Genomic DNA, 68,694 nt, shown 5'->3' on the forward strand with positions numbered 1-68,694 from the left:
AGAAGTTACATTACACTCAAAAAATAAATGTTGTAAGGTTTCCATATCTGAATCACAAAAAGTACAACTATTCTTGTCAATGTTAAATCTTTGTTTAAGAAACCTATTACATGCATATATATCATTCAACACTTTAAAATGGGTTTCTTTTGCTTTCTGTGAAACAGGAAGAGTGAGGTATCTGATTCTTATTCTCCTTACAATTTCTTCAGGATAGACTTGAAGTAAGTTCTTTCTTTTCAACGGTAAAGGAAATAATACAGATGTAAGGGCACCCCTTATTAATTTGTTTGTGCATTTTGCCACCTTAAAATCCTGTTCCTCTATAAACAGAGAAGGCATGCGTGGTACTACTGCATCATACTGCAACATCCCTTTAACCAAATTCACCATTGCCTGTGGAATTGCTTTAATAACTGCTGAATATTGTTTCTTGGTACACCTCACATCAAATTGACTAATTAATTCATCATACTCCAAAAAGGTCCCACTTAAATTCATCAGCTGTAGAATAGAGCAGACACCTCTCTCAACCTAATCACCATAACATAACGATTTCCCTTAAGGATGCGAGAGAATGTTGGTAACGTTAAAGAATTCAACAACAGGTGGCGCTGTGAGCTCTAATAAAGTGCGTCACTTCCGGCGCCATAATGACAGGAGGAGATTAGCTACAGCATCGGCGCTGAACAAAATACCGTCTCAGGTAGGTAGGAAAAACCTTTTGAGATATTTCAAATGGACACTGTAAATTGTTTAACAGATCGTCAACGTGTTAGTGTTCATAAACATACGTGTACATGTGTCACGGTCTGGTTTTATTGTCGTGTCAAAGCCGGAAGTACCTATAGTTTCATGCTAGCAGCACCCGGTCAACAGTTGAGATACATCCATGGTTGAGATCTGAGACCCTGTTCAAAATAGTTCCTGCAACTGACCGCAAATGCAACACTACAAGTGTATATATCTCATATATCTCATGTGACACGGTCAAAACTGATGATAAAATCATAAATGCAATAAATTCAGTACATGACAGATTAGCTTCCAAGCTAACATTTAAAAAAACACAACTAAGCACAAACCGGTCCTGACATTCTAGCATTCTCTATAAGCTAACACCTAGCTATAATTTTACAGACAATGTTGGACTGTCAAATTTACGTTTTATACAATAATATTTTTCCATAAGTGCAGTGAATATATGCGTGTGTTTAGGTCTATGTGTGTGTGTGGATGTATGTATGCGTATATATGTAGCCATGCACATACTTAGACTCGTCTTACTTTTATAGATGCTTCATTGTCCCTTTTTTATTTTATTTTAATTATTATTTTTTTGTTTTTATTTTGGTCCAATACACAAATCACAATTGCACTGAAAATTGTGGTTCTTGAAAAAAATGCTAATTAACGGAGTTTAAAAAAATTAAATAAATCCGAATTATTCCAGCAGCTACTTTGAGCAGTAGATAAGTACAATTCTTGCTCACCAATCTGACTGTTGTGTTGTGTTGTGTTGTGTTGTGTTGTGTTGTGTGTCAGGTTGATGGGGCCAGACAGTGCCCCGGGTCCAGCTGTGCCCTGGCGGAAGGTGCTGTGGGAGTGCCAGCCGTTCCCTGATAACTATGTGGACCAGCGGTTCCTGGAGGAATTGCGGAGGAATGAGGGCATCCGTCAGTACCGCTACTGGGCTGTGGTGAAAGAAGCAGGCTTTGTCGGGGAGCGGCTGTCCTGTGTGGCCATTTTTATCACCATCTGGCTTTACATTGAAGAGGTAAAGCTTTAGAACATCTATGGTCCTCGTAGAGCACATCAGGGTTGCACTATATTGCCAAAATGTGATATTGCGATATTGATTATGAATATTGCGATATCGACGTTAATTTCAATATTTTTAAACCTATGTAAAATTACAAAATGTTATGGGAAAACGCATCAAAATAGATTCACAACAATATAATGCACACTGAGACTTATGTACGGCTCCGTAGTGCGGCTGGACCACAGGTCGGTCGTGGATGAAAAATATTCAATATTTCCGACTCCAAACTCTGTCTGATAAGGTTTATAAAGTTGCGGGATAGCTACCAGTGACAAATATATGCGGGTTGGGATTACTTTTGGCCACTAAAGTTTCCTCTCAATCTCTTATTTCGTCTTCTCCCTGAGCAACACTAATTTTCTTACTTTTGTGTTCTTTCTTTGGCTCCACTCACTCCCTTTGCTCTCTTTAGGCCCTTACTTTTCTTTCCCTTCTTTGATTCGTTCCGTTTTTTTTGTCTCTATCTATTTCTTCACTTACACTGTCACTCTGTCGAAATATGCAGACACGTCACGTGGTACGCTCCATAGGGTTTGTCACGTAGTGGACCCGTGCGCTGACGTGCACTAACACAAGTGGCACAGTAACTGGTCAGTGACACGTGATGAAGCGGGCTCTAAATCAAACACAACTAAGCCACACAGCCAACTCAACAAAAGATTACATACTTATCACTTTCGATATAATATTGCGCATCGTGATATCGCAATACCGATATTGAGTCGATGTATCATGCACTCCTAGAGCACATTGTGCCTTTTTAATGTATAGAATGGTGTACATTAAATGCATAATTAATCTACTTGTTCTCTGATTTCCTCACAGGGTCTGCTGTCCCCTGAGACACTGTTGTGGACCAGCCTTGTCTGCGCCCTGCTGGGTTATGGACTGCACCAAGCCTTGACGTCTCAAGTCGAATCAGGCTGTGAGCCCCGGACCCGTCTGGCTGACTTACAGAGTGCCACTATTTTTCTTTCCTTTACCTTTGGCTTCTCGCCAGTTCTAAAGACACTTACAGAGTCTGTGAGTACCGACACAGTGTATGCCATGTCTGCTTTTATGCTGCTGGCCCACCTGGTGTCATTCCCTTACGCCCACCCCTCACCCCCTGGCAGCTTCTCCCTAAATGCAGCCCTGTTTGCCTCAGTGTGTTTAGCCTCAAGGCTACCTGGGGCTCTGCACACCTTCGCCATGCTCAGCTGTGCCCTGCTGGTGTTTGCCCTGTGGCCCTGCCTGCTGCAGAGGCTGAGGGAGAACGCCCCTAGCCAGTTTACTGGTGTGTGTGTGGGAGTGTGTATCGGAGGGGTGGGTGGTCTGGGCTCCCAGTGGCCAGGGGGAGCCGTGCTCTTAGCCCTGGCCTTATGGAGTGTTACATTACTCTGCCCCCTGCTGCTAGTCAAACTGCAGGGGCAAAAGGACAACATCCAAGGACCATGGGATGAGGCTGAGATCCATGAGGACCTGAGTCACTTCTAGACAGAGCCAAAAGGAGCACATGGTGCTAACCGGACATTTTGTGGAAGCCAATTAAGAATGTTAAATTAGTTATTTTAATGTAATTCTGCAGTATTACGATGATGGTACTCTACATCTAAACGTTAACTATTTCATCGTCAGTCCACATCTGTTTGGACACCTGTGACAACTTGTTATACTCTTACAGAGAATATGAAGATGTCTTTAATGCTATTGTCTTACAAGTGTTGACCTCCAAATTTGTATAGAAGGTATCAACTAACATGCAATGCTGACTTACATTACTGGACACATTCTGATGCTATGCACAAATTTGATATCAGTGATGTTTTTAGAATCTGTGGGAGATGTTTTTACAGTTGTGTACAGAATGTTGTTGGTGTACGACTCATTTTATTTCTATGGTATGAATGGACTGATGCATAGTGTTTAACCCAGTGGATTGTAAACTGTTATACACAGAAGTACAAATTAATATTTTAAAGGCTTTTGCAATAAAAAATAAAAGTTTTCTTAGTGTAAGTTACTTAAAAAAATACTAAGACTACCAGAAGGTCTTTTTTTTTTATACCTAGACTACAGTGGAAGCGTAATGCAACATTAATTAAATAATAGTTGCAAATGTATTGTCCGTGGTACATGATGCTCGTTTCCTCTTCATGCTAGACCAGCAAATTTGTGGTTTTTGAGTTGCGTTTTGTATGGAGGGCCAGTTTGGAACAACACTAATGAGAGATTTTGTTTGATTTTAATGAACCCAACAGCTCCTTTTTTATAATAATGTAGTATTAACACAGATAGGCCTGCAGAAGTCCAGTATTACCTGCTGCTCCTGTTGATCATCACACAGGACAGAAAACTGCTGCAGTGCTACTCTATGGATGGATTATATTCATAAATAGACCTTTTTCACAGCAGACATGTTGACATGTCATAGTAGGAAAAGCCCAGGTGTATTCAGAACCATTAATTCTGGCTGCATTCCACTTAGGAGAGGCCCTGGTATTGTGCATGCTGACTCACTGAAATAACTTCCTGGGACACTTGATGGAACTAAGCCATCGTTTCAGCTGTGCTTTTCCTACTATGACAAGTCAAAAATGTCTGCTGTGAAAAAAGGTCCATTATACTGCTGCTCCCGTAGACCGTAAAGGCTACTCCCCACGTGCTGTCAACCACGTAACATTCCTCGGACACACCCCGGTCAGTGACGTCACGTTGGCGTAGCCAGTTGATGAGAAACAAACACCTGTTGCAAAACTATTCCAAATTGAAACTGACATATACAGTACTTTGAGTCTCTTAAATTGGTAACAAATAATTAAGGTATTTTAATAACTGATATCTACTCAAAATTATTTAATTAAGAACTCCTGCTGTCAGTATCATTAATGAAGTCTGCAAGTCTGTCACTTCTTTACTTGTGTATCTTGTTTCGGTTTAAATTATTACTTTCATATTATATTATTTGCACTTATTTATGTATAGTGTTAGGTTTATGGACTGTGATGACTGCATTTTTGTAAATTGAATTTACAACTAAATTTATTTTTAAAACTGTTGTAAATGTCACGTTGCTTAAAAACTTTCAGTCCAATGAGAGCAGCACAGCAGCAGTTAAATCTCCCTCTCAGATTTACCGTTGACTTCACAACAGTATCACGTTTAAACTCAATGTCCCTAACTCCTTTAGCTAGTTATTTTTGTTCAATGTGAAGAAGACTGGAATTATTGTGGCTTTTGTTTTCTTTTGTTTTCGTTTCAAAACATTAAAGGAGCAGCTAACGTTACACAGTCGGCACATTATCTTGTCTTCATTCTGGCTTTCACTTCAACAAAATATATTTTTAAAAACCACCAGAACTACTAGGCTACTACTGTTCTCCTGAAGATACGTGAATGCAGCGCCAGCGACACATACAGTACAGAGCAGTGCGCAGTGGACGCTAGGTGTCATACCTGCTTCACCTCTCCTTTCCCCGGCTTGATCCGAAATGTGAGGGCGGGCTTTGCGGTCGGGGTTGACTGCTGTGGTGGCGCCATTTAGCAGCAGATGAAGCCCGACTTTAAGTTCAATCGAGCTGCCTGTTAACTGGGCAGCCTCCTTTCTCCTCGGAGAACCACACTTCCACAAACCAAGGAACCTTAAAAAGAAGGAAAGTACGTCGCAGTAACATCACGTCACCGACTGTACGGTTGCAAATGATATATATATATTTTTTATTCTATTTTATTTACAGTGTAAACACAACCTACCTGATAATAAGCCATACACATGGGTTTTCCCAAACATTATTTTGTTTTGTTTTTTTAATGTCAGGGAGTATAAATCAAAATACTCCAATTAAACTTTGATATCCATAGTGTGTTTTGGACACTCAACAAAAGTAACATCTTGGGCATCTACTGTGGTGCTCATAAGTTTATGAACTCATGCAAAAGTTGACTAAAAAGAGGAATAAAAAAATCTTTTTGGAAATTGATCTTAATTAGGAAAAATCCAACCTTTAAGGACACCAATTTTCTTTGTGAATGAATAATGTATCGTAAATAAATAAATGTTCTTCCTTAAAATACAGGGGGCATAAGTAAGTACAACCCTATGTTAAATTCCCATAGAGGCAGGCAGATTTAGATTTTTAAAGGCCAGTTATTTCATGGATCCTGGATACTATGCATCCTGATAAAGTTCCCTCGGCCTTTGGAATTAAAATCGCCCCACATCATCACATACCCTTCACCATACCTAGAGATTGGCATGGTTTTATTTCAGTTAGCCTAATAGCTGGTTTGATTTGCAATGAGAGATGATCTTATGGAAAGTACCCCATGCCAATCTCTAGGTATGGTGAAGGGTATGTGATGATGTGGGGCTATTTTAATTCCACAATACATTATTCATTCACAAAGAAAATTGGTGTCCTTAAAGGTTGGATTTTTCCTAATTTTTTTAATTAAGGTATTAAGATCAATTTCCAAAAGGTTATTCTTTTATTCCTCTTTTTAGTCAACTTTAGCATGGGTTCATAAACTTATGAGCACCACTGTTGGAGGAAACATAACATCTGATAGTAATCCATCTTAAACATTATTATAAGCTAAATACGAGTCAAGGTGAGTAGTATAGGGCCATAGGCTAACTAAAATTGAAATTTACCTTAAAATATAATATATTAATTAAAATTATATAAATAAGGAGAAACAAGGATACACATTTAAAAAATAAAACCTGTTTGTGTTTATTCAACAGTGAAAATAGTGCATGTGTATTCTATTTTAGTAGAATAACTCAAAAATAGTATTTCTATTTACACAAAGTTCAGACACTTGAGGAAGAGTCTGCAGACAGCGGAGTACATTCCGCAATTTATGGCCGATGATATTATGTACAAAACAGGCTCAAGATTTAGTGAATTTTGCAGACAGCAGCTCCCAGAGGAGTCAGAGAGAAGCCCAGCGTAGTGCTTCAGCTGGATTACACATCACACAGGTCATGGGTGTCTCTGGGCAGCACTGAGCAGCAGCTAGAAGGATCATGGGTAATGGAGTTCTGAGCAGAGATGTTATTTGACCTTTGGGATAGCTGGAGGATGCCTCCTGGAGAGAAGATTAAAAGATATTACTATACATGGTTGAATAATACATGGATTAACTGTAACTTTCTTAATGGCAGACCTACCAAATTGTTAATGAAGATAATGTCTGATCCCTCATCATCATAATCTATACATTTAGTTATGCAGCAGCTAGCTCTACTGTGTGTTATAACACCGGCCAGGAAATTCCAGCATTTTGTCTTAATATGCCAATTTAATTCCTAAAATAATAATAATAATAATAATAAAACAATTCAAACAAAAGCAACATTTTTAAAACACATGCTTACGCCTCCACAGCAGCTATCAACCTATGTTGGCCCTTTAGTGAAAAGTTTTGAAGGAAAACAAATGTCCATGTTGTTACCTATTTGCTGACCCCTGGATTAGAGACTTGTCATGAAAGATATGAAAACCTTTACATGGGCAATTATATGGGTTGGGCAGCATTTGAAAGAAGATGTGAATAAGGCCGAGGAAATAATGGTTATTAGAGATGACTATAATATAGGTAAGACAGCAGTTGGTTACAGAACTTGGAAGATTGGAGAGATGTGCAATTTAGCAAGGAGCTACTCCAAATGTTGGAGAACTGTGTAATTCATGATTCACAGTTCCCCGTTCACAAATTTCCACGTAGACATTTAAGTGTGTCTTTATTTAGCGAGATTCTTTTAATTTTAATTGCCATACATTGTGATTGTTACAGAAGTCGTGACCTGTAGTGTCAACTATGGGGGAGAAAATAAAATAGACTTATAGGAGTAAGCTCAGGCCCCACATACTGTGTATCTATAGGGGAGAGAGAGATTGAGTAAGGAAAAGAGGCATAAGGTTGGATGGAAAGAGCCAGAAGAGGAAAGAGAGAGACCATGCGGGAAAGAACCTAAAGAACCATTTGAGAGCACAGAGGAAATGAGGCAGAAAGAAAAAGGAGAGACAGGCCAAAAGCAGGGGAGGAACCAGTGAAAGAAAAGAAGTGAAGAAATGTACAAGAAAAAGAAGTAGGGGGGGAGAGGGAAAATAACGGTTATTGCATGAGGGAAACTGGGGAAGGCAATAAAACAAATGCATGCTAGGAGAAAGCGGGAAAAGGGGGGGATGAAGGACAGAGAGAAAGATGAAAACTTGACAGAGCGCTCAGCCTGTTGTCTCTGGCTCCAGTAGAAAGCTGCACAGAGAGAAGTCCTGTCTACTGAGGCTGATGGGAAAGAGAATATGAGAAACACATTTTCCAGCAGACCCCCACCCAGCTCAAATAACAACTCCCTCTGCCCCTGTGCCTCTGTAGCGCAAGGTTTGATTCTGTGTATGTGAGTGTGTGTGTGTGTGTGTTTGTGTGTGTGTGTGTGTGTGTGTGTGTGTGTATATGCACATATGCCAGTGCATATTTGAGCGGCAGACTGGAGGTCATCATAATGTAACGGGTCGGATTTCGGGCTGTGATTGTGTGGTTTCAGAGTCACCTTGGCACACTAGGTGGAGCACGGTTGGGCTGAAGGCCATCAGTGCTCGGGGAAGGAGTGTAAGCATGCACCCGAGGGACAGATGGGGCATGGCCTCGAACCGCTGGCTTGCCACTGGTCCCTGAGTTTCTAGGGAGTGTCGGGCTGGGCGGAGAAGAGAACCTTAAGTGACAGGCATGGGTGGCACAGTTTTGTTTACTGCATTCATCTATGCATCCCTGTACAGTTGAACTGGGTCTGTGTGTACCTGGAGGGCCGTATCCAGGAGGAGTCTACAGGTGGAGGCAGAGGGGTGGTGCAGGTGGAGGTGGAGAACTTTGCGATGACAGCGAGCGCCTCCTTCAGGGCAGCGTGCTTGCGGAGCACTTCCTCCCGGTGCTGCTGCTGCTCCGGTGACTCATCCATCAGCACTGAGCATTCTCCCAGAGCGTAGAGCTGGGCCAGGAGCTCAGAGCTAATGAACTCCTTCACCTACAGAGAGGGATCATAAACAGCTGCGACAAGTCAAAGTGTAACTTTGTAATGTGATATTTTACTCTGATTTGGGATTATGGCTCTAAATTCTTAAAGGGGTGGTGAAAATCTTATTTTACTTAGGGTCTCTCATTTAGTTTTTTTTAAAGTCATTGGAATATGCTCAAATAGTGTTTCAAATGGTACATTATTGTATGGTAGACAAAGATATACATACTCCGAAACAGATGAAATACAAAACTTAAAAAAAAGAAAGGGATTTTATTTTTATTTTTTTAAGTTAAGAGAGTCTGGCCTGGATATCTTACGCTGTTGATCATGTGGTGCATAATGGTCTTTGGCATCAAGTCCTTCATGGTCTTATAGATGATGCTCATGTAGGAGTCGACCAGGTTACGAATGGTTTCCACCTGACGCTCCAGCTGGGGGTCTGTGAAGTTTTCAGGAGCCCTATTTCCCTGCCTGTCCACCTGGGTGACAGAGAGACGAGATGGAGTTGGGAGGAAATGCAACACACGCTGTTCAGATTCGCCCTGCGGTTTTAACCAAGGATATATAATGTAGCGTAATGTGCTGCAGTGACTGCTGAGGTAACACAGCTGATCATTTCATGTTTAATACAGACGTGTGAAGCAATTAAGATCGGCCTTATGTGCATTTCCATATCTCATTGTCTCTTCTGTGCTTGCGACGAGAAGAAGCGTAGAGCCTCTGTGATAGGAACGGGGAGAGAAGAATAGAGAGAACACATGAGAGGGAGGTGAGGAGGAGTGGGCAGAAGAAATAAAAGGGGGAGTGGGTGAGGGACGAGGAACTGCTGATTAGAAACAGACTAGAACACTCACACACATGTTGTAGTGACATCATGGGCCAAGAATGCCGTGCTGAAGAGCCAACGACAGAGCGAGATGGAAGGGGTGGGGGACTTACTTTTTCGCTTTGGCAGGGGAAGAGAAGGGGGAACATGGAGAGAAGGGTAAGGGGTTATGGCTGGGTTTTTAAGGTTAGCAAAGTCTACGAGTGCGTCCAACGCAAAGTAAGGTTCAGACAGGTGCAGCTCCCCACAGCTATGGTTCGGGGGTTGGGTTTAATTAGGTTGAATTAGGGGTCAGAGTACTAACAGTGACTTTCTCAGGGTAGACTCCGGCCTGTAGCAGAGACGCCTTCCAGCTGTCCAACTCCTCCTGAGAGTAACAGGCCAACTCCAGGCATTTGTAGTCCTTATACACGTTCCTGCAATTCAGTGCAACATTGTCAGATGGCTCTAAAAGCTACGCTTCCCGGGCCACAATACAGAGTTATAAACACAGTACAGTTAGCACATACCTTCGACAAGAGAGACTGACCCATTGAGAAAATACAGCACACATCAAAGCCATCCACAGGTTGTAATGACACGTTATTACCGGTGTCTCTTATGAACTCAGTGGAGGTGAGTTTTTAGTCACAATGTGTGAACATTTTAGCTGAGCAACGTTTTCAGTCATTTCTAGCTGTCTGTCGTCTCTTCATTCTTACCATGTCCACTTCAAGTGGAAACAAAACAAGTCTTGCTCCATGTCTTGTGGGAGGAGAGGAAAGTAGTCTCTAGTAGTAGTAGTACAAAACAAAAAAAAAAGTGTCTCCTTTTAAACATTGTAGACTCATGCTGTATCACTCAGTTTAATTTGGAATTATCTTGCGAGCTGGTATTTTTTTAGATGATGCCAATCAATCACCTATTATCAGCTAGTGCGCAGTGTACTTAAAAGAGGACGTCAGGGCACAAAAATGTACCAAGATCACGGGGATGATTTGGGTGTTGGTGTTTCTTAATACCCCCTCTTCACTCAGCTCTCGACCCACTTTGTACATGAGTTAAATGTTATTGGAACAAAGTTGCCTTTGTGTGTATCATGTGAAATCATTAAAAGCATTCCTTATGAGTAAACACACAACACACAATGAGCTCTAGTCTTAGATTCAGTATTCTCCAGACAGATAAATCTAACCTGAGCTCGGGCACACAATTACCGACGATGAGGGAAATATCCTTAAAATAAATCGTATGTCATTATAAGTATAGTTTCTTGTGTTTGCATAAAAAAATAATAATTAAGTGTGGTCCTTGTTACTAGCATGCATGGTCCATTTTGTAAAAATGATCAGAAATATTGTCATAGCCTGATATAATGTACAGTATGTAGACCATTATGTATAAAAGGGTCCCACCGTGTTGAGAGCCACATATTGAACAACAGGTCCTTGATGGAAAAAAAGGGTATAACAGGTTGGGCCAGTCTTCCCTTTAAATGCAATACAGTATATGCAATCAAAAAGAATGTAAAGAGAAAATGATTCACTGAATGTAAAGGACATAGAGACACACAAGCACTTGCAACTAGGCAGATACGTATACACACATACCGACACAAATAAAACAATTTCCTCAGTTTCAACTGCTGTGCTTGGCATGCCCTCTCTAACCAAAACGTATCCTCTTATCTCCATCATCAATTTTCTCCACGGTTTTTCATTCCCCAGCTCTTTTTCCCTCTCTCAGCCTTCCCTCTTCACACCATCGTACCATCTCCGTGCTTTGGCTGTGGCAGCAGCACAGCAAAGCAAGAAACAAGCTAAAGATCTGGAGCAGGCTGCGGCCCATCTGTTAAACATTTTTCTTTAATCACTCAGTTGTTTCTTTCCTCCTTTTGTTGTTCCCTTCTCACACTCAGAAAACATAGCAATTAACCTCAAATATGCAAAACCTTTGTGTGTGTGTGTGTGTGTGAGAATGAGAGAGACCAAAAAATGGACAGGGTTATAAAACTGCAGCAGCAGAGAGTGATACAGAAAGATTAAGAAATGGGCAGTCAGTTTGTGAGCTTATGGCTGGGCTATAGGACGGGTGAGGCTAATAAGTCAGGGTGTGGTGGCTAACAGACGGGGAGCCAGGCCAACAATGACAATACTAGAGTGCTATTACACTAAGATCAGGACGCTAACATTCACACACACAATGGAGCACACATTAAAATTGCTCTTCATGCTGATTTATCACTCTCTTCAACTTTTTTTTTTTCTCTCGTCCCCTTTGCTATCCTTTCCTCAGCTCGTAGCCAGTGTGAGTTTTTTCACTCTTGAGGAATTTCTGCACAGATCCTTGACTGCTTTAGATTTGAAGAGTTTCCTGAGGTTTTTGATCATTGTCAGACAGGGACAAAACCACTGCAATGTCTGCCACACACACAAACGCAATTACAGAAAGAGAAACAGAGAGAGAAACAGAGAGAGTGCAGGAAAAGGGGGGGGGGGGCGCCATAGGACAGACTTTGACACATTCCTGGCCGATGGCTCTGATACTCTCTCACTCCCGCTTTCTTTCTCCTCTCAACCCTTCCAATTCTTCTTTCTCCCTCCCTTTTGTGGTGAGTCGAGCAATTCTTTCCAAACAAGAGCAGCCTCATCTCTGATCCAAGCTCTCTGGCTTTGATTAGCTGCTTAATGAGCCTGCCGTCGGTATGCTGTGGTCCACGCATGCATGCGCATGCACGCGCGCGCACACACACACACACACACACACGCACGCACGCACGCACGCACGCACGCACACACTCGCACACACACACACACACACACACACACACACACAAATCAGCCAGGCTTTGGGTCAGCCCCAGCTTCTAAACACTCTCTCTCTCGTTTTCTCTTTGTCTTTCTCAATCTGTTTCACAAACATAAACCCAGAAAACCGTCCCCTCGAAAGCCTGACTTATACTTATAATAAGAAAAAAAGAAAAGAAAGAAACTACACCCACTGCAGTACCCACTGGATATCCTTTCAGTTCCGGTGGCAAAGTTGAATGGAAGAAGTCAAAGGAAGGGCAAAACACGACTCTCCTCCCTTTCCTCCCCTGACATGTCCACCCTCGTAAAATATCACGAAAACGTCAGCATGCGGGCGACAAGAACAGAACTCCCTTTTCTGACTCACGCACACACACAAACACAGGCCTCCAGCCACACACAAACAAACCTTAACTCGGTGTTGAAGATAGCAAAGGAAAATTTGCTGGACATGAAGCCCTTCTCCACATCTCGGAGCTTCAGGTTGTCCAGAGGAAGCATGTACTTCTTCTCCTTCTCCTGGAAAAGACAGATACAGTTTGACAGAGGTATGCAGAGTAAAATATGACATCACAGAGATGTAACACAGGTGACAGTTCAGACAGTTCAGTTGGGGAATTAAGTTAAAATAGTTGCATGTCTGGTAGTAAATATTTTTCAGCCTGAGAGCCAGAGAGGAAAGAAAGGGGAGCCAAGAGACTTGAGCTGTAGAAGGAAAAGAGTGAACAGGAGATGTGGAACACTGTGCTAGCAGAGCACCTGAGTTCATATGAGATGATGTGTCTGTCTGTCAGACTGACTCACATTAACAGCCCACTAACTAGCAGAAGAGAGACAGTGGGAGAGAGGGAGAGAGAAGGGGATACCATAAGTCTATAGTCTGTCATCACCACGGGGACTTATGAATGACAGAGAACAGTTGGAGGAGTGGAGCGACCAGCGTGAGGAGAACCAGACAGTATGGAGGCAGGGTACAGAGAAGTGAAGCAGGGAGGGAGGGAATGAGAGAAGGCGTACGAAAAAGAAAAAAAAAGTGGGAGAGAGAGGCCGGGCCCACATGTGAAAGTCATTACTCAGACTCAAGCTCTAACACAACATTTCTCCTAAAGTGAAGCCCTTCCCCCTCATCTCTCTTCCTCGGCCTGCTCCCTCTTTCTAACCTTTGAGAAGGGGGCTTCCAGAAAGCTTGGTTAGAGGACTGGATAAGGTTAAGAGAGGGAAAAGCATGAAATAGAAAAGTGACTTCAATAGAAGAGAGAGCTAAAGCATGCATGCCAAAAAAAAGTGTCCTAAAAATCCTGGATGTTGTCTGAGCATGTGAACACTTGTGTGTGCCCTTGCACTTGAGCACGTGCACTTGAGCAAATCTGAGATGCTAGTGCGCTCGTAGTACATTTCGGTCTTCCCTCTCTCAGTGCTCCCCTGAACCCTACGACTCTCTTCCTTCGTTCCTCTTTCCTTTTTTTTTCTTCCAAAAGGGGCCCACTTCCTGTAACAGAGGCTGAAAAAAAATGACAGGACGGGATTGGCGCTCATACAGCAACATCTGGCATCGCTTTGGACAGAGGGGGAGGAGACTGGACAGAGTATAGGGTGCTCTGATGGGTTAGAAATAGAAAGTAGAGATGATGAAGAGAGGAAGAGGAGGGATAGAGGTGGACAGAGGCATAGAGGGAGGTGGATTTTGCTAGAGTAGAAGAGGAAGGGTTGAGGAACATAGGGAGCAGGAGAAAGTGTGCAGGAGAAGTGGGGAGAAACTGCAGACCAGTCCAAAGTTGATTCCCCATGGGTCCCATCAACCCATATATGGCTGCTAAGTTCCTCCCTAACTCTCTCTCTCTCATTCTCTCGCTCCCCGTATTTCCCTATGACTTCTCCGAGAGAACAGGCAGATCCCTAGCTGAATGAGTAAATGTGCCACGTCAAGACTGGATACTATGCCGGGACGCAGCCCTGCGGACGCCCGACTAAAGATACACTCACATCTCCGGAGGAGGGACACCCATATGAGTGGAAGTCTGATGTGTGCGAGACCCCTCGCCTTGCGGCCCAGCCCTGACACAGGATAAGAAAGAAGAGAATAACAGAGGAAATCTTTTTCCCCAATCCTCTCCGCCGCTGGCAGGACTGCTAGCTAACAGCCAGAGCAGGGAAATGGGAGGCCGAAGAGAAAGTTAGAAAGGGTCCTGCTCCGTCATCCCAGTGTTCAGACTACCTGTTCAGGATCTTACTGGTGTACAGTAGTCTGCACATTGGTTAGACTGTGCAAGGAAGTGCTTCAGCAGCAAGACTCGGGACAACCTGCACGTACTCTACGCTGAGCCAAATCTTGGGTCTAATATTCTCTGTTGTTTCTTGCTTAAATGGGTGCAAATGCCTTCATATGTGCATTCACTATCAGCTGCTTTCAACTCTTCAAAATGCAGTCATTAACTTTATTTTAAGTCGAGCGTAATGACATCCATTTTGTAGCATTTGTCACCCTGAATTAAGTGTCTTTGTTAATGGGGAGTGATATCTACGTACAAGGCAGAGTAGTTTACATGCATCTCATTTAAGCAAGAGAAGCTATAACTTGTGACTGACTGTTGTTTTACCAATACTTAGCTATAACCTAGCTTACTAATTGAACTTTTTTTTACACACATTCATTGCAGAGAAGCTCTAAACTAACAGATTTTTTTTTTCAGAGTGGCTCTCATTTGGTATTTTGAGTTCTTGCATGTGCATCCGTGTGGCAATATAACTCTTGTGTTCACAGACATCATGGCACTGATTTGTGTGTGAGTGTGTGTGTGTGTGTGTGTGTGTGTGTGTGTGTGTGTGTGTGTGTGTGTGTGTGTGTGTGTGTGTGTGTGTGTGTGTGTGCGTGTGCGTGTGTGTGTCATATTCCCAGTGGTGTCATGAAGTATCATACATCAGAGCTGCTGTGTCTCCTCTTCCTCGAGACTAATGGATTTGAGATATGGAACAGGCCACACACACCTACACACAGAGGCGAGCATGTAGATTAAGTGTGTATGCATGAGCCGTCTGTTTTTCTTCAGACTGCCTGGTGGAGCCCTGGCAGTTGAGGGGTGAAGGAATGTATGTCTGTTCAGTGTGCTGTGGAGATTAAACCCTAAACTATTATGCTGCAATCTCAGTTTAGGTACACAGAGAGGAGATGTACCATACGGCCTAAACAGCGTTGAAAAAATTGGAGCGTATAGACGCAATGGACAGGGATGGAGAGGGGAGGTTGAAAGGGGTGGGGGGTTGGGGGAGAGTATCTCTGAGAGAGACTGTGGAGGAGTTGAGAGGAGAGGGGGGAGTCAAAAGGGGAGGTCTGCAGTGTAGAAACAGCCATGTGGGATTTCTCTGGGCAGATCTTGGATGCTGGTGTTTGGACAAAGCTTCAGATTTTCCAGCCAGGAATGTGCACAGTCCCAGGGAGACTGCCAACCACAGAGAGGGGGGGGAGAGAAAGAGGGAGAGACAGAGAGAGGGAGAGAAAGGAGGAAGAAAAAGCGACAGAGGTAAAGAAAGAGAAAATAAAAAAAGACGCACGCACGAACGCATGTGGAAAGATAGATCTGATCTTCTGTGATAATATGGGTGACTGATTTTGCACTCAGGCCTTCCAAACACAGCTGATAAGACATCCAACGTAGTGAGGAGGTACAAGGATTAAACACTGACTAGTCCAACTGAATCAAAATGAGTTAAAGGTTTAGACTTTTATATTAGCGTCAAACGTTATAGTGAGTCATGCATGTCTTATCGTGTGATCAGACAGCCAAAGTTTGTTGCGCTGATGTGGTCAACAGATATTTGCTCTCCTCTCTTTGTATTATTTTTCGCAGATGTGCTAAGTCTTCTTTGTAGATGACAGCGAAAGGAAAACCTATAATGCTGTGTGTGTACAATATGCATGCCTGGGGCTGTGTCTGGGAACACTGTGTTCAAGAGATCTAGTGTTTATCTGAAAAGTGACTGTGTGTCTGTCTGAGAGAGTGTATATTTTTCTCCACTATTTGCATGCCAGTTTGTTTACATCAGACTCTGCATGTGTACTGTATACTGTATATACAAGTCTGTCCACTGTGTGTGTGTGTGTGTTTGTGCGTGCATGCATGTGTGTGTATGTGTGTGTCTTAGTTTGGCTTGGGGCAGCTCCAGCTGTGTCAGAGTGAGCCGCTCCAAATGCCTGAACTCCCAGAAGAGGAAAGAAAAGGGGGAGTAAGGGGAAGAGTGAGCGGGACGAATGGGGAGGAGGGGTGGGGGTGGGGGGCGTCAGAGGAATGAATGGGGGAAATGGAAGGGGCTCACTAGCAGGTCCAGGTGGCAGGAGAGAAAAGCAAGTTAGCTGGACAGAGAAACAGTGTTAAAGATGCTCTTTTAGTTATGCTTTTATTGGTGTCATATGTCACAAAGCTTCCATAAAGACAGGGCCCGTCTGTTTAGTTTGATCCTTAACACGGCCTTGGAGCCGCTTTAGTACGGTTACCAAGAACAATAACTTTTTTGTAAAAACGTTCTACCAAACCACTAAATGATGTCTGTCAAACAATACACAACTTAATTCCATCCACAACAACACTGTTGTTATCCAGATGGGAGTGTTTACAGGTACTAGTTTATGTCCATATGCAAATGTTGTGATGTGTTCCCCTCTTCTGATCTCACTTCCTGCACTCTGCCCTTCCTTCCTACCATGACACTGACTGTGACAGGACAAGACTGTTGTGGTGTGTCTGCCTGTCTACACTTGCTGTGCAGACCTTCTGCTCCTGTACAGCAGGCACAGACAGGCAGACAGATGGCAGCCCCACTGACATCAGAACAGAGCGCCACAAGCTCTTCCGATTTACGAAACTGTGACAACAATATCAACAGATGAGGGATTTCCCCTTCTACTTAATTATCTCTCAACCTCCCAATGAACATGCTGTTTCAAGCTGAGATATGTGTTAATAAACTTGTGTTAATAAACAGTGTGCTGCTGCGTTTTGACTTAAGTATTTTCTTATTCATTGAGTTTGCGCTCAAAAATGTCTCGGTGTGATCTATTTGTTTCAAGTGTGAGTGTGAATGCCTCACCTCATCATCCTTGAACCAGGACAGGCTCTCTGCACTGAGGATAAACCAGTACTCCTTGGCTCCACCTTTCATGATGCCGATGTTGCTGATGGTCAGCCAGCCCTTGCGTATGACCTGCACAACAGCCAAGGGTAAGAAAGGAGCTCAGATGGCAGGACAGACAGGACCATCACAATGGCATTCAGAGAACAGATTGATTGAAAATGAGATAGCAAGGTATAACTCATACAGCATAGAGATGTGCAAAGCAGGTCACACAATGAGAGTGGACTCCTGCCGATGAAAATAAGAGTAAACAATTGACACGGTAGGAAAAACTGGATTTTTTTGCAGGTTAGACAGTTGTGAGATATATGACATAGATTATGTAGCCATGGCCAAATCACCAAACATTTTCACTAACATGGACGCAATTGGTCAAAAAGAAGACTAGATGCACAGGTACACATTCAAGGTAAGCATAGAAACAAAAGTAACAAGCCATATGTGGAAATAGAAACAGGATGCGAAAGACTGGAAGAAAGATGTGCGATGAATAAGGGAACAGGAAGTTTGACATGACATAAAGATACCAAAAACTGACATAGACGTCCTGCTGACTAGGAAAACATTAACATCTGCACATATTCATGAAGCAGCGGGACTGCAGAGGGAGTAAAGATTATTAGTTTGAGACAGAGAGAGAATACTGCTAACTGTAACTGTAAGAGGAACAGAGTTAGCAGCGTATCAGTTGCAGATGGTGAAGTACATGATTAACAAAGCTACAACAAGCCATTTGCCAGTGTGCATGTTTGCTGACATCGGTCGCATGCCAACCCACAACCCTTAAACTTGAATCCTGCAAACAAATATTTCCAGTAGAGGCAGCAGTGAGTGAATAGGCTTAAAGAGATTGGTCTCCTACTACGAGTCTGGAAGGAGGGGCCGCACCCTGGAGAAAAACAGGAGATGAGGTAGCAGAGTTAATGTTTAATATTTATTATGTTTAATGTTCTTTTTTTTGGGGGGTGACACTGATATTGATCATTTAATAGATAACTACTATCAAAGCAACATGAGGGATAGTGTAAATAACTTACAACATTTTTTAACTTCTTAAGCTGTGGTTAAAATGTACCACTGTTCTCGTCATCACACATCAAGGCTTGTGACTAAGCAATCATACTGGGATCGTGTTTTTAATTATGCCTGCTTTCAAATGTGTCACATAAATATTATGTTACATACATATTAATCATAACAGGTTGAGAAAAAACACACACACAACTGCCTCATTTTTGCTTGCCTGCATTCCTATGAGAAGCCAAGATCAACTCTGGTTGCATGATTGGACCCTAAATCCCCTCCAGTAAAATCATAAAAGATCTAATTTGTCTGCAGCTGTGAAGTCTGATTAATGTTGATTAATGTGTAACACATGGGATGGTGACATTACTGGGGGGGAAAAAAGTAAGATAGATGGAAAACATTTACTTTAATTTAGTGCACACTCAAATGTTGCGCTGTAGAGAACCAATGGCAGTAAAGTAACATTTTTGAGAGTTTACACCTGCAAATATAAGTTCAGAAGAGCACACTGTCATGCACATACTCATGTTGGTTTTGCTTAAAACTGACAAAGATGATTCTGAATAGGAAGGAGGGTAAACAAGACAAAACGTGTATGTCCATGGCGTAAGGGTGATGGTGCTAAAGCAAAAATCTTTATGGTATGAGATGTTGGGATATCTTGTGGTATTTAGTTGGAAGTTAAACCTTCCGGTGAGACTACTGTAAATAGTAATTTTGATGCATCCTCTGGGAATCATGAGTGTTTTTTTTTAATCACAAGTAATGGCAATTTATTAAATAGTTGTTGAGATATTCACTTTGACCAAAGTGAAGGGCCAATGAGCTGGCCCACTGAGTCTGTATGTTGCCATTGCCGTCTCAAACGCCCCTTGGTTAGCATGGATATATACAGTATATAAATGCAGTGCTATTAAAAGTCTTACATGGTTTCCTGCCATCCCTGCAGCAGTCTTCTTGTTGCTTTGGTTGTACATCTGCTGGGCACTGACAGAGAAGAAGAGCTAATGTTATTTACTCTGTTAGAATTTATAGTTAACGTTATAGTTTAAAACTGATGAGGTTACTCACTTAGTGAAGCCAATGAAATCTTCATGTTTGGTATTTATGTAGGCAAGCTGTATGTCAATGAGCAACACGATCTGAATAGAGCAGACATTCATTAACTAGAGAAACACACAACACTTAATAATCCAGTAGCGTTATCTAAAACTAAATGCAATGTCCAGCTGTTTATGAATGACCTGATCTTTGCATTTGCTCTCTTGCTCTCGTATTTCAGTGGTTACAATTCTCTCGGTCTCATGTTGCAGTTTGGGAAAGGAACTGAGCTATAGAGGGGAAAACAGACCAGAAGTAAGACATGAGACAGTTTTGACACCCCAAAATGTAGAGTTCATCGCACATGCCACACACACACATTTATACCTTGTTGATACACTGGTACACAGTGGAGATTAGTTCTTGACTGACCGTGTCTACAAATTGAATACACGGCCCTTTTAGCCTTGATATCTGTTTTTTGACTATGGCTTCAAAGGCCATATCAGGAGTGAACAGACCCGTCCTATAGGGAAAGAGAGGCAGATGGGGGAAAAATAAATAAAAAGGTAGATTGGCTGCAGCAATCAAAACATGTCGGTAACAGTAAAACTGTAAATGATTACATTACGTGACAACATTTGACACTTTGCATTTGCTCAGAACACTCTACTACAGTGTTTCTCAAATGGGGGTACGTGTACCCCTAGGGGTACTTTGGAGGACTGCAGGGGGTACGTGAGATATTTAACAAAATGTTTAATAGTTACAAGGCTGTTGTCCAGAACATTGTTCCCCTTTATGTAGACTTTATTTTTTTCCTACCAAAAATATGATATTTGTGTCTCCTTCTTTGGACCTATTCTTGCCTTCCTTCCTTCTACTGTCTTTCTATTTATAAGTTTCTCGCTTTTTTCGAAGTTATGTCACTGTTTTTGTCTCCTTTTCTCATAGCATTTAAATGTTGTTGTTTTTTCAGTTACAAGGCTGTTTTTTAGTAAATCTATCGCTGACAGCGCTGTACTGTTCCTTTTTATAGAGACTTTTTTTTCTACCAAAAATGATTAGCGCTGGTCAGGGTGTACTTGGCTTAAAGAAACAATTTCAAAAGCGGTACATTATTGAAAAAAAGTTTGAGAACCACTGCTCTACTACACCTAACACCATGGATGTTCCTGATGGCATAGTTGATCTCCCGCCGCAGCTTTCTCTCATCCAACTCAATCTGAAGACAAACATGGTACACAGTCAGTCAGCGTTGAGCACACTACCTATGCACAAAAACAAACAAAATTCATATTAAGAATCACACACACACACACACACACACACCTTGACCAGTTCATTGGGGAAACGCTCATGGAAGATTCGGTTGATCCTGGCACCTCCTGACAGATTAACGGTGTCTACTCTGTCGCCCGAGCCCTCGATTAGCTTCTCAAAGTCCACAGCCAAGTGCTGAACTGACCTGGGAGACAGAAACACAGACCAGGAGAAACCCTGACATACCAACAATTTAAAAGACAACAAATGAGTACAAACAGACACTTCCAGAATGACTGACTGTAACAGTGTCTTGGTTCTCTGTCCAGGGTCATCAGGACTGAACTGTTTGCATTTTTCAGCCTCTTTATTCAAGTCCTGAAGCTGGCCCTGCAGATGAGTACGGAAGGCTGGCAGAGTGTCCCGGATGTGGTTTGTCAGTTGCTGCAAACAAACATAATGAGAAACAATACAATGTATTTACTTATCTAGGTGTGTGTGTGTGTGTGTGTGTGAATTTTTAACCTGGTTAAGTATTCTTTGTAAATATGGGGTGCCCATGCTTTCAGCCATGTGTTTGTAGGCCGGGTGGGAGAGAAAGAACTTCTTCTCTGCAAGAAGGGCTGCCTTAATATCCTTTTTCCCATCAATGTCCTTCTGACTGCGGTTCACCACCCCTATGTAACCTGGGGGAGTGATGAGAAGGGAAACGAACAGCATGTGACCATTGTAAGGACGACAATGTGCAACAAGAGGAAGGAAGAATCAAGGACTCTGATGTTAGACAGATTTGCCTTGCATTTTCTGATGTGTCCTTGGAAACTCTTCCCAGACCGCCATTTGTTCCATTAAGACTGTAGCATACAAGCAGGAAATAAATATGTTTGTTCAACAGCAAAGCATGTGATATAAAGCGGGCCGAATCCACTATTTAGCACAGTAATAGATGTAATAGTGCGAGGCTCCTTATCTAATGCTTCAGCTCTAGGCTGCTACTAGGGCTTCCATGGTTAATGCATTAGCACTGTAGGAGAAGCATGAAGGGGCCAGCACCTGGTGGTGCTTTACTCAGGCTCTTACTTACTTACACACACACACACACACACACACACACACACACACACACACACACACACACACACACACACACACACACACACACACACACACACACACACACACACACACACACACACACACACACACACACACACACACAGATTTACTAGCTATGCATACACACAAGAATAATTGTCCAGACATACACACAATAGCATAGACTCAATAGTACTGCTGTAATGTTATTCAAAGTGCATAACCATCTTTCAACACATGGCACAAGTTAAAGAGATACTGCATACTGCACATGGATAAACAGAAAGATGGTGAACAAGGGACACAGTCAGACAGAGAGGAAGAGGAAAAAGAATAGAGGGAATGAGAGCTTGACCGAGACGGAGCCTCTGGCTGCTGATTACAGACACAATCCTAATGTCAGTCCTTTACAAAGAGCCTCCACTGGGTGCAGCGTGACTGTATTACAGCTAGGTGGCTCAACACACAAAAGCACGTGCACGCACACACACACATACTGTATGCCCACAAACACAAGCAGCACACCTCTGCGCAGGGGAAGCAACCTGTTCTCTAGAATGTTCCGGGCGTCTGTTCCTTCATCCATCAGGTCCAGCTTAGTGATTACACCAATTGTGCGCTGGCCTGAAAAGAAGATGAAGAAAAGAGGACATTTTTATAGCCTCCAAATGGGATTTCATAACCTGTGGAAGTATGAATAATATATGGAAACCCCTTTCAACCTTTTAGACATTAATATTTTGTATGTAATAATGTGATCATTTAATCCCTATGAAGACATTAGTGTGTAGAGCATAATTCCACAGAAAGCCCACAGACTTTAAATGCCCACCCAGGGCTTACCCTGTGGGTCAACATCTTTGGCCAGTTTGAGTGCATCAGAGTTGGCCAAGTCAGTGTTAGCTGGCGTGACAGCCAGGATGAGACAGTTTTCCTTACAGATGAACTGCATGATCATGTCTCGTATCTGGTACTCTATGTCTGCCGGCTGGTCGCCTACAGGCACCTTGGTGATGCCAGGCAGGTCCACAAGAGTCAGGTTCAGCACTGCAAACAGAAGAGTAGAAATAAACATACAGGTCATACATATGCCCGAGAAATTGACCTTGAACGGATATGTCACACAGAACACACACGAGTACACAGTGTGTTACCGTGTGGTGAATAAATCCGTAGGTTGATGGGGACAGGGGAGATGCCTTTATTGGATCCTGTGAGTCTGCGTGTCTCTGCCTCGATCTCTTTGCGGATCTCCTCAAAGTCTGTGAACTTCTTTCCCTTGCAATGGAAAAATTCACCGTACTCTGAAAAAAACACACAATGAGCAGGGGGGGAATCATCAGTTAAACAATGATCGATTCATCATAATTTTAGAGGATCTTGGAATACCACGTTCTGTTTTTAAAGATATTTTTTTTGGCCTTTAATAGATAGGATATCTGAAGACAGAAAGGGGGGAGAGAGAGGGGTGGGGGATGACATGCAGCAAAGAGCCGCGGGTCGGACTCAATGACAATTCCAGCACTGTCCCACCAGTCGGGCTCAGCCATTGTAAAATATCATACTGCCATCTGGTGGCAGCTTAAGAATGACACTTTCCAGCCTGCATGAGTGACTATGATGTGTGTCTTACCTACCAGTGTTAGCACTAAGCAGCTGGAGGATTAAAGGTCTGCGAGTGACAATTCCCGAACCCCGTGGAAGGAAGTCTCTGTTTGGGAAGAAAGACTAAATTGGAGAAGGATACATAAACACACACAGACACACACACGCACGCATCTTAATCTGAAACATTAGCTTGACACGCACCAGTTAAATGACTTTACATATTGTAAATGCACAGATAAGACCATTAGGGACCATTCGGTATTTATGGAATGGACCACCGGAGGAAAATAGGGGAGGGTCATGTCTTTTTATTCTTTGTTGATTGAATTTTTTTTAGTCTAGAGGGGAGGGTCACCCAACTTTTGTATTCACGAGAACAGCAACATTTCAAAGTGGCTTGTTTGGTGCATATTTATCCATGTAGCTCACTTAGTCTTGGCCCCTGTCGCTAGCAGATGGGTCCCTCCTTGTTTACTCAGCCAGACAATTTAGAGACCGTGGGATTTCCCAAACTGAATAAATCCTGCCCGCCCATATAAACACAAAACTGCTTTGCTAGTTCCATCCAAGACATCTGCTGAAAAAAATATTTTATTCTTTAGCATGATTGCCGTACTGTTTAATTCAAAAACATTCAAAACACCGTACGAAAACATAGCGGACAAGGAGCAAGCTTTTGAAAAATGTTGAAAAGTCGCAGCTCGCACCGCAAAAAGCACCAAGCTGGGAGGGCATGAGACGGGAGGTCTGCAGGCTGCAGCCATACCCAACTCAAATATTCATTCGCTCGATTCAAGTATGTAAATGTAGTTACTTTTCCCATGTGATTGCAGTAGACATAGAATTTCATATATATATATATATACTTTTTTTTTTTTATTAAAAATATGAATCGATTTTTGGAATTCTATGAATCGATTTTGAATCGGTAGAGCTTGAATTGCGATTTGAATGTGAATCAATTTTTTTGCAAACCCCTAATTGTGAGCACTAACAGTCAGCTGTATATCGGTTGTATTTCAGTTGCCATATCCAAAACATCAGCAACTCGGTCAGGAAGGCTAAGAAAAGCTCTGCCATATGACCAGCCCTAACGGATATATAAAGACTAAAAGCTAAACATAGTGTTGACTATAAGGAAACCGAATGCACAGGAAAATATCCTCCTCCTTCCTATTAAAATCAAATTCAGGAAGTTTGTTTTACTGCATCCTGTCCCAGATGAAATAGCTGGCACAGTCCCCCACAAAAGGGGTGTAATAACATAATCATAGCAGAGACAAAGAACTGAGGCGTGTGTGAAAATATAATTTCACACAATCAGGAAAGCAAGCATTAATAGTGTCCTATAGTTTCTGGCAATGCCACACCTTCTACTGCTGTGGACAATACACACACCCCTGTGGACAATACATACACTCATGTGGACAATACATACGCCTCCTTTACTTAACAGAGCTCCACTGTCTTGAAACTTGGAAATGACTCACTTACTCACCAGCATTCTTTTCTGACAGGATGGAAGCACTTATTCTCCTCCTCACAAACTGAATCGTCTTACTTGCATTTCATCTTTACCCTGTATGGGTAAAGATGAAATGCAAGTAAGACGACACTGGTAATCATGATTAGTCTGCATTATTTTAAGGCCCTTGAAGTCTGTTAAAGGTCAGAATAAGATGTAAATTCAACAAAGCTCTGTTAAGCTCAGTTTTGGTTAGGAACGCATCGTGTATTGTACATTAATTAAAAAGAATGCTGATTCCATTACGTTTTCAGGAGCCATGTAAACCTCCTCCCCTTCCTCGACACCTACACAGCCTGCAGTGAGATAAGGTGCTACACTGGCTACTGTCATACCAACACCACCTCCGGCATCCACCACTTCAGACCTACACGCTAGTGCTGGGTGGAGACAGTCCTATATGAAAACAGTGATTTCAGCTGTGCATTAATTGACTAATTGCCTGAAGTCCTGGTATCAATACAGTGGAACACAGATCTTTGTCAAGTCCATTTTATTATAGCCCAATATCACAAATTAAAATTAGCCTCAGAGGGTTTTACAATCTGTACAGCACATAACACCCTCTTACCTTTGACTCTCGCATCAGATAAGGAAAAACTATCCCAAAAAAAGCATTAAGCATCTCCCATGACTGGACTTTTAGCATTACAAATTCATATTTTATTACAATTAGCCAGGACTAGTCAAATTGCACAATGAATTTCTAATAGCATTGTCTTTCAAAGCATTCAGTCATTTAGGGTGATTTAAGAGACGTTTATACATATCTTGGTTACAGACTTGTACATTTACAGGTGCTGTTCGAAAGAAGTGGGTTTATAAGTGGAAACTAAGGACTTTATTAATGTTTAGTAATCACTTACTGGATTGCCAGGTTGTGAAAAATACTGTTGGCAGATGTTTATTATTTGTATTTGGTAGAAATGCATTTATAAATGTGAACTGATAGGTTTCTTGCTTTCTAAAAGCCATCAGATCTAAAGATATATATACGCTGCTTCTTGTTATGGATTTTGGTCCAGGAGAGGTACCAAACGGATAATTCACAACCTGGAAAACCAAATTATTAATTCATTAATTAAATCATTAATATCAACAAAGCCACTAACAATTCATAACTTATAACTTATTCCCTGTTACATATTGTTCTTAAAGTACACTACTGGTCAAAAGTTTTAGAACACCCCAATTTTTCCAGGTTTTTATTGAAATTCATGCAGTTCAATGTCTTATTGTACTCTGAAATGAAAGAATAGAACAAATGAACAATTTAAGTTAAAAAAAGAAATCATGGAATCAATTTATGAACCAAAATGTATTCCACATTTTTGACCCATCAAAGTAACCCCCTTTGGCAGATATAACAGCTGAACTAACTCATGGCATTCTTTCTACAATGGAAATCAAATATCCTTCAGAAAGTTCTTCCCAACTCTGTTGCAGAAGTTCCCATACATGTGTGGCACTTGTAGGTTGCTTTGCTTTCACTTTTCTGTCCAGTTCATCCCAAACCAGCTCAATTGGGTTTAAGTCTGGTGACTGTGCTGGCCACTCCATGTTTTTAAGCTTACCATCTTGTTCTTTTTTTGCAGTTCTGGCATGGCTGGACTTATGTTTTGGGTCATTATCTTGCTATAGGATGAATAACCAACCCGACCAACTAGGCGCATACCAGAGGGTACTGCATGGCGCTGCAAAATCCTGTGGTAGCCGTTTTGGTTCAGGGTGCCTTTCACTCTGTACAAATCACCGACCCTGGATCCATCAAAACAGCCCCACTGAGGAACCATCCTTTCGCCTACTCGATGGCGTACAAAATTCCTGCGTGATGAACCGAAGATTTCAAATTTTGATTCATCAGTCCATAGCACCTTCTTCCAGTCTTCAGTAGTCCATTGACAATGTTTCTTGTCCCAGGCAAGCCTCTGTTTCTTATTCTGATGTCTTAGCAATGGCTTTCTTACTGCAACTCAACCTATCAAACCTGCATCTCCAAGTCTTCTCTTTACAGTTGAGAGAAACTAAGACTGAGAAACTGAGACTGGCTTATTACGACCACTATTAAGCTGTGCTTGAAGCTGTTGTTCTGTGAGCCGCCTACCACGCAAGCTGTTGACTCTCAGAAACGTGTCTTCTGATGCTGTTGTGGCTTTGGGTCTGCCGGGGCTCTTCCTGTCAGAGTTTACCCCAGTTTCTAAGTGCATTTTGATGGTGAAGAATACTGTACTCACTGACACCTTGACTTTCTTCGCAGTTTCTCTGTAGGAAAGACCAACATTCTTAAGTGTTGATGGTCTGTCTCTCTTCCATTGTTAATTGCCTTTTTCCCGCCATTTTTATAGCAACACACTACTTTCTGTAGTACAATACTGTTCATATAATGCTCACGAGGGTATGGTATCACAGTGTGTTCCAACAATACTTTTATACAAACAGAGGGGGTTGTAAGTAATCCAGACAAGTTGGAACACCTGTGTTAATTGGTAGCACCAACTTTCAAAGCTTAATCAACCTCCATTGCTGCAGAACAGCTATACGTTGTTAACCCATTTCTTGTTCCCTGAAAAAAGCCTTTTTGTAAAATACTGAAATGTACATTATTTTTCAGTTTTGGGTAACCTTACTTTTTTTTTAACCTCAGGCAGTTCACCACTTACCTTTGTACCATTTCAAGCTATTCATTGAACTTGAACTGCTAACATTTCAATAAAAAACTAGAAAAATTGGGGTGTTCTAAAACTTTTGACCGGTAGTGTATATTATTTATTTTCTTGTTTGTCAAGCAATTTATATTATGTTTACATTCTCGTCTTTTCATAGTCATAGTTAATATTTAATAATAACCTATTGCACTGTTCTCTTTTGAACTACCACCATTGCACGTCACAAATTGTTAACTCATTAAATTTCTGAGTGATTTTTATATATGTGAGATATATGTGTTATGGTTGTCTAAGCTACTGGATGCCTAAAATTTCTCTCGGGATGAATAAAGTATCTATCTATCTATCTATAACAAAACGACAAAGGGTGCTTTATTAGAAAATGGCACCGTTTGCCATGTAAATCTCATCGACCTAGAGTAAGTACAGCTAAAAAGGATTGTGTAAGTTGATCATGTTGCTTGCTGTACAGTTCATTTAGAGTTCATTGTGTCTTACCTGCCCACAAAGTTTTCCAGCACGGAGCTCTTGCCTGCGCTCTGGCCGCCCACCACAGCGATCTGCGGCAGGTAGAGGCTGCAGCTCTGGCCCACGCTGTTCAGGGCATCTTGAAGCCGGTTGACCAGCGGGATCAGATCCTCCATCCCGCGGTTGCCCATCGCAACGGAGCAGCTGGGCTACCCGCCCAGCTCCTTTAAATCCTGTTTTACTCCGGTTCTACACTACACCCGTCGTTAGAGTAGCTACCATAGTTAATGCTTACTTACGAGTATGCCATTTTCATGACTGATATGTACAAATCCTAAAAATAATAATCTTCTTGAAGGACGGTGCCAACTTTACAAAGCTCCGTAGTTAACTTTAGCAGCTGATACGTTACCCTAAGTGTGGTTTCGACAGTAGTGTCCAAGTTCGTACTCACAGACCTCAAGTTTCCGAAAACAGTTCGCTATAGACATTTTTGTTGCTTTAAAACTCCGAATGTTCGCAGTATGCCGTTCTCCTCTGGATACATTTTCGAAGCTAGCCGCTTGTCGCTGCGCTAAGTTTGGTCCATGGACTGGGAGGAAAACATTCTACTCTGACAGCTAGCGGAATCAAGTTTTGCGCATGCGCGGCAATCACTCGGCAATCCCCTTATGGAGAAGACAGATAAACTTCATAGCCAATAATGAAAGAACTCTGATTTATCAGGGCACCAAGCCAACATTCACTCCTCTAGGCGACAGCTATTTAAAGTCCTACGCATCTAGTGTGGGTAGGGCTCCGCTGCAGCCCTATAAACACTGCAACTAGAACCAGAGAGTAAGATTCATCTACTGTAAATAACACTGCTGCATTCTTTGGCACTGAGGGAGTGAGCACCGTGTAGTACACTGGAAAACCGAAGCAAGTGAAAGAGAACGCTACATTTAATTGTGAAATAATGCAACAATAATAATGCAAGTTCAAATATCTAACAGCACTGGGAATTCTTTTTTTTTTGTCAAAGCACCCTATTAAGATAAAATATTCTTTACTTGTGATTGTAGATGTTGTACATCAATACTTTTAATTACATCACACTGAATGGCAAAGTCAAAGCAATTACTCTCATATTCCAGTATGACTCATGATTACTGTAAACCCCATCCCCCTCTGGTCCCACATACATTTACTCTACTTTCAGTTCTTTTAACAACTCTGCAATGTCTATATGTGGGCTGCTCTTGGTTCCAGTCCTGTTAGAGCACAGTGCGCTCTGCAGGCTTTTGGCTGCTTGGTTCAGGGACGGAAGGATGCGAACAGCGTCCGAGGTCTCATTTTCTCCACGAGAGCAAAGAAGGACCTCGTTGACCTCCCCTTCAATCTTTCTAGAGAGGATGGTGGGAAACACGGCGCTCAGACGCTCCAACACGCTGTTCCTCAAGGCTGAGTCACGACACACAAGGTTCAGTATGAATACACCTGGTCCAATGGCAGGGAGATACAGACAGACAGACAGATGAAAGAAGAGAACAGGAAATATTCCATACAAAAATGAAGACGTTTTACATGTGTACTTAAGTAAGCCAATGCATGTGTCATTATTTAATAGAAAACATTAGATACCACCAGATGGAGAGATGTCTTGTTAAAAATACTGTACCTCTGGGGGTTAGCAGGCTGTAGACTTTCTGCAGGATCAAGGTTTCTACAAAGGCAGCAGGAGGACAGCTCATACCCATAGTGCTATCTTTATTGTCTACATCGAACATGATGGCATCAAACAAACGACCACCTACAGAGGGGAAGAAAAAAAAAAGCCAGTCACTTCTTAGGTAATATACAGTATTCACTGGTGTAGGCTTAAGTTTGTTTTATGGTTCTGCGGAGGCTCCACGCAGAGCTTTCGCCATAGCCTACGTAAGGGATAAAACTGATGTTTATACTTGTGCGGTGGTGTGTGCATCGAGCCAGCGTGTGTGTGTGTGTGTGGGGGGGGGGTGGGTGGTAGAGTGAGGGAGAAGTGAGAGAGTGACGGCGATTAGCTTCGGAGCGAGTACCGACAGTGTCTCCCCCGTTCTTTTGGACCACTGTGGGAAATCTGGAGCAGGGGAAGTTAACCCTCTCCTTGATTTCACGTTGTTTATGGAGAAGGAGAACCAGGAAATGAGTCGAGGGGGGGGGAAATGCAACGCTACCAAGCCACGGCCGAGCGACGCGTAGTGACATTTTTCGAGAGGTGCACGTCAGGCCACGGCGTAGACGCAGAGGGGTCTGCGGGGGGTACGCCGTCGATTCGACGCAGAAGCATAAAACGGCCTTTACTTTTACTTTACTGCTCTCCTCGACTCCTCCTCCTTCACTAACCTTCTTTCTCCAGGACACAGATGCGTTCGAGGCCGTCCCCAAGAGTGACAGTCAAGCGATCATCTGGTCGAAACCCGAAGCATTCCTTTGCCACTTGCATCACGACAGGATCCAGTTCCACAACCTCGACAGTAACACCGGGCACAAAGTCCCGTAGAAACTGAGGCAGGCCTCCCCCACCAAGCCCCACCAGGAGCACTGACACCGGGACATCTAAGAAGGGAGACAGAGGGGATGAAAACATCACAGGTAAAGCTCAATGAAGTGGGAACACGCTGCAACGCTGTGGCTGTTATGTCTAGATTTCCTCCCGCCATCCACCTCTACAACCTCAACAAGACTGTTGTTAAAACAGGTGGGAAGTAACCTGTTTTTTTTGTGATTAACAATTTTTTTATTTTATTTTTTATACAAAACATACAACACGCAACCTGAACACCCCCCTTAATCATCACCACCCACCCAGACAAAAATCAAGAAAAGATATTCACTAATTTTGAATTTGATGCCTGCAACACTTTCCAAAAAAAGCTGGGACATGGGCAACAACAGACTGGGAAAGCTGAGGAATGCTCAAAGAACGCCTGTTTGGAACATTCCACAGAGGAAAAGGTTAATTGGTCATGACATGGGTATAAAAGGAGCATCCCCAAAAGGCTCAATAGTTCACAGGCAAGGATGGGGCGAGATTCACCACCTTGTGAACAACTGCGTGAGCAAATAGTCCAACAGTTTAAGAACAACGTTTTTCAACGTACCAATGCCAGGAATTTAGGGATTTCATCATCTACAGACCATAATATCATCAAAAGATCCAGAGAATCTGGAGAAATCTCTGCACGTAAGCGGCAATGCCGAAAACCAACATTGGATGTCCGTGACCTTTGATCAGTCAGGCGGCACTGCATTAAAATCACACCATTATGTAAAAGATATTACCACGTGGGCTCAGGAACACTTCAGGCAAACCATTGTCAGTTTACACAGTTCGTCGCTACATCTACACGTCCAAGTTAAAACTCTACCGTGCAAAGCCAAAGCCATATATCAACACCACCCAGAAACGCTGCCGGCTTCTCTGGGCCCGAGCTCATAGGAGATAGACTGACGCAAAGTGGAAAAGTGTGCTGTGGTCTGACGAGTCCACATTTCAAATTGTTTTCGGGCTCGGCTTGCGCTCCGGGGTAAATGAGCGGTCAGGTGATGCGTTTCGATTAGCGTGAATATGGATGCTGAGGAGGTGAAACGGAGGCTGGCCTCTGGCGATTACGTTTTTTTTGCACCGGCAAAGAAAGCAAAGTCTGAGGTGTGGAAGACTTTTGACCAGTGGCATTGTGTGTGCGCACATTTGAATAATGTCGGGCTGTAAACGGGTTCGGGCTTTTAAAAGGCTGTCAAATCAAAATGTACTTGTCGGGCTTGGGCCGAATTCTGTCTGGCTTTTTTTTATTAATTTATTTATAGATTTTTTGACAGAAAAAAAAGCACAAAAAAACAAATAAACATCAGCGCTACAAGACCGGTTTGTGTAGTAAAGAGAAATGTGTCAACTGTCCATTATATTGTCTATCCCTTCAAATCCAGATTATAGTCCATTCCCAGAAGTGCCAGTGGTCTCTTTCATTTATGCAAAAAGATAGGAGGTCTTTTCTTGATGTAGTGTCCACGTTTTTCCAAAGTCACAGCCTCTGAAATAAGAGATTTCCACATGGAAACAGTAGGAGGGTCATCATGGTTCTACTGATACCTGCTGACCTATTGCTGTACTGACATCTGTGCATACCGCCTTCCAAAATATTAGTATTTTGTTGCATCCCCACAAACAATGCAGCCTGGTACCTACGTGAGATTTACATTTGGGACAATTTGGTGAGGCTCCAGTTGTATACTTACTCTAGATATATGGTGATATGTAGACCTGATGCAAAATATATTACAGCTCTTTAGATTTGTTACAAATCGAAATTTTGGAGGGCAATCGCACGATCTCATTACCTATCGCACAATTCAGCAAAGTACACCATAATGTTCTTAAACCTGTAAGTTTACTTAGGTTAAAACTTAACATATCATATTAGAACTGAGATAGAAAAATGCTTGTGATGCTTATAATTAAGGAGAAATCGGTCTACTGGATGCAAATCATGTGGGGTTTCCAGTAGGGCTGTGCTCGATTTAAGAAATTCTTAGTCGACTAACACTCATTCAATTGTATCGACTAATCGATTAGTTGATTTAATCGACAGAGCTGTAAATCTGAGTTTCTCCGCAAAGAGTCATGCAAAAGCACCACTTTAATTCTTGTGTTTACTAGAGATGTGCTCGTACGTTTCTTGAAAATAAGTCATTCAGCATGAAAAAAGCATCAAACATGACTAATTGACTAAAGAAATCTAAGTTGACTAAGACCAAAACGACCGACTAGTCGACTAATCGACTAAGAGGGAGCAGCCCTAGTTTCCAGTGAGTTGTTCTTCTTATACACAAAGTGTCTGACCTGTAAATATTTGTAGAAATCTTTGTTTGAAATATGGTACTGAGCTTTCAGTGATTCAAACGCTTTGAATCTTCCATTCTCGAAGAGGTCAAAGATTCTAACAACACCTGCTTTTTGCCAAGGTGTAAAATCTGGGCCCATTCCATGTGGCGAAAGCTCAGGATTATCAGTCAGTGTTATGATAAGATTGAAAGGCTGGAAAGTATTATGAAATATTTTAGCAAGTTTTTCCAAGCCCACAATACATTTGTTATCAGAAAGTTGTTTTTAGTGCTGTGTGGCAGTTCTTTCTGGCTTTTACCCAGCAAGTTCACAGGAGAGAAGGGTTTCATTCACCCACGAAGAGATAATCCTGGCTTGTATGGATAGTATATAGTATTCTATATTTGGTAAGCCCCATCCACCTTGCTCTTTAGGAAGCTGTAATACCACTAATTTAATTGTATGCTTCCTGCCATTCCAAATAAAGTCTAACATTGCTTTGTTTATAGTTTTAATGTCACTTGTAGTTAGATTCATAAACAGCATTGGTGTGGGATATAGTATTTTTGGGAGGACTGTCATCTTAACAAGGTTGATTCTGCCAAGAAATGATACCGGGAGACTCTTCCATCTTATCAGCATTTGTTTGAGACTTTTAATCAAGGGATTCATATTTTCTGGATATAGCTGGTTAATTTGGGGTGGTGACCTTAATTCCTAAATACTTAAACCCTGACGGAGCCCAACGGAAGGGCTGAATGTAGGTTCAGTATTTATGTCATTGTCCAAAGTCAATATTTCTGACTTATCAAAATTTACTTTATATCCAAATATTGGGCCAAATTCTTTAATACCTTTAGTCAAGGCTGCTAGTGATTCAGAAGGGTTTGTTAGTGTCATAAGGATATTATCAATACAAAAAGAATTTTTTGTTGTTTAAAGCCAAACGTTACACCCTGAATATCTGGGTTTTGCCTGATAGCCAACGCCAGTGGCTCGATCGCCAGAGCAAACAGAACAGGAGTCAGCGGGCTTCCTTGAGCCGTGCCCCTCGTCACTTTAAATGGAGTGGACAGCAGACCATTAGTCAGAACTGAAGCTTTAGGTTCCTTATATAGCAGTCTGATCCAGCCCATAAAACCTGAGCCAAAACCAAATCTCTTCATAAACATCAAACATATATTCCCACTCAATTCTATCAAACGCCCTTTCAGCATCCATAGAAACAATAACACCCGGCGTCTTCGCAATTGAGGTTACAACCTTCTCTAACCTGAAAGCCAGTATCTTAGAGAGTATTTTGATGTCCACATTGAGGAGGCTAATGGGTCTATATGAGGAGCATAACTCTTCTATTTTTCTTTGCTATTAATGTTATAATGACTCTATATATAGATTATACATAGATTCAGGAAGTTTGGAGTCCTCAAATGATTTATTAAAAACTCTTAGGAGCAGGTCATCAATTTTACCTTTCATCATTTTATAGAACTCAACTGGAAAACCATCCTCTCCGGGACATTTTCCGGATTGAAGTGAGGCGATAGCTTCATCTATTTCCAAAATGGAAATAGGAGATTCCAAAAAGTTTGACTGTTCCACTGTTAAATGTGGAATACATAAATGATCTAAACAGTCCCCTGCCTTGAGCCTCTTCATATCAATCTCTGAACTATATACACACATGTGCATAAAATCTTTTAAAGCTTTCATTAATTTGACGGTTATTAATTTGTCTTTGATTATTTTCATCAACAATGGCTGATATGTATGACTTTGCAGGAGCATTCTTTGCTAGCCGTGCTAAAAGGCGATTTTGGTTTGTTTGCAGATTCAAAAAAGAATTGTTTAGCAAATAGGATGTCCATTTCTGCCTTCCTTGTTACCAGATTATGTAAGGCTGATCTAGCCATTTTAGTTCAATAAGGGTCGCATCTGACTTTGTTATATAGTAGGCTTCCTCTAGCTGTTTTATTTTATTTTCTATCTCAAGCTCGCTCTTTTTTTTCTGGCTTGTATATAATCATACCCCTCATATAAGCCTTGTAAGTATCCCACACAGTTCTTGGATCAGTTCCACTACTATCATTTATTTCTAAGAACAAATCAGTTTGGTCCGTTAGACATTTAGTGAATTTGTCGTCGGGCCTAACTTTTAAGGCCCGATTACAGCTCTAACTTGCACATCTGTGAAGGCACCATTAATGCTGAAAGGTACATACAGGTTTTGGAGCAACATATGCTGCCATCCAAGGAAAGTCTTTTTCAGGGACGTACCTGCTTATTTCAGCAAGACAATGCTAAGCCACATTCTGCATGTGTTACAACAGTGTGGCCTCGTAGTAAAAGAGTGCAGGTACTAGACTGGCCTGCCTGCAGTCCAGACCTGTCTCCCATTGAAAATGTGTGGCGCATTATGAAGCGCAAACAACGGAGACCCCGGACTGTTGAGGAACTGAAGTCGTACATCAAGCCAGAATGGGAAAGAATTCCACCGACAAAGCTTCAACAATCAGTGTCCTCAGTTCCCAAATGCTTACGGAGTGTTGTTAAAAGGAAAGGTGATTTAACACAGCGGTAAACATGCCCCTGTCCTAGCTTTTTTTGGAACATGTTGCAGGCATCAAATTCAAAATTAGTGAATATTTGCAAAAAAAAAAAAAACAACAACAATAAAGTTTATAAGTTTGAACATTAAATAGCGTGTCTTTGTAGTGCATTCAATTGGATATAGCAAATCATTGTATTTTGATTTTATTTACATTTTGCACGAAGTCCCAACTTCATTTGAATTGGGGTTTGCAATAACAAAATAGGCAATAAACCACAACCCAAATAAACATATGTATAAATGACAACACCATAAGCCCAACTGACCTTTGTTCTGTGGCGTGCCCACCCCTAGCATAGCAAGGCCCGCCACCATAACCTCATGGTGAGCGCAGCAGAGGAAGCCGCTGTCCACTGACAGAGAGGTGGAAGATGTTGCTGCAGCATCTGTTGGCTTGAGCTTCTTTTTGTTTTTCTTCTTCTGACTTGATGCTGCAGGGACATAAATATTCATTAATTTATAATAATCCAATAACAGATTATATACTATAACTAAACAAACTATTGTAATATTTTTTGTTTCATTGTTTCCCCTTTTATTGTTCAATTTTATTTTTTGTTTATATTTCTTATTTAGCTTCTTAGTTTGATGGGTGTCTGTTCATTTAATTGGACATGTACAGTATACATTGTTGGTTTTGCTTAATTTGTTATTTATTATAAGGAAAATGTGAGCCTAACTAATTACAGTGAAGAAGGGAAAACAACTGACCAGTATTTGAAGGGACAAGACGGCTCTCTGATTGGACGAGGGCAACATTAGACAGGAAAACGAGTCTCCGATACAGCTCTCCGTCTTCTCCTTTGACATTCTCCACACAGTACTCCCCGCTCAGCTCACTCACACCCCTGCTGACCTCCTCTCGCCAACCCAGGTCCCCTCCAACGGACAGAAACGGCACCTGAATAGGGACAGAGAACAGAAAATGTTTTATTGCACAAAAGAAAATCTCTAAAAAGGATTTAGTGTGTGTGTGTGTGTGTGTGTGTGTGTGTGTGTGTGTGTGTGTGTGTGTGTGTGTGTGTGTGTGTGTGTGTGTGTGTGTGTGTGTGTGTGTGTGTGTGTGTGTGTGTGTGTGTGTACCTGCTGGTTTGTTGGCATACCCGGGGGAGCCAGGTCCATCACCATTGGTGAGAGTTCTGACTGGACAGCCTGCATGTCTGTGTACTCCTGATTCCTGTGCATTGCCGCAATAACCAGGCGCCGAAAGTTAGCACTGGCTGCCAGCTGCCTTCGCCCCTCACTGGAGCTGTAGAGCCAAGCTGTCTCACTGCCTTGAGGCACTGACAAAATAAGCAGAGCGTGGGGGAGTAATCATTAAAGAAGGGCAAAACCCAACCACTGTGACTTACATGAGAAGGCAAACACATGATGAGATAACAGGAGAGCTCACCAATAAAAATAGCAAACGGGTTTGATCTTGGCACCTTGGCACCTGGGGGACAATCTTGTACTGTGAGAGAGTATCTGGGGAGGCCAGTCTTGGCGTGGCAGAGAGTGAGTGAGGGGTTCGAGCTGGCGTCTGTGCTTGTACGGAGTCTCTTTTTCAAGACAGAGTAAGCCTGATGATCCCTTACAGCAGACAACAAGTCAGCTACCTGTGGGAGACGAGTAGGGGCTCCCTCTTCCCCAAGGCACATCTCCAGAATAGGCATGGGCATAGGCTGACGAAACTTGGTGCAGACCAGAACAAAGACCGGCAGAGCAAAGGAGTCCTCTTCTTTTCCCAGTTCCTCCTGCAGGCAGTGGAGCCTCACAGCCCAGCCCAGCTGAACAAAGTGCTCCACGGCCAACTTGATCACGCTCTCCTGAGCCAACGTCACACAGACGTACCGCCCGCCGACACTTAGCACACGGCCCACCTGCAGACACAAGAACACTGCTGTGACGAGAATGCACAGACGTGTGTTGAGAAGTCCACCGAGTGAGGAAAAAGAAACATATGGTCTGCGCGCACACCCTGACCCTTTGGTTTTCTTACCTCAGTGAGCATGTTCCTGGCCAGTGCTCCTTCTTCTTCTGACGCCATGGCATCCAGTGTGCCCTTGTCCAGAGCAGCCTGGTAGCTAGCCTCCTCATACGGAGTTTGTGTAGCATCCACCTGCTGGAAGGTCAGGCCTGGCCGGCGCTCAGCGTTTCTCTGGTTCATGTGGGTCACCACTGTCTCACTGATGTCAATATTAGTAAGATGTTTGTAGCCGACATCAAACATCTGTTCACTCAGCTCAGAGTTACCACAACCGACCACCAACACCTGCGAGACAGAAACACAACAATACACCGTTAATTAATCGGTTATTGATTTTTGCTGGTGGAAAGTAAGTAAGCACATTTACGAAAGTACTGTAAATACAATTTCGAGGCACTTGTGCTTTATTTAATATTTCCATTTCATGCTATATTATACTTAGAGTCCACTACATTTAATTGGAAAATATTGGACTTTTTACACCTCTATTTGACAGCTATAGTTGCTGGTTAAATTGCAGATTCAAATTGAATATGCAAAACACATGATGCACTTCGTAAATATGATGCTTCTTTGTAAATTTAAAAACCAATAGGTTCTTGAGGTATATAAAATTGGCTTCACCTTTAACATCTTAGCAGTAAAATGCACATTCATGAAATATTAGCTATCCAATGAAATACTAACAGGGGCTGTTTTTTTTTTGTATAATGAGTGCTTTAGCTTTTGATATTTAATGTACTATCATGCTGATTCACAGTACTTTTAATTCAGTAAAATCTTGAATGCAGGATATTTTCTTGTAATGGGAGTATTTGGCATCTGAATACTTCTTCCACCACTGAGACGGGAAATACTGTGTGTATTATTATGGAAATAACCCTAAATGGATAAGGAAAGAAATGTACTTTATATAAACACTGGTATACATATTAGCAGAAAGTGAATGAATAGTAAGATTATGCAAATAACAACATTTGTTTATGTTGTTTTGACGGCGATTCCATATACGTTGTGTATCGCCATACCTGTACGTATTTTGCTAAACAAGTTATTTTTACCTTATCTTTGACTTTGATGTATTTATGCAGCACGCCGCAGAGTTTGTTGTAGTCTCCATACCATTCAAAAGCCTTCTCTCCGCGCTTCTTAAAAAATCTCTCCCAGTACTCGGCGGAGCTGAACTCCTCGGCAGTGCGAGGTAAAAGACTCATTTTTCTGCTGCAGCGCTTACGATAGTCTAAAAACGTTTGCCGTGAGAGAGTCTGCTGCTGTCAGCCACTTGCACATGGCACGCAACTCTCAAAGCCGGACAACATTGCTGGCAGTACAGCTCGCTGATTGGAGGCTTTGTGTGAAGCGGGGGGTTACGCAGTACGCTGTGATTCGCTGTGGCCCTTAGAGCTGCTTTCATTGGCAGTTGCTCAGCCGGAAGTGTTCGGTCCGATATTGTTAGTGCTCCGGGGTGTCATTCAACATGGCTGTGCCTGCTGGAAAGTCTGTGGTCTTCGTGACTGGAAACGCGAAAAAACTCGAAGAGGTAAGAGTAAAAAAAATGTACATTTCATTTACATTCTATGTTCACGTTCGTGCTTGTCTCGTCTTAGCTAGCTAGTCGTTTCGGGCAGCATAAGTCTACACGTATTGCCTTTATGCTGTTCCAGACAGTGCTATAGCTAAACATAGAAATTGAGCATGAGCTGTAATTTAATACAGAAATCTCGTGTTTCATTTGACAAAAATCAGTCCTGCTAGATTCTGTGGTTGACTCTCACTTTGGTCACGTCCATCAGGTCATTCAGATCCTGGGAGATAGGTTTCCCTACAAACTAGTGTCAAAAAAGATTGACTGTAAGTATCAGAACAGAGACCACCAGTAGAATAAATAGTTCCTGTAAATCACTGCACACGTGACACTAACAATAACACACTAACTATTCTTGTCTCTAGTGCCTGAATACCAAGGGGAGCCAGATGAGATTTCCATACAGAAGTGTAAGGAGGCTGCACGGCAGGTAACTGTACTGTCGTGCAAGTAAATATTCTGTATGTACATGATGGATGGATGAATGAAACTGATGCATTGCTTGTTTTACACCCTCAGATTGATGGGCCAGTAATAGTGGAGGACACCTGTCTGTGTTTCAAGGCTTTGGGTGGCCTGCCTGGACCGTACATGTTAGTAACAACTTCCACGTCTGTTGAGACATTTTATCTTTGATAGTAGTAATGAACAGTAATAATTACAACTAAACTCTTGTTTTTGTAGAAAATGGTTCCTGGATAAACTCAAGCCAGAAGGCAAGTACTACTGAGATATTTTAACAGAGATATTTAGAGTTGGGTAGAAAAAGCGAATATGGCATTTCTAATCTTGTTTTTACATTTTTGTTGTAGGCTTGTACAAACTCCTAGCTGGGTTTGAAAATAAATCGGCATGGGCTCTCTGCACCTTTGCTTTCTCTGCTGGGAAAGATGAGCCAGTACAGCTCTTTAGAGGGAAAACAGAGGTAAGAGTTTCTCTCAAACTGCCTCAGTGTTTTGCATGTTTGTGTTTTATTTTCCATTCACTCTTTTTCTCTTGGTATTTCAAGGGACACATCGTGGAACCCAGGGGGCCTCGAGACTTTGGATGGGATCCCTGTTTCCAGCCAGAGGGATATGACAAAACGTAAGAAAAGCAGCAGCGGTGGCAGCAAAAACTGTTAGCAGTTCCCTGAGGAGTGTCCCGGGACAGTCAGACACTGTCCCGACTGTCCTGTCAGTAGTGTCCTGAGGAGTGTCCCGTGACTCACAGGACAGTGTCTGACTGTCCCGGGACAGTCAGACACAGTCCCGGGACAGTCATGGAGTCACAGGACAGTGTCTGGGTGTCACAGGTCAGTGTCTGACTGTCCCGGGACACTCCAGAGGACACTGCTAACAAGACAGGACAGTTTTTGCTGCCACTGCTTCTCAGGCCAAGACTGTTTCAAATGTCTTGTTCCTACCACAAGGGGGAGCCAGCGGTCAACATACGTAACTACCCATTTAAAAATAAGTTGAACATTGCAGATTAGTTTTTAAATAAAAAGAAAAAAAAGAAATCATGGTTTTCACTTTATGCTGTGCACTAGAGATTATTTATCACTATTGTGCCAAACATGAACACGTATCCATTCTGACTTTAACTACTTCCCTTTCATCTGCAGCTATGCTGAACTGCCCAAAGAGGTGAAGAACACTATCTCGCACCGCTACCGGGCGCTGGCTGCCATGTCTGAGCACTTCTCTCAAACCAACGATACCTCACCACAGGGCAAGAAGAAGAAGAAGCAGGAGGATTAAAGAATCATATTAGGCTCACTTCAGGTTCTGAATCTGCACAATGTATCAAACCTCAAACCTCAAGTCATTAGATTTGACCAGCAGAGGATACTCCTCCATTACTAAGACGTGTTTTAGTGTTGGATCAGAAACGTATGGCAAGATAACAAATTTGTGATCACAATGTCTACATGTAGAATCTGCAGTGGAAATTGTTCATTTTTTAATAAACTTATTTTTCAACAAATTCTCATTTTGTTATTCTTGGTGAAGATTTCCTTGTGTCAGTGGTAGGAAATGAGCATGTCAAATTATGTCTTCCAGATAATATGGGAAGCTAGCAGAAATTGTTGCAAGAATTGTCTCTTTGTTTCACAGTGGATACTCAAAGACGACCTGTAGAGTTTTTGCCTGCCAAGACAAAAGTAGACGTGGAGATGAGCATGAATTATTAAAAAAAAAATGGGGAGCTTCGGAATCCTGATGAGAGCAGCAGACCGCTCTGAGACTGGGTGATAAAACTGAGGGGGAGGGGTGGGGTTTAGTACAAACAACAGTGATAACAGGGGGTGTTTAGGTAATAAATGACCTGGAGGTCTCTGAGCAGAAACGTACACACTGGTGACTGATGCCTCCCAGATGTACTGAAAATGTCACACATGCACAAATACACACATCCTGCATGAGACCACCAGAAGACAGAAACAACCAATAGGGCTGTGTTTTATCAAATATACTTTCTTTAACACAGAGTGAATGGCTTTTTTTGCATACTTTCCTCATTTATTTATATTCTATGAAGCTGTGTACAAGAAAATGTTTTCGCCTGGTTATCGATAGTGATACTAAGCGAGTAAAAGTGACACTTCTTGAGAAAAAAAGGTGCTGTAGGTCGTGAAATGACTGGACCACTCTGTTTGCTTAGACCTCCAGGTTTGTTTGGGGACCTGCCAGGAAGTAGCAAGTTGTCGGGAGAAGGAGCAAGAAAGCTGTATGCTTCTTCATCGGGGACACTTCAGTTCACCTGTCAGCCAAGTTTTTTTAACAGGACATGCAAGATGTGAGCCAGACTTCAGGTCACTAGAGGTTAAAGACATGGCTGTGAAGGCATCCCTCCTTTTCCCTCTTTTCCTCTGCGACTCAAAGTCAACACAGTTACTGTCAGTGCTGCAGCATTCAGTGGGGCCTCCCTAGCTACTGCCCATACAGTATGCATTTTGAAGAATAAAGAGTCAGCTAAGAAGGAGGTGGAATTGTTGCAAAAAAAACATGGTGTTGTTTCATTAAACTCCATTCTTGCAGTAGCTTATCCTGTAGTCATTCTTCTAAAGGCATTCCCTCCTTTGTACAACGTTGGGGTAAACAGCAGACATCCTCATGTGATGTCTGGAACAGTACCACATGTCCCAGTTTAAACTAACTACCAAAACTGGAACAACATAAAGTTTTTTTTTTAATATGATACATATAGTCACAGTTTAGATAAGACACTATATGACATGATATTACATCACATCACATCACATCAATTTGACCTAAATTTGTCTCATGAATTAAACAGGATTATTTGGGCATTTGTTTCTCTTAAATTGAATCTTTTGCAGCCAGATTATTGTGATGAAATTGGTTTTAATGAAACTAGGGACATCTTTACATGTGTGATGCCATTTTTTATTCATCAAACTTTACTCAATTTACTTGCCCTTTTTGTACTTGTTTTTGTGTGTGGCTTTTTTTTTTATTGTATCTCTTGGTATTGTGTACACTGCAGCACTTAAGGAACACACTTTTGTCCCCCTGTATACTGAGTATTGTAATGGAGGGAATGACAATAAATTCTACCTTGGCCACTTTATTCAGGATTTTTTTCCAAGCTTACAAAACCAAGAGGTCTGACACTGGTAGCCTACCATGCAATTACATATTTAATGTATCCAACTATTACGGAGTAACCACAAATGTTTGAGACTACTGCACTATAGCAACCCAGTACCCACTCTGTAGTAATGGAAAAAGTTCCAAGTCTTCTCATGTCTCGGAAATTGTCTCCTGGCATGACCTTTAAGTCAGGTGCTGTGTTCCAAAACCCTCAACAGCCCTGAAAGACAGGATTTTTTCCGAAAACAAAAGAGAACCAAGCATGTTTATCCAAGGTAGTCAGGAGGAGGCTTAGCTTTTGTGTTAGTTTAGATGTTATGGTTAATGAAGGAATGTGCTACTGGGATCACTGAGAGGAAAAGATGCCTGACTTTATGAGATCTTAATCCGTCGTGAATGCACCAGAGGATAAGAAGGGCTTGATGTGGCTTTGGGGAGACAGACTGTACTTCCTCTTATTTGTTGTGTTAAAAAACTACCTGAATTCCCTCTCTGTGACTTTTATTTAACAGCTGACTCAAGTCAAAAAAAATGTTCCTCAAATAACAGCACACGTAACTGAGTAAAAGTCTTAACTCGGGTTTGGCCTCATAGCAACAAATAATGAGGATCAATTTCCATGCTATAAATATTGTGCTTCACCAAAGTCATCCCTGAATGAAAATGTTCCGATGTTTTTCAAGGTTCAGGCTAATTAATTATTCCACCATGAGGCCACTGCAGAGAATGATGAAAACCGTTGACCTAATGCATATTCCTGCTGGGATTCTTTCTCTCAATTTTTTTTCTGTTTATGACCAAACTCAGGTCCCACTGAAGACTCTATGGACATTAACTGCCTTTTAACTGCTCCAGAGGGAGTTTACATGTGGAACCTCAATTCTAACCTGGTCCTACCAGACTCTCGTACACTTCATTAGTACTGAAGGTAAATGAAAGTTGAGCGGAAGTACATAGGAGGGTAGAGCCAGGCTACCTCAATGCACCTTTAACCTTCTGACCTCCACTTTGACATTTGCCATTGCACAAATGGAGGTTAGAGCATTAGAGTAGCACAAGTTCAGTGTTATAAGTAAATATATAATGGTCTGTAAGGGGTGGTTTCTGCATTACAGATACTGGCAAGGCTCTACTCTGTTAGATGTTTCTATCTAAGCATAAAAACACACACAAGGATGGTGGCCGCGTAAAATAAAAGAGAGGCTTGAGTGAGTAGTAGAAGGGGAATGTGGCGGGAAACTGAGAAGCGGTAAATATGCATGTCTGTGACGTTATGTCTCAAATCTCACATTTCTCTCAGGTCAGACGTGCCTTAAAAATAACATTAATGTGATCATGTTAATCCGATCTAAAAAGGTGGACTCCACACAACACAGGCTACTTTTAGAGCATATTTAACCTACAAATAAATGTTAATCAGGTGATCAAAAAATAATGAAATGGTCCAAGATGTTCCATCCACACACATTTATTACGACACAACTATCATCATATCATGAAATGTTTGGTTTTTATTTTAAAAGTCAGAGACAACAAGGTTGAACAAAGTCAACATTAAAAGGCAGAACAGATTATGTGTGTCATGGCATGCGACAGGGCCCCCGCTCGAAGGAACTGCTTCCAAAACGTTTAAGTTGGGACGCATGCTGCTGATTCTTGTGGGGGCCCCAGCAAAACACAGTCGCAGTTGTTCTACCCAAACAGGCCTGGGTCGTGCAGGGTCAGAGTCTGCAACACGCGCTGGAAGTCCTGCACCGTCCATGGCTCTCTGTGTGTCTCCGCTGAGGCAGCACTGCTGCTCTCGGGGCTGATCCTCTGCGGGTCGTTGAAGGATATCAGGACATCTGTGGAGAACTGTGGCAGACGGAACAGACCCAGGTGAAGGGTCACTGTATTCCTCGCTTCCTCGTTGAATTTGGATACACGCTGTGTTCCAGTCAGCATCCAGGCAGAGCTGCAGTCCGACAGGGAAAGCTCGGATTTGGACAGAGGGGCGACACCGGTCACTTCGAAAGCACCTGGCTCCAAAGCTTTGTTGCTGCCTGCGATGTCTTCAAAGTGATACCTGGCAGCGTCTCGGTCCGCCACCTGATCCTGGTACTCCACCAGCTCCACGATCAGGCTCTGGTCGGTGTGTTCGTGGGCAAACACCTCCTGGTTGTCCGGGATCTCCCTCAGCTCGCTGGTGTCTTTGGCGCTGTGAGGGAGGACGGCCGACAGAGCTCCTCCGAACAGAGGATGAGACTGACCGGCGCCGCCTCCGGCACCCTGCATCTCTCTGGGAAGACCGTGAGCCGCTTTGGAGAGAAACACAAACGAATACAGAGACACTTTTTTAACCACGTGAAGTTACAAAAACGCCGTCTGCTTAAAAACATAACATTAAAACGTCAACATATATCTGTAAATGAAGCGTGGTAAACTGGTAAACAGATTGCTTACCAGCTAGCCAGAACTATCTTCCGGTAAAAAGTTTCTCTTCTTCTTCTCGTTACATTTTAGGCCCGCTTGACGCATGTCATGCGCACTGCTGCCATCTACAGGTGAGACATGACATGCACCCAGTGGTGTAGTCTAATATACTGTACCACTTTCCCACCCCCCCGGCTCAGAATGGGGCTTTGTTTTGGGTGGGGGCGCATATCAAAGTGTGGTGTCTGGGTGTCCTACCCCTCCCCTGGGTTATTTTGAGCGTCAAAGACTAATATCCTCCATTGTGATACACTTTTATGCACCAATTTATGGTGGGAATACCTTTATTTATCCTATAAAAAGGAAAAACGCGGTTGACATACAAAATATATCAACAATATAATGGAATATAAAGCAGTACGGGGCCTTTCACATCAGGGACCTACAGTGCTGCTCATGGGAGGTGTGTGGGGGGGGGGCTATTTTAATTCCAAAGGCCAAGGGAACTTTATCAGGATGCATAGTATCCTGGATCCATGAAATAGCTGGCATTTAAAAATAAAACTCTGCCTGCCTCTATGGGAATTTAACATAGCGGTGTACTTACTTATGCCCCCTGTATTTTAAGGAAGAACATTTATCTATTTACGATACATTATTCATTCACAAAGAAAATTGGTGTCCTTAAAGATTGGATTTTTCCTAAATTTTTTAATTAAGGCATTAAGATCATTTTCCAAAAGATTATTCTTTTATTCCTCTTTTTAGTCAACTTTAGCATACAGCATTCCAAGTAAAAGTCCGTTTACATTTTACTTCAGTAAAATGACAAAAGACTACCAGAAACATGTCTAAAATAAATGTAGCCTACTTATATAGAACAATGGCTCCTGTGACTGGTATATTATATATCTTAAATACTCTTGTAATTGGCTGAGTTGAAGCACATTTTATTTACTTAATATACTGTTTACAATTTACTTTACAAAAATATGAATTTTATTTCATACACTTATATTTTGTAAAAATCTTAATTAGCAGTATAGCTGCCAAATACATTTGTTGGTGTAAAAAGTACAATATTTCCTTCTGACGTGTCATTTATAAGATTAAAAGTAAAAAGGAGCATAAAATCTCAATCTAAACTCAGATAAAGTAAAAAGAAGAGGGACGTGTATGCATTTATTTAGAAAAGTGCCAAAGAGCTGTATATTACTATGAGGGATTGTTAAAAAAAAAAAAAGACGAGTACCAAACATCTGCAGCGGTCCCTCTCCTCCTCCAGATGTTTGTGTTCATTTCCTGGTCAGCTGATTCAGACGGAGGAAAAGACAAGCGGAGCGCTAGCATCCATAATGATGATCCTGTCTCGTCGCCTGGACAGCATTTGAAATGAAAGTGACAAAACTATAAAGCCACCTCGAACCCTGAAAGCCCTGGATTCGTACCTGAGTGTCTGTGTGCTTGTGTTCGCCAGCATCGAGCATCGGATCTTGTGGGGAAACAGCAGGTAGCTAGCCACGTTAGCATCCGTATCTTAGCTTAGCTTAGCTGGGTAGATACATTTTGTCAATGAACCAAGCGGCCTGTCTGAACTAGCTAAATTAGCTAGCTAGTAGCTAGTGGTGTTGGCGTCTATATTAGTCCCGGTTGACTTTAACTATTGTAATGTAGTAATACAATGGTCAAAGTTTAGTAGACAACGATATTCTGACGTACTTCCATTCTGACGTACTACTGCTAACAAACAGCTCAACCAGCTAAGTTGTCACCGCCTGTGATTAGCTAGCTAGCTAATACCAGCTGTGCACCTGCGATGTCAGTGTAATTTCAGCACTGGCTCCTTTATAAAGCCCTTGTTTGAACCTCTAAGACATTACATTAGTAGTAAAAATATCAAAAAACTGTAACGTTACTTGACAATTTGTTTTCCTCTAAGAGGATATCTAAGAGGAATCCATATATTTGTTAAGATAATTAACAATCAACAGTCCTCTCTTGTGGTTAATATGATGCCATTTCCCCAGTTCTGTTGTCCAAACTTGACATCACACTGTCTATAATATTTATTTTATGTTATAAATCACAACTTTGATATTAAGCCAATACTGCTTTCTAGGCCTGCATGATTCTGGGAAAAATATGAATCACGATTTCTTTTTAGCTTAAAATTGATTCTCTGCCACAATTCTTTTTCTTACAAAGTGTAATGTTTATTGCACACACAAAACCATGACAAAACCAAATAAATTGGCAGTACTAAACATAGATTTTCTTTGGCACCTATGGCACAGTGCGTATCACCATAAGCCTGTAAACATAGAGGCTTCAATGCATAAAGAAAATACTGGCCATACTGGTACAGTAGGCTACCAAAAATAGTGACATACTGTATAACACATTTAACTAAATATGGCCCTGATACAGGCTCTATCTGAACTCCTTGAACATGTCTTTACATAATTAAAACATGTCAATATTATTATATATATATATATATATATATATATATATATATATATATTTTTTTTTTTTTTTTTTTTTTTTTTTTCTTTTCACACAGTTACACATTTCTACCTGCTTCATAGCCCAGTACAACCACAGTCTGATCTGCTGGCCACTGAGCAGCTCCACTGGAGCGGTTGGAGTTAAGGGCTTTGCTCAAGGGCACCTCAGTTGGTGGTAATGAGGGAGGGACTGCTCTTTCTCTTTCACTTTCCCCACCCAGATTTTATCCTCTTGGTCTGGGGATTGAACAGACGACCTCCCGGTCACAAGCTCGAAGTCATTTAAAAATTCAATCGCGAACGGGGGTGAATCGAGATCGCGATTTTTTTTTTTAACGTTTTATCGTGCAGGCCTAGATTGCACCTTTAAAATGAATCTCTAGAAATAGATTAGATCTCTTCCTTCTGAAACCCTAACATGTTAGAGTTGGCTTCTCCTCTTTCTCTTTCTGTGTCTCTTCACGCTATCGCTGCTTCAGAGCGAGCCCTGTCCCCTGCTTCTCTTCACCTCTGTTTATTGGATCTCCTCTCCTGGCTACTGAAAGGCCTTTTTCCAATCGCAGTGCCAGAAAAGGACGCTGCTGAGAAAGCCACAGTGTCAGACTGAACTGGATTCAATGGTATAAGTTGTATTGTTGTATTGACAGAGGTGGTGTGTGTGTGTATGTGTGAGACTGCTGTGTTTTTCCCCTCGATAGTTTCAGAAGGACTTTAGGATCACATGTTGTTTAGTTCAGTCTCACAGAGGCACTATTGAGGCACCGTTGTGTTTTGTTGCACTGTTACAGTGTTTGGAACAAGTAACACCTAAACATGGACTTGCGGGGGTATGATTGGAAAAACAGCATGTTTTCCACATCTGAGATGGTTGTGTTTTTCACCCAAGGGCACACAGAGCACTGATGACATTTCCTTTCATAGCTAGTGAGGCATTGCATACGCACACCAGAAATATTAAGAATTAAGACATCTAGTTAGGATATCTTAATATTTCTTATTTCTTTGTTTACTGGCAAGGCATAGGAGAGGAACAGTATTTCACAGACAGTTGGCATAATGGAAGAACCACTTTCTTAACATGTTCCAGAGACGAATGAAATCAGCTCTGCGACTAAAAATATCAGGCTGTTTGCCAGAAGGTGTTGGGACTAGAGGCCTCCTCAGATTGATCACCATGACCAATCTTATTAATGCAATCATTAATGAGAGAGTTAGTTTAAAGTGCTCATATTATGCTCATTTTCAGGTTCATAATTGTATTTATAGGTTATATCAGAATAGGTTTACATGGTTTAATTTTAAAAAAACACCAATTTTTGTTGTACTGCACATTGCTGCAGCTCCTCTTTTCACCCTGTGTGTTGAGCTCTCTGTTTTAGCTACAGAGTGAGGCATCACACTTCTGTCCCGTCTTTGTTGGGACTCGCACATGCGCAGTAGCTATGTAAGGACTACTAGCCATGCTAGCAGCTAGGTGAGCATTATAACGTGTGTTACAAAGTGACGCACGTTTGTCTCTGAAGTAAAGGCTGGACTACAATAGAGCTGTTTGGAGCAGTTGGTGAACAGTGGTTTCTGTTGGAGATGGGAAGTCCCTTTGGGGTGGACTTTGGGCTTTTTCACTTTGTAAACCTATAGCACAAAAAAGATAGATAACGCAATAAAGGAAAGGGAAAAAGCCAAAAAGCACAATATGAGCACTTTAAGGGTCTCACTCTGTTCATGCAACATTTCATGCTTTGTTCTCCATGTTCTGCTCCCTGTCAGAACCTGTCTGTGGTTATGCCTGCACGTCAAATCACTCACTTCTGCCCACCAATATTTTAGTACTCTGATTTAGCAGCCAGCCATGTGTAACACTCATGAGCAGCAGGACCATTGTGGCTTGGTGCAGGGGTTGCGAACACTGTCCATCCTGTCATGATCTTCCTTCTCATCCTGTCCTACAGAGGGAGCCAGATCGGGAGGAGCAACCTGAAGACAACATGCCCCCCAAGTTTAAACGACACCTCAATGATGACGAGGTCACGGGATCCATTCGCAGCGAGAGGGTGAGACACAGATGGAAGGAGTGGCGGTGTTTGGGTTATAAAGATGTTTATGTTATTTAGAAATTGACAGTCAGCGTGTTGCAATCAGGATAAGGTTTCATTTGAAATGTCCATCATAGCCAAAAGAAGATGTTGATAGATGATGCAGAATTTGCTGTAATGTGTCCATTCAATTAGTTTTAGTGGAAAAAAACTGAAGGAAAAGTGAGAGAATGCACAAAAGAGAGTGGCCCTTTTGAAGGAGGTAATAAAATGAAGAAACTCCTGTAGCCAAATGTCTGGTTCTCATCAAAGTGATCATCCCCCCTCCCACTCACCTCCACCTTCCCTGTCCTCCCCCTGATTCTTTACTTTTTTTTACTCTGCTTCTCTGTCTAATTCTGTTCGCTATTGTGTTGTTGACCTGGGATCAAAGCAAAAGCTTAAGGGGATACTTGCATACAAAATCGCTCCCTTCCACCTTCCATGCTTTCCCTTTAGTGCTCTACTGTATCTCCTGCCCTCTGATTATAACTACCAGTTCTCCTGTATGTCTCCTATTCTAGTTAGGGGAAAGAAAGAACGGAAAAAAAGACAGAAAGAAAGAAAGACTTTGTACAGAAGGGGAGTGTTAGTGCAACTTATAAAGTTCTTTATCATCAAATGGCCTCCATTCCCTCAGCGTTTTTGCAGATGACAGTGTATTTACATAGAAAAGAAAATGTCTATATTGGCGCAGCATTGGCTTGCAGCTGTCGACATTACAGGACGTCCATGGATATTCCTTCTCTTAGCTCTTTGTAGTGGCATGGTGTCATGATTGTTAGGCGATGACCATGACTGAATTTCTTTTTACATTTAACCTAAACTACTTCTGTATACTGTAATTCAAATGTAATGAATGCTGCTCCTAAACTCATGGAACAACATGCTGTACGGATGCAACGTCTCCCGCTTTCCTTAAAACATTCTTCTTTCCCATTAGCAAGTAATATAGTCCCTCCTGTCTGCAATCCAATAAGAAACAGACTTTTGCTGTCTGCCTGGTGCAGTTCTCCTCCTGTTAATGCAGCTGTCCTCACCAATTCTCCATGAATAGCATTTTACACAGGGCGCTTTAAAGCCATCAGTGGTTCAGACATGGTTGTGATAGCACAGACACATCAGTCGTTTCTTTTTTAGTAAGTCATCATAATGTAAGTGCCCTATAATAGCAGTATATTTTTGGTTTATCTGCCCTCAGAGTACAGACAGGAAAAAAAAACATCTATTGATACAGCAGCTATCTGGCCCCCCTCAGTTTCATATCTCTGTATCAGTAACACCAGTTTGGGTGTGCCTTTTTGACTGACACTTGTTTTTTTAACCAGATCTGAAATCATTTAAACATAGGCATTCAATATCTGACCTCTGACCTTTTCCTCTTTTACAGAGGAACTTACTGGAGGATGACTCTGATGAGGAGGAAGATTTCTTTCTGTGAGTTTGTCTATATTCTATTCAGGCACTGAGCATATTATAAACAAATAAAATCTGTTTAAAGTGGTATTTACCCAATCATATGGATTGCTATAGCAGAGTCTATGAAATCAACAGCAAAATAAGTTGTTCCAGCTGAAAATTCATTAAACACACATTAAATTGGCAACTTTTTTGTTTTCCAGGAGAGGACCCACGGGACCCAGATTTGGACCTCAGAATGACAAATTTAAGCAGTAAGTAAGAACACATCCCTCATAACAACTAAATGCCAGAGGTCAGAGTGTTGCCATTATCATATAAAGTTTTGGTGTTGGTGTTATGCAACTGTGGCTCGTCATGTTTACCAGAAGCTGCCGGTTTATAGTGGATTGTGTAAGAGAGGCTGCCATGTGCAGGTTATTATGTAACATTCCCAAGACGCCCCCCCCAGTCCCACTGCAGTCTGTTTCCACATTAACCTCCAGTCAGAGACGGCAAGGGGACAGACAGGGCCATTGTGGAGGCAGTCTGGCACCCAGAGTTGTTTCTCCACGCTCTGTTCACACATGACGTGTTTGTCATTGTTGAAACTAGAGGCCATCATTACACATTCCAGGAATGTTGTGTGCACATTGCCCAGGCTCTTCACCTCTGTGTCTGTCGGACCCCAAACCCCTAAGGTCAGGTCCTCACCGTGGATTTATGTGTGTTTGTAGCAGCCCATGCATCTTTTTGTCCCTCAGTTCCTGATGGTGTGTGTTGTTTTGGCTGTGGTTTGGCATGTTTAGTATTACCGTCTTCAATGTGCAATCAAGCTGAAGTCCAAGGCTGATAATTCACTGCAGTTCCTTGTCTGAGACAATCAGTGTAATGATGCTGGAAAATGTGACCAGTTGTTAGAGAAAACAAATTTCCTTTCCTTTGTTTTGTATCTCCCTTATGGGCCTCTTGGCCTTTTCATTTCTTTGCCAATGTCCTCCCTCCCACTGCATCGCTCCAGGAGGTATTGCCAAGAAGGACTTTGAAATAAGAGGGGCTGAAGGGTAATCTGGACTAGTCATGCCATGCTCAGGTATGAGTACCGTGAATAAAGCGAGGATTTGAGCAGACACTAAACAGGTGGTGGCAGGTCACCGTGAGGCTGAAAACCATCTGACAGGCTTTTTACTGCCTGCCAACTGGACTGGAAGTCTAGATATAGAGAAGAGGATATTGTCGGGAACACAGGTGCTCTATGCTGTGGTGGGTTACCACAAAAACAAGAAAAGACCAATCCTTGATAAATCCTCCCTTTTTATCATTTCTGATTCATGTCTGTGATTTCTGATGCTGTGTCTCACACCATCGGTGACCTCAGGGTGCAGTCGCAGGTTGATGAGGTGATCGATGTGATGCAGGAGAACATCTCCAAGGTGATAGAGAGAGGCGAGCGGCTCGACGACCTGCAGGACAAGTCGGGTGAGTCGCACTGGGACAGCGCGGGTTTTCATGTCCACAAAATATGATATATTATTTGCGAAGTAAAATGAAGTTAACACACACTCTAGGGGGAATGTTTTATCAGTCTTGTTTGTTTTAATGGTTAGTTTCCGCAGGTAGCTCACTGATGGTTTGCACATGGCTCTGAGGATTGTTGTCCTCACTGTATGTAGGCTTATTTGGGCATTTGCAAATAAGAAATCCCCAATTCAAGTAAGATCAGACAAATTATCAGCCACATTAATATTTGGAGGCTTTGCACAAAGAGGCGGTGCTGTGTACTGACTGATTGGATGTGCTACATTTACAGTTTCTTTGTCAATCTGTTAAATTAAAACAGTTGCATTAAACTAGGGCTACAAGTAAGTCTTGCCAAATTGTAAGAAAAAAGTGAAAAATGCTGTTAGAATTTTTCCAGACTGATGTCTTCAGATGTCTTGTTTTGTCTGACCAACAGTCCAAAACTCAAAGATATTCAATTTACTAGAATGTATGACCAAGAAATTCATCAAATCCTGACATTTGAAAAGCTGGAGGCACCATTGTTTGCATAAAAAAATGACTGAAATGATTATTTGATTGTTAATAGGCAGATGATAGCCAATCAACTAATCAATTGATTGACTAACTGTTGCAGTTCTACATTAAACCTTGCAGAAATATGTAATAAAAGTCACATACGTTAGTTAGAAGAATCAACAAAACATTAACTTTGTAGTAGTCCATGCTCATATGTACAAACATTTTTTTTATTTACCTTTATTTATCCAAAAACACAGATCAGTGTCACTTCTGCAATCATCTTACATTAATATCACCCAAATTATGTGTGCAATGTGCATCATGTGGATGGGTGCCCTGCATATGGTTAACTGTGCAAGGGTACAAGGCTTTCATCAACATCTACAACACAGCCTTGATGATGCATTGCTATAAGACGATATAATCAGGTCATCACAAAATGTCCTTTGTCAACACATTTAAATAATTTAAGAAAACAATAAACCTGAAAAGTAGCCATTGAAATAAAGTGCTTGATTTGTAATTTAAGACTGCCATGGTGCTGGAAGCCTGCCAGACGCCTGTCTGTAAATAATGCCAGGAAAAAACTATCGGCGAACGCAGCAGCCGCGTATCGGCCGATACACGTAAAAACGCTAATATCGGCCCGATATATGGGACGACCGATAAAATCGGTCTACCACTAGGTGTAGGTCTAGACCCCACTATAATTTACAAAGACCCAACACCTCCCGGTAGCAAGCTCGCTTCCTTAACCCCTAGGCCACCACTGCACACCAAATGCTCTCAGTACACTTTTAAAAGTGTTAATATGTCCAGGTTGGCCGGTTTCACGCTCTCATTCACACAGTCCCACTCTTTTTTTTTTTCCCACTCTGGGTTTATCAAGCAGGTGTGTGGAATGTGTTTAACTCGCTCCGTTACTCAACTTCACACACATGTAAAGCTTTCAACAAGACACGCTCTGGTCCTCTTCTTCTGCTCTACAGCTGAAAAGAAGAGGCTGAAGTGGGTCTCTTGTCTCGTCTACTGTGTAAGCCTCATCATGACATCCACACAGATGTTATATAACTGCTTCTCTCTGTCACGCCGACCAGCCAACCAAGACAGTGACGCACATCTGGAACACATTTGTGCATGTTTGCACGAGTCTTTGCGCACATGGGGGTCTGTGTGTGTGGCTGGTTGGCGTGTCTCTGCAGCGTGTGTTGTCTTTATGAGAGCAATATAATATCCTGTGATTGACACGTGCACAGTTTACTCTCTGATCCATGTTCAGGTAACCTGTTGTATAACTCTTTAAAGTTAACGAGCACCTTCTCGGCAGCCTCGTCTGAGCGCTTGTCTTTGTAGTAGCGACGTTAACAGGCACACGTGGAAACGGCAGACGCATGACAGACGCAAAGAGGGACAGGCAAGCACAGCGCTGCACGCTAGGGAGCTGTAACTTTCCTGTTGACACGCATAAACATCAAGTTCACAGCAGAGAGAAGGAGACAGAGAGCGGCATGGGCGTGCATTCGGGACTGGAATATCACGACAAGGACAGAAGGGAGGAAGTTTGAGGATGTGTGAAATGCATTTTAGCTCCGTCGTGTACACGTTCGGCAAGTCGTTCGCCATTTAATGCCAATTCTAAAAACTGTCAGTAGACGATCTCACCAGCAGCTCTACGGCTTACATAACTCTTGACACGCTGCAACTGCACACGCACGACACAGAGCCAAGGCCGTTTTGAGTCACCCAATCCAACATCAAAGTCAAAACAATAGCCGGGTTATTGTTTACGTGGTGATTAACAGATGTTTTTGTTTTTTTCTCTCTCTCTTCTCCATTTCGTTTTCCTCCTCACGTGTCCTCGTCTGTGCTGCGGTCACGTCATGTCCCAGAGAGCCTATCGGACAACGCGTCTGCCTTCAGTAGCCGAGCCAAACAGCTGCACAGGAGGATGTGGTGGAGAGACATGAAGGTGGGCCGTCATCTGTTTTATGTGTCGAAGCGTGTGACACCTTCACCGCGTCTCGCCATTCGCTCGTGGTTTTACGTCGTGGTCAGAGGTATCCAGTGTAATGAGGAATGTGTTTACTGTGTGTTGTTTCTCCCACAGATGAAGATGATTATTGCCTTGGTAGTCGTTGCTCTCCTGCTCATTATCATCAGTGAGTATTAGACCAAACACACAAGCGCAGATCAAATATGTACGCGATGTGCGGAACTTGTCATTGAATATTCTTTCTCTTCTTTCAGTTCCAGTGATCCTGCGATATCGCTAGTGTCTGGCGAGAGGGATGGGGGAGAACCCTCCGCTTCCTCTTCCTCTCTTCTCTTTTTTCTCTCTCTCTTTCTCTCCTTTGCACACAGTCCTCCACTTCAGCCAGGGGGCGCCAGCCAGCCTCCCACACCCTCCTCAGTGTCAGCCCGTGCACCCTCAAAGATCTGGCCTCAACTTGCCCTTAGTACAGATCTTCTCATTGCTGCCCATCTGCTGCGGGATCGGTACTAAGGCTCGGGTTTGATCCCTGCTTTGAATCTGAGCTACAGAAAGGGGATACGGGAAACGTGGGGATATTTTTAATGCCGTTTGGGAGAAGACGCTGACTCCCAGCCCTCTAGTCAATGTGAAGGAGTGCTCCATGCCATGATAACATATCACATGTAGGGCCCCGTCTTTGCCTTGACAGCAAGGACACTCCGGGTCCTGCACATTACATCATATAGATATAGATACTGTAAAGGCAGGGAATCCACTCCAACTGTCTCTCTTAGTCTAGCTGGTCTGAATCTGCTGCAGCAGCCTCATATAAAGGGGGGGCTTCAACATTTAGCCAGTGAACCTCAGATGACCACCCACGATTCCCCCACCCCCCACCCCCGTGTGCCGTCTTCTCACCGCCTTTATAGGGAACGTTTTGTGAACACAAGCACATTTCATTGTTCAACACAATGCGGGAGGGTGGGAGGGGGCAGGAGGGACATCTGAGGTTCATCTGCGTGGTCAAAGGTGGCTTTTTTTTTAATCATCAAAAAGGATTCACTGATCAGGTATGTTTCCTCATCAGTACAGATGACTGGAAAAGGGCCGATAAAAGGAAGGTCATCTTTTTAGACAACATGCTACTTTCTAACTTTATTCGGCTCCATAAATCCTCGCTTTCTGTTTGCCTCTTGATAGCTTGTTGTACCGTACAGCAGGACCACGCCAAACGGAAACGTCCAGGTTATGAACGTTTCCTCGGCACCCTCCGCCCTCAAACCCCTCTCACCTTCCTCCCAGGTTGCGCCGAGCTCTTAGTCAGCGTGGTTACGGCTGTTCCTACGTTTTCCCGCGAGTGACATTAAACTCTCTCTCACTCTGCTGATGGTTCTGTTTGGTTTTAATGCCGTTTCTGTCTTTTCTTTCTTCTATTAAGTTCCTATTTCTGCTGATCGCTCAGTGTGATGCTTGTTTGAATGCTGGTACTCCCGTCGCCACAGAAGGGGCCGTTTGTCTCTCCGTACTGTTACATTACTTTTAAGCAGGGGTCATTTAAGCGATGCAAGTAAAAAAAAAAAGTTTAGCTGTATAACGAACGTAGGTGTCATTTGTCTGGATTAATTAACTGTATAATACATTGGAACTTTACATTGTCATTTTATGATTTGTAATGTAATTTATTTTAGCTGTAAATATTGATTCTGTAATGATGTACAATACTCTGATGTTGCATTGGAAGACTGTGATATACTGATCCTTTTTGCTCTGAAATAAAGTGATTTTAAAGGGCACCGGCCTGGTTTCATCTGGTTTAAACTGGCTTGCTGTCTTCCTGGGAGTAGTAAATCAGAAGAGCGAGGATGAAGAGAGCAATCAGAGGGGTAGGGACAGAAAAGTTTGAATCGGTCAATGGAAAGAAAGATGATAACGAGGTGAAGAGGGAAAAACTAATCGCCATGCCATTCCTTCTCTCTTAACCTCTTTGGAAATCCTTGTCCTGAGCTTTCTTTTATCTCCTCTCATTACCCAGCTTCTTATTTTTGATTTTTTTTATTGCTCTGTGACTTTACTGGCAGCGTGGAGTCCCAAGATGGCACTAAAGTTGAAACGTACTGGTTATTGTTCTGACAGACCCGCTGCTCTCGTCCTGTCTGGGCAGCAGACACAAACACACACTGACAGCTCTGCCCCTTCGCTCAGCCAGCACTGGCCAACCCTTCTAAGGGGGTGGAATTACATTTATGCCCCCCCCTCCACGGGGGGTCTTTTACTTCATGAGATCTATGGCAGATGGTCTTCCAGCTCACAGTAGTTAATGGCGCACACAGCAGGGGGGTGATGGCCTTTATTTCAGCTTTGAGGATGAAGAGAGCGAGAGAGGCCATTTCATCTCATGCACTTGTTTTAATGTTGATGTGGCTGCGCCGAGAAGCCGGCATGCGATCGCCCCTCAACCACAAGATTGGCGGTTCGATCCCAGGCTCCTCCGGCCGCATGTCAAAGTCACCCTGAGCAGGACACTGACCCCCCAAGTTACTCCCCAGATTCTCTACGTATAAGCTGTACACTGCTCTTAATACTTAGGAAGAGTTTAAATGCAGCAATTTCACTACAATGTACCGTCAATTGACTGTGACGAGTAAGAATAAAGTTTCTTTTCTTTCTTTCAGTTGTCCCCGAGTCTTGCTCAATTGCATTTAAATCAAAGGTAGTAAAGTCCTGATTGGACAAGTAGCTGTAAAATGTTACAGCTCTTTTCCGGTCACACTGACAAAGCGGGTTTGCAGTGTTGAGGTTTGATTTAGCCTTTGGCCAGGACTTTGTCCAGCTGTATGGGAAAAAAAAGAAATGAAATGTTACACAATACTATACACACACCCACACTGGCAGCAGAGGATGTTTTGGTCCTCCGTTATGGGCTCACACTGGATGACTTCAGATTCCGGGCATAGCAGCGGTTATTTGAGTCATATATAACAGCAATTTGACTCAGAGAGAGAGAAGAGCGGACAATGTGCCAACCAGCATTAGTCAGTCACACACACGCACCCTGTCCAGTGGAGAGATCAGAGAGAGGTGGATGTGTCAGTAGCCAGACAGAGTAGATAATACATTTTCCAGTTGATCCACTCACTTTAGTGAATAAAACATTGTTCATGTGTTTAAACACTCCTCGTCTTTACTCCTACTTTCCCAGGAGTTTCTTTCTTCACTCCTCTGTTGTCCTCCTTTGATGATGTATTCGCTCCTTTGTTTCATGTGTTTCACTTTCCAGTTTCTCACTGCTAAGATATTTCCTGTTAAACACATGCCGTACACTATTCACCCATTGGTCCATCTGTCCAACCAATCATAGGCTTGCCTCGTCAATCCAGACAACTGTCTCAGGTACCACCTGCTGCCTGTAAACAAGCGCCGACAGAAGCAGACGAGGCTGGCATCAACCTGCAAGAGGAAGCGTGTGTTTCAAAGTGTATGCTATGCGTCCTTCCCCTCTGCGCCCTTTGCCCTCGAGTCTCCCTGGGGTGAAGCTTCTGGGGGTCAGGTTGGCCTGAGAGGTCAGCAGAGATGGATGAAGAAGTCTGAACATACACAAAAGTAAGCAGACATGAGAAGAAGAAGTGCAGGATAGGAGCCAGGAAAGATTTTAGGAACCCAAACAAAGAGGCAGGATATGAGGGTAAGCTGAGACCTGTAAAGCCATGATTGCAGAGATTGGAAGGTGTGTTTGTGTGTGTGCACACCTGCCTCCTTGCGTGCATCTCTGTGCAAATGTCTCACTTCCAAATCTTTTGCACCCTACCTCTCTGAAAATAAACAAGATCATCTTCTGTATCACATGACTGTAGAAGTGAGCCTCGCAGGCAGCAGTTGAACGTGTCTGTGATCGTGTGTTAAAGCAAAAAAGACGAGAGAGGCAGACTGCGTCAGATCCACCCCGGCCAGTGACAGGAAGTGAGCTCGGGGAGGAATGGTCCTTGGCAGCTCACTCATGTTGTAATAAATAGAAATTTCAACAACTGAAGTGAGCAGAGTCTGCAGCATGAACACACCACATGCTGTCCACAACAGACCCAAGCTCAGCTGAAGGGACCCAGCGTAGGCCTATGTCAGGTATCTGGTCAACTATCAACTTGTAACCTCGGCCCTTCATAATGACAAACCTTTATCGGATGCTTGCGTCACGGCCTTCCCCCCACCCACCAACCAATATGAAAGGGGACACCGGCACCTCAGGAGGTAATTGTATCCAATGAGGCCCAGCTCTCTCTCGCCACGCTGGGGCCAAACCTCAGCCAAATCCCCTTTGACTCATGGGACTGCATCACACATGTCACACGATGTTTCTACAGAATGAATACATAATAAATGACATTACTGAAATCACGTGAATATGAATACATTTCATCGGAGTGGTTGAATAAAACAAATGTAAAAGACAGAGCTGTCATGTTGGACCCTTAAATACATAAAAACAGCATTTGCAGAAGACAGATTTGTGTAAAAATCTGATGTTTTTGTCCTTAAAACAACCAGCATCCTATTTCTTTCTCTTTTCTTCTTCCCTCCCTCCTCCTTAGCCCCCCCCTCCCTCCCTTTCACCTCTCCTGTCTTGCCCTCTTTCCCTCCTTCCTTCCCCTCCAGATTGTATAAATATCTGTGAGCTGTTGGGGAGAGCTCAGTGTTACCGACCTGTCCACTGAGGAGAGACAGAGAACAAGAAGAGGGGCGGACAGAAGCAAAAGAAGAAGAGCTACCTGAGAAAAGAGCGAGACAAAATAAGAAAGAAAAGGCACCACCAGCAATTTTGGGAATGAGTAAATGATTAAAGGAGAATTCCAGTTGAGAGCTGGCAAATAAAAGAAGACGAAGAAAGTGATTCGTCAGAGAGAGAATTTAAAGTAACCTTCTGATCTGTGTGTGTGGAAGGACCCTCCGCAGCATGTTCCTCCTTCTCTCCTTGTGTATGTGTGGTCTCCTGCTGCGAGGTGACGCACAGGACCGAGCTGCTCTGTGGAGGGGGAACGACCGGAGCGGACGATGCCAGTACACCTTCAGCGTACCCAGCCCTGTCGAGGCCAGCTGCCCGCAGATGGGAGGCCCCGAGGTGGAGAACCTAAAGGCTAGACTCAGCCTCCTGGAGGTGCTGGTGGCCCAGCTCACTGGAGGGGACACTGGGGGTCCCCAAGGGGTCGGGGTCGGGTCCGGGGCCGCAGCCAGAGCTCAGTCTGGGCTTCAAGAGGCGCTGAACCGGGCCACGGGGGAGAGGAGCCTGCTGCAGGGGGAGAAAGAGCGTCTGGAGCAAGAGTTGGAGGGGCTTCAGCGCAGGATGGAGGAGATGAGGAGGGAGACGGAGAGGCTGAGGAACAGACCCTGTCCTCCACAGACCCCCATCGTGCCACCAAGCCCCCCTCTGCGGGACAGTGGCCTGACGGGACCTGCTGGGGGTAAGAAATACACTCTAAACCACCACACGCACACAAAATGTGCAAAGCTGAATGACATTATAGAACATTTGTTTATAAAAAATACAATTTTAATCAAGCAAATATGTTTCATTATATTTAAATCCTATTTTAAATCCTCCCTATCCTTATTGCGATCAAGATGCACAACTAGATTACCTCCTTTTCTGCAGACAGGCTGTCTTTCTGTTAAAATATGTATTTTGTGACTCTGACTGAAGGATGATGGGTTAATTAGAGCAGAGAAGTGATGACGCATAAATGTCATCTATGTATGGAATACCATGCACATACAGAGCCCCACAAAATTCTAGTGCACAGGGGTCCCGTGTGTGTGTGTGTGTGTGTGAGTGTGTGTGTATGTGTGCGTGCACTGCTTGCCGCAACAGCTGTCAAAAGCTGACAAAGAATTAGCTTTATTGGCCAAGCATGTGTACACATACATGGAATTTGACTCTGGTTACCATACAAACTTACAAAGGTAAACCATAAACTTGTAACTACTATGTACAGATATATATATATATATATATATATATATATATATATATATATATATATATATATATATATATAAAAGTATATATAAAGATCAGGTTCCTCCTGACACCATTTCTTCCTGCACAAATCCTCTTAAAGACAACCTAATGTTGCATGTACCTTTTGTGTGTGTGTATGTGTGTGGTTAATGTTTTGGTTGCCCACCAGACTAATATTAGTCTGCAGAGAGACACTCGGCTTCTGCTCCCTGACTGCATTTAGTGGGGATGGTGGCAGGCCAAAGAGGGTCAGCTCAGTATTTATGAGCACATCCTGCTGTCTTTATTACTGGTGTTTCCCTCTGCACGATGAGCAGGGCGAGAATAGCCAAGTTGGGTGGGTTGGGGGGGCGGCTGAAATGTGATGCACGCTCTGGAAGTGGTGGTTCCGTGCCAGGGGTCTCATCTCAGGGCTTTTGATGACACCTGGTGGGTCAGGGGCTGGTGGGGATGGAGGCGACGTGGCGGGCTTGGGGGCCGAGAACACTATACTTCCGAGGCTGAGAGGGCTGCACAAAGCTAGGGAGTTATCTTGGAGCCAGTAAGGCCAAGCTCTCTAGTATTCTGTTTGTTTACAGTGGCCAAACTGTCTAATTAGCCTCTGTTCTCTTCCTTTCGCCCACCATCTCCTGTTGGTTACCCCCCCACACCCTTCTTTTCTTAGTAAAGCCATCACTCTGTTTTCCCTCTTGGCTCTGTGTGTAGCCTATTAATCGTAACGCTGAGGTTACCAGCAGCAGTAAATCCTTCCCTGCCATCTCCCCCGTCCAGGACACATCTCTACTCCCTCTGCATCAGGAGAGATCTTCTGCATACTTCAGGTTATCTGTTGAGCTCCTCATGTTTGCACCTGCAGACTGAAATACACAGAGAGGGCCCCTCGGGTCCAGAGGCAGATGTAGAATAGATCATAGCGAGAGGACAGCGTGCAGAACCACAGGGAGAGGAATAAAGCCAAGAGTTTGTAACTTTCACAGAATCTTTCTTTTTACAAGTTTATAACTCACGCTGTGGTTATGACTTTCAGTAACAACCGCCTCTCAAACTATATGAGCTGATATATGGTTATGGTATTTGCCCAGCAGGAAATGCAGTCGTAAATAATGTCCAATGAACGCCTAAGATGTTTGAATCAATGTGCTTATCAGGGCAGTAGGTAGAGAGACTACATGGCCAGTATTGTGGCTAATTCCGAGTCAAATGTAAATTTCTGTTGATTGTACACTGTGCCCTGAATTAGGAATATGAATGAAATATAAATGCCCGGACGCAAAATGCTGCATGACAGCAATATTATGGGAGTTGAATTGTGTGGAGGACTGGACACAAATAAGATCCAACAGCTCTGCTGAACTCTGTAAGCAGGGGGTTGATTAGGCCCACTGGCTCCTCTGGCTGAGCCTCCTCTGGGAAATTAAGACCCGTCCGGTCTGAGAGGTTTATGGTATTCTGCATCAGTGATCTCGCAAACAAATAGGCAGGATATGAGGGCACATATGGCACGCACACACACACACACACACACACACACACACACACACACACACACACACACACACACACACACACACACACACACACACACACACTGGGGAATAGCCTAGACAGTAAGAGAATGTGGCTGTTTACCTGTGATGATGATGAATGGCTGTGTCCTGTGGGAACACCCTCAAAACTCCTCGGACCTTTTTCTTTACAAACCGTTAAATGGGCTCAACCCTCACCTTTACCATAGCAACCTTTCCATGTCGCCGGTGTTCGTCATTTGCCCCGTTAACCAACCTCCCGCTCCTCTTCGTCAATGCCGAGAATCAACATCAGCTTCCAGATGCTAGCGCTTAATGTTAATGTTCTTGGCATCATTAGGGCTCACTTATGCGCGTCAAATCGCCGGACGCTGCACGTGCAACGGCAAAGCAGGCACGTGCTCACACACACACACACACACACACATACACACATACAAACAGCCACCCATGGACACAGGGACACACACGTTACATATACAGTATATATTTTCATTAGTTTGTGTCTCCATGCCTATGAGGAGTATACAGTTTACAGACACTGTTTGACATTGTTTACTTTCCACAGTAATGGTTTCAGGAAGGAACCAAATGGGGAAATAAGTACAGGGTTGGGGGGGAGAGGGGGAGGGGGTAAATGGGGAGAAATAAGAGGAGGAATGAATAAAGGGGAAGAAGGCTGATACCTGACAGTGATACAGGGGAAGAAGGGCCAAGCGACTGGTTTGAAGTTTTTTGAGGACATGAAGTTGACAGTGCTGGGGGTGGGATGGGTGTCGTTGTGTGTGTGTGTGTGTGTGTGTGTGTGTGTGTGTGTGTGTGTGTGTGTGTGTGTGTGTGTGTGTGTGTGTGTGTGTGTGTGTGTGTGTGTGTGTGTGTGTGTGTGTGTGTGTGTGTGTGTGTGTGTGTGTGTGTGTGTGTTATGCTTGGCCAATCTACCGACTGCCTGTCTCCGGAGCAGCTGGGAATCCGTTCAGGGGGGTGTTTGTCTCCTGCTGTCACATTCCCTGCTGTCAGTAGTACCATAGCCACGTTTGGGTACACAAACACTCTCATAACTATTGTAAGCTGCGATGTGAAATGTGCGACAGAAATCACTGAACTCTGCGTGTGTGTGTGTGTGTGTGTGTGTGTGTGTGTGTGTTTTAGGTTCTATACCGATGTCTCACCTGATGACCAGGCCCAACAGGCAGGGAGACAGCAGCAGTCTGAGAGGTGGAACACCTTTTCTGCAGAATCACCTCCACTAAGATGTTTGTCATTCAACTAAATCCATCTTTCCATCCCTCCCTGTCAGACTCAGAGTGGCAGCTCGGACCCGCAGGCTTCCAGGAGCTGAAGGCCGAGGTGACAGAGGTACCCGCTCCAGATGGATCTGAGGACAACACAGGTCTCTGTCTGAATTATTCCTGTTCATTTCTCCCTTACAGGACCATACGAGTGGCTTAGTATGATCTTTCAGCCCACTGGATTTTGCAAAACTGCTATGTTTTAGCATTGACATCATTTGTAAATGTTATTCTTACCTAGGAACATTTTGAAAATAAGAAAACATGGCAACAATGGCTCTCCATTTTTTTTTATATTGTATCATAAAAAACTCACAGCAACGTGCATGCATGTGCACGTGCACGCCATTAAATGTGATAAGCATTCCAGCGGCCAGTTTCGTGGTATTCCTCTGATAGTTGGTAAATATAACACGCAAAGCAAACGGCAGAGAAGAGGAGGAAGACTAAGTAAGGAAATACATTCAACACGTTTGTCAGGCACTTAAAAACTTCATCCTGGCAGCTTACACTCACCCCTTCTCCTTCTCCATCCTCCCCCTCTGTCCATCTGACCTGGCAAACATGACACTCCCCCTACCCCCCCCTCCCCACTGACAGCCTCAAAGCAAATACTGCTATTAATACTGCAGCATTTGGGGCGAGAATACCAGAGTCATGCCAATCCGTAGGTATGAAGGCCTGCCCGAGTTTCACTTTTGTCTCGTAAATGTAAAGGGTAAGCACCCCCTAACAAGGGTGTCACACATGCTGCTTACCCTCCCTCCCCCCCCCCTCCCAACACCACACCATAGCTTGTGCTTCTGAAAGGCTCTCAGCAGGTTTGATTGTTTTGGGACATCCTGAAAATCCACGTGCGGTCACCACGTGAAGTCATATTATCTCTGGCAAGACTGCGCCACAGGGAAGCTGCATGGTAATCAGTGTATTTATAAGACTTATTCCTATCTAACCATTAATCCAGTGCTACGTCCTGGACCTGAGAGCAAGGGTGTATTTTAGGAAGTGGTAAATATACAGCCGGCCTTATCATTTTCCCAGTAAGACATACAGCGGAGAGTCCCTGCCCAGGATGAGTCGTAGCCCAGTTGCTGCTCTGATGGTGATGTTGAGGCCAACAGAGTCTCTAGACCTGCTGTCTGCCTCCATGATGACAAATGATGACCTCCATCGTCCCTCAGCCAAGTCTATGTAGATCCCCTTTTAACGTGTGCTACTGAACGTGTGACTTGTGTCCTGACGTCACCTTAAGTTGGAAAAAAACGATTTTGATTTGAATTGAGGACGATTGTTTTTTAAAGGTCCCATGGCATGGTGCACTTTGGATGCTTTTATATAGACCTTAGTGGTCCCCTAATACTGTATCTGAAGTCTCTTTTATATAGACCTTAGTGGTCCCCTAATACTGTATCTGAAGTCTCTTTTATATAGACCTTAGTGGTCCCCTAATACTGTATCTGAAGTCTCTTTTATAGACCTTGGTGGTCCCCTAATACTGTATCTGAAGTCTCTTTTATATAGACCTTAGTGGTCCCCTAATACTGTATCTGAAGTCTCTTTTATATAGACCTTAGTGGTCCCCTAATACTGTATCTGAAGTCTCTTTTATATAGACCTTGGTGGTCCCCTAATACTGTATCTGAAGTCTCTTTTATATAGACCCACTGGGGGACCATCGGCAGGCTGGGGGAACTCATATTAATGTTAAAAAAACCTCATAAAGTGAAATGTTCATGCCATGGGACCTTTAAGATCGTGGAACCCCCTTGTTGTGTTCCCCACCTTAGACCTGATCCCAACCAGTCATATCTGTGGCGCCTAAATATAACCTAAGTCCTCAACCGCAGAGGGCAGGGCCAGAGGAAACCTCATTTGAAGGGGAAACAGACACAAGACCAGTTAGTGGAGATAGGGAAACCCACCTGCAACCGTCAGCATATGGCATCTTGTAGGGATTCTAAGCTCTCGCCTAGGTTTTAGACGAATTTGATCGGTTTTTTTTTTATGTGTCTCACAAATCTTTGTCTCCCTCCCTCTCTCATGTTTCATCCTTTCCCTCTGCAGGTTGTGGGGAGTTGGTTTCAGTCGGTGAGCCGGTCACTCACAGGAAGGCTGAGAGCATAGCGGGTAAATATGGGGTTTGGATGCAGGACCCTGAGGCCGTCTCCCCTTATGGGCCCAGCATGGTCTGGCGCATCGACACCATAGGCTCTGACGTCAGGCAGCTGTTTGGGTACGATGACATGGAACAACTCTCTAAAGGTTTTCCATCCAAGGTCGGTGTCACATGGGTGATATCAGTTCATGTAAATGAGCCCAAAAAAAGGTCATTCCTAGTTATTTTCTTATGTTTTCCCATGGCAGGTCCTGCTGTTGCCAGAGCTGGTGGAGAGCACTGGAGCCACTCTGTACCGAGGCTCTCTGTATTACCAGAGACGTCGGAGCCGCTCCCTCATCCGCTTCGACCTGGCCTCTGAGAGCATCGCAGCCCGTCGAGACCTCCCCCACGCCGGCTTCCACGGCCAGTTCCCTTACTCCTGGGGCGGCTACACGGACATCGACGTGTCTGTGGACGAGCAGGGGCTGTGGGCCGTCTACTCCACCAGCAAGGCCAAAGGAGCCATTGTGATCTCGCAGCTGGACCCAAACAGTCTGGAGGTGAAGAGGAGCTGGGAGACCAACATCAGGAAGAACTCCGTGGCCAACTCCTTCATCATCTGCGGCAAGCTGTACACCGTGGCCAGCTACACGGCACCCGACACCATCATCAACTACATGTATGACACCAAAACCAGCCAGGGGAAGTCCGTGGCCATCCCCTTTAGGAACAAGTACCGCTACAACAGCATGATCGACTATAACGTGGCTCAGAGGAAGCTGTTTGCCTGGGACAACTACCACATGGTGTCCTATGACCTAAGACTGGCTCGCCAGCCGGCCATCTAAAGCCGCCAATGAGTGACTGGTGAAAAGTGACATTTGCTCACCTGTTCCTGCTTCACAGACTCAGAGCTTTAGAGCAGGGATCTTCAATGTTTTTTTTCCCCGGCCAAGGACCCCTTAACTGAAAGAGAGACGGAGCAGGGACCCCCCTCTACATATAGGCCTATTGTAGGCTATCAAATTAAGCAGGGCCTAACGTGTGCGCGGCCTAAAGCCTTACACATACCTTTTTAGAGCATAGAATACTACGCTTTTAAAATAACCGTTGGCATCATTTAAAAAAAGAATCCTTAATCCTTATCCTGAATCATTAGGATTAACTATCTGTGGAAGGCTACCTTGGTGACTACCTTACCTATAGCCTAGTGAGCCTATCTTCAATGTGTTTTTTCACAAATAGGCTGATTTATATTTGCTAATATGTTGACATTTTAGATTATTTTTTTTTTAAACTTTCAAAAAATGAATAATTTGGCAGCCCCCCTGCAGTAAATCTGAGGACCCCCTAAGGCAGGGGTGTCAAACTCAAGTTCCCTAAGGGCCACACTAGAAAATGAGAATCACATCAAGGGCCAGACAGAGGGTATTGCTTTTACGTCATGGGAAAAGTCAAATATCTTTGACTGAAATTATTGCAGGTCTCACATAGTCTTCTCACTTTCAGTTTGGTCGACAAAATTCTCAACGAAAACGCCAAAAACGGTTGGAAAAAGTGTAAAAAAAAAAAAACGTTGAAAAGTGACAAAAAGTAGGTGGGCCAAAATGTATTGCGAACCTAAATGTAGATAGGGGCCGGATCAAAATTAGCAAGGGGCCGGATTTTGGCCGGCAGGCCTAGAGTTTGACACGTGTGCCCTAAGGGTTCCAGACCCCCTGTTGAAGATCCCTGCTTTAGAGCATAATGTGTGCTAGTAGTTATAAAGCCAACACCTTCAGTAGCAACGTGCTAAAGAGTCTAACTGCCAAAGTGACATGAAGACAGTGTCCCCCGCAGGTGTGCGTTTTTTTTCTTCCTTCAGTGGGTGGGCTTCTGCTGTGGCAGGGCCCACATTTTTTTTAGAGGAATTATTTTTGTACCGCCTTTAATTCAGATGTATAATTTTGTTGTTTCCTTGATAAGCTATACAGTACATATTTGAGGACTGAAAGATGAAGCATAGTTGTATTTTACAAGCTAAGTGGGATAATTAACGCATACAATTTACAACACAAACCCCACCCCCATAGTAGGCCTACTACACGCCCTACAGGGTTTCACCAGTCAACATCTTTTATTGAATAAACTGCTCTCTCACTCATGTATGGATTATTGCATGTACTTCTACACTGTAGTCAACATGATGACCTACTGTTCTAAATCGTGAAATAAACTTCTTCCTAAATTACAACCTCAGAGACGTGTTTGTACAACTTTTAAAAAGGGTTTGTAAGCTGTAAATAATTAACGGTTAAGAAATCTTATAAATCACTGGTTAATGACAAATGAAAAACACACATCTCCAGATTTGGTGATTAAAAATGTTAATGAAAACAATGAATTCACTGGATTTTCGTAAAAAAAAAAAAAAAAATCAAAAATGCGTCGTCCCAAAGCTGGAAGTGGGGCTGTTTTTCTTGGCTTGTGAAAGCGGACTTTTTTGGTTCTCACAGGACAGCAAAGTAATATTTCATAAATAA

At 43.0% G+C, this 68,694-nt stretch overlaps 7 protein-coding genes across 13 annotated transcripts; 4 read left to right on the forward strand and 3 right to left on the reverse strand.

The window, feature by feature from the left end:
* The first annotated feature begins 609 nt into the window (after positions 1–609).
* pigc (phosphatidylinositol glycan anchor biosynthesis, class C) lies at positions 610–3,839 on the forward strand. Of its 2 annotated transcripts, none has more exons than XM_028588229.1 (3): positions 610–706; positions 1,546–1,777; positions 2,651–3,839. In XM_028588229.1, exons 2-3 carry the CDS (start codon positions 1,550–1,552, stop codon positions 3,299–3,301), a joined length of 879 nt encoding a protein of 292 aa, XP_028444030.1. In that variant the 5' UTR covers positions 610–706; positions 1,546–1,549; the 3' UTR covers positions 3,302–3,839. The 2 variants fall into 2 exon arrangements, with proteins under 2 accessions (XP_028444030.1, XP_028444031.1); XM_028588230.1 differs by having other exon boundaries at positions 616–710.
* Positions 3,840–6,515: 2,676 nt separating this feature from the next.
* Positions 6,516–28,890, reverse strand: dnm3a (dynamin 3a). Of its 4 annotated transcripts, XM_028586575.1 has the most exons (21): positions 28,293–28,890; positions 23,633–23,706; positions 23,150–23,299; positions 22,839–23,042; positions 22,521–22,619; positions 21,426–21,586; positions 21,202–21,344; positions 20,970–21,105; positions 20,795–20,862; positions 20,025–20,163; positions 19,841–19,927; positions 19,668–19,738; positions 19,523–19,583; positions 18,433–18,459; positions 17,526–17,639; positions 12,853–12,962; positions 9,959–10,070; positions 9,146–9,307; positions 8,611–8,834; positions 8,364–8,507; positions 6,516–6,898 (listed from the first exon to the last, which is right to left on the reverse strand). In XM_028586575.1, exons 1-21 carry the CDS (start codon positions 28,451–28,453, stop codon positions 6,865–6,867), a joined length of 2,481 nt encoding a protein of 826 aa, XP_028442376.1. In that variant the 5' UTR covers positions 28,454–28,890; the 3' UTR covers positions 6,516–6,864. The 4 variants fall into 4 exon arrangements, with proteins under 4 accessions (XP_028442376.1, XP_028442377.1, XP_028442374.1 ...); XM_028586576.1 differs by lacking the exon at positions 18,433–18,459; XM_028586573.1 differs by having other exon boundaries at positions 20,970–21,344.
* A 435-nt stretch (positions 28,891–29,325) lies between these two features.
* Positions 29,326–39,022, reverse strand: mettl13 (methyltransferase 13, eEF1A lysine and N-terminal methyltransferase). The gene is made up of 9 exons (XM_028587043.1): positions 38,747–39,022; positions 37,698–37,970; positions 37,110–37,578; positions 36,800–36,999; positions 36,428–36,617; positions 35,983–36,147; positions 30,627–30,839; positions 29,923–30,054; positions 29,326–29,741 (listed from the first exon to the last, which is right to left on the reverse strand). Exons 1-9 carry the CDS (start codon positions 38,897–38,899, stop codon positions 29,449–29,451), a joined length of 2,088 nt encoding a protein of 695 aa, XP_028442844.1. The 5' UTR covers positions 38,900–39,022; the 3' UTR covers positions 29,326–29,448.
* A 92-nt stretch (positions 39,023–39,114) lies between these two features.
* Positions 39,115–41,241, forward strand: itpa (inosine triphosphatase (nucleoside triphosphate pyrophosphatase)). The gene is made up of 8 exons (XM_028588301.1): positions 39,115–39,225; positions 39,479–39,536; positions 39,636–39,700; positions 39,790–39,863; positions 39,955–39,986; positions 40,083–40,195; positions 40,280–40,356; positions 40,877–41,241. Exons 1-8 carry the CDS (start codon positions 39,163–39,165, stop codon positions 41,010–41,012), a joined length of 618 nt encoding a protein of 205 aa, XP_028444102.1. The 5' UTR covers positions 39,115–39,162; the 3' UTR covers positions 41,013–41,241.
* Positions 41,242–44,321: 3,080 nt separating this feature from the next.
* On the reverse strand, positions 44,322–45,405 carry rangrf (RAN guanine nucleotide release factor). The gene is made up of 2 exons (XM_028587121.1): positions 45,312–45,405; positions 44,322–45,166 (listed from the first exon to the last, which is right to left on the reverse strand). The coding sequence occupies exon 2, from the start codon at positions 45,141–45,143 to the stop codon at positions 44,562–44,564; it is 582 nt and encodes a 193-aa protein (XP_028442922.1). The 5' UTR covers positions 45,144–45,166; positions 45,312–45,405; the 3' UTR covers positions 44,322–44,561.
* On the forward strand, positions 45,165–57,045 carry vamp4 (vesicle-associated membrane protein 4). 3 transcript variants are annotated; one of them, XM_028587122.1, is made up of 9 exons: positions 46,559–46,791; positions 48,268–48,408; positions 49,738–49,839; positions 51,251–51,297; positions 51,483–51,533; positions 52,637–52,737; positions 55,170–55,249; positions 55,388–55,439; positions 55,528–57,045. In XM_028587122.1, the coding sequence occupies exons 2-9, from the start codon at positions 48,406–48,408 to the stop codon at positions 55,551–55,553; spliced, it is 462 nt and encodes a 153-aa protein (XP_028442923.1). In that variant the 5' UTR covers positions 46,559–46,791; positions 48,268–48,405; the 3' UTR covers positions 55,554–57,045. The 3 variants fall into 3 exon arrangements, with proteins under 3 accessions (XP_028442926.1, XP_028442923.1, XP_028442924.1); XM_028587125.1 differs by lacking the exons at positions 46,559–46,791; positions 48,268–48,408 and adding an exon at positions 45,165–45,412 and having other exon boundaries at positions 55,528–56,225; XM_028587123.1 differs by lacking the exon at positions 48,268–48,408 and having other exon boundaries at positions 55,528–56,225.
* Positions 57,046–59,929: 2,884 nt separating this feature from the next.
* Positions 59,930–67,434, forward strand: myoc (myocilin). Its single transcript, XM_028587478.1, has 5 exons — positions 59,930–60,702; positions 63,935–64,000; positions 64,083–64,175; positions 66,139–66,350; positions 66,439–67,434. The coding sequence occupies exons 1-5, from the start codon at positions 60,198–60,200 to the stop codon at positions 67,018–67,020; spliced, it is 1,458 nt and encodes a 485-aa protein (XP_028443279.1). The 5' UTR covers positions 59,930–60,197; the 3' UTR covers positions 67,021–67,434.
* The last annotated feature ends 1,260 nt before the right edge of the window (positions 67,435–68,694 follow it).

The sequence above is a fragment of the Perca flavescens genome, chromosome 9 (genome assembly GCF_004354835.1).
Source record: "Perca flavescens isolate YP-PL-M2 chromosome 9, PFLA_1.0, whole genome shotgun sequence".
Taxonomy (NCBI): domain Eukaryota; kingdom Metazoa; phylum Chordata; class Actinopteri; order Perciformes; family Percidae; genus Perca; species Perca flavescens.

Excerpts from the sequence above, each read along its gene's own strand:
- pigc (XM_028588229.1), top strand. The coding sequence starts at position 1,550 with ATGGGGCCAGACAGTGCCCCGGGTCCAGCTGTGCCCTGGCGGAAGGTG. Across the intron at positions 1,778-2,650 it reads TCTGGCTTTACATTGAAGAG|GGTCTGCTGTCCCCTGAGAC; the intron begins GTAAAGCTTTAG and ends ATTTCCTCACAG.
- dnm3a (XM_028586573.1), bottom strand. The coding sequence starts at position 28,453 with ATGGGCAACCGCGGGATGGAGGATCTGATCCCGCTGGTCAACCGGCTT. Across the intron at positions 23,043-23,149 it reads ACGGATTTATTCACCACACG|TGCTGAACCTGACTCTTGTG; the intron begins GTAACACACTGT and ends TTCTGTTTGCAG. Across the intron at positions 18,460-19,522 it reads CAGGGATGGCAGGAAACCAT|GGTGCGGCCCCTCCTTCCAG; the intron begins GTAAGACTTTTA and ends GTTTTTCTCCAG.
- mettl13 (XM_028587043.1), bottom strand. The coding sequence starts at position 38,899 with ATGAGTCTTTTACCTCGCACTGCCGAGGAGTTCAGCTCCGCCGAGTAC. Across the intron at positions 36,618-36,799 it reads GTATGCCAACAAACCAGCAG|GTGCCGTTTCTGTCCGTTGG; the intron begins GTACACACACAC and ends GTCCCTATTCAG. Across the intron at positions 36,148-36,427 it reads TCTTGTCCCTTCAAATACTG|CATCAAGTCAGAAGAAGAAA; the intron begins GTCAGTTGTTTT and ends ATGTCCCTGCAG.
- itpa (XM_028588301.1), top strand. The coding sequence starts at position 39,163 with ATGGCTGTGCCTGCTGGAAAGTCTGTGGTCTTCGTGACTGGAAACGCG. Across the intron at positions 39,226-39,478 it reads ACGCGAAAAAACTCGAAGAG|GTCATTCAGATCCTGGGAGA; the intron begins GTAAGAGTAAAA and ends CACGTCCATCAG. Across the intron at positions 39,864-39,954 it reads GGCCTGCCTGGACCGTACAT|AAAATGGTTCCTGGATAAAC; the intron begins GTTAGTAACAAC and ends TTGTTTTTGTAG.
- rangrf (XM_028587121.1), bottom strand. The coding sequence starts at position 45,143 with ATGCAGGGTGCCGGAGGCGGCGCCGGTCAGTCTCATCCTCTGTTCGGA.
- vamp4 (XM_028587122.1), top strand. Across the intron at positions 51,534-52,636 it reads CAGAATGACAAATTTAAGCA|GGTGCAGTCGCAGGTTGATG; the intron begins GTAAGTAAGAAC and ends CGGTGACCTCAG. Across the intron at positions 55,250-55,387 it reads TGTGGTGGAGAGACATGAAG|ATGAAGATGATTATTGCCTT; the intron begins GTGGGCCGTCAT and ends TTTCTCCCACAG.
- myoc (XM_028587478.1), top strand. The coding sequence starts at position 60,198 with ATGTTCCTCCTTCTCTCCTTGTGTATGTGTGGTCTCCTGCTGCGAGGT. Across the intron at positions 60,703-63,934 it reads CCTGACGGGACCTGCTGGGG|GTTCTATACCGATGTCTCAC; the intron begins GTAAGAAATACA and ends TGTGTGTTTTAG. Across the intron at positions 66,351-66,438 it reads CTAAAGGTTTTCCATCCAAG|GTCCTGCTGTTGCCAGAGCT; the intron begins GTCGGTGTCACA and ends TTCCCATGGCAG.